General features: G+C 34.8%; 2 protein-coding genes across 7 annotated transcripts; both read right to left on the reverse strand.

Annotated features, from left to right (window-relative positions):
- Positions 1–10,011: 10,011 nt before the first annotated feature.
- Positions 10,012–17,103, reverse strand: LOC129903454 (long chain base biosynthesis protein 1-like). 2 transcript variants are annotated; one of them, XM_055979014.1, is made up of 13 exons: positions 16,866–17,103; positions 15,576–15,716; positions 15,395–15,489; positions 14,035–14,126; positions 13,119–13,212; positions 12,947–13,019; positions 12,702–12,834; positions 12,041–12,215; positions 11,298–11,438; positions 11,122–11,217; positions 10,838–10,979; positions 10,600–10,727; positions 10,012–10,498 (listed from the first exon to the last, which is right to left on the reverse strand). In XM_055979014.1, the coding sequence occupies exons 2-13, from the start codon at positions 15,688–15,690 to the stop codon at positions 10,322–10,324; spliced, it is 1,461 nt and encodes a 486-aa protein (XP_055834989.1). In that variant the 5' UTR covers positions 15,691–15,716; positions 16,866–17,103; the 3' UTR covers positions 10,012–10,321. The 2 variants fall into 2 exon arrangements, with proteins under 2 accessions (XP_055834989.1, XP_055834990.1); XM_055979015.1 differs by having other exon boundaries at positions 15,576–15,719.
- A 4,362-nt stretch (positions 17,104–21,465) lies between these two features.
- LOC129902743 (uncharacterized) lies at positions 21,466–47,566 on the reverse strand. 5 transcript variants are annotated; one of them, XR_008770152.1, is made up of 14 exons: positions 47,104–47,566; positions 44,011–44,088; positions 28,711–28,868; positions 27,827–27,902; positions 26,876–26,943; positions 25,378–25,633; positions 25,027–25,131; positions 24,802–24,908; positions 24,638–24,691; positions 24,446–24,529; positions 24,125–24,288; positions 22,864–23,013; positions 21,920–22,021; positions 21,466–21,827 (listed from the first exon to the last, which is right to left on the reverse strand). XR_008770152.1 is itself a non-coding variant. In XM_055978121.1 (13 exons), exons 1-12 carry the CDS (start codon positions 47,405–47,407, stop codon positions 22,866–22,868), a joined length of 1,599 nt encoding a protein of 532 aa, XP_055834096.1. In that variant the 5' UTR covers positions 47,408–47,566; the 3' UTR covers positions 21,466–21,827; positions 22,864–22,865. The 5 variants fall into 5 exon arrangements, 4 of the variants coding, with proteins under 4 accessions (XP_055834096.1, XP_055834097.1, XP_055834095.1 ...); XM_055978121.1 differs by lacking the exon at positions 21,920–22,021 and having other exon boundaries at positions 25,027–25,128; XM_055978122.1 differs by lacking the exon at positions 21,920–22,021 and having other exon boundaries at positions 24,802–24,905; positions 25,048–25,131.
- Between the last annotated feature and the right edge of the window lie 24,523 nt (positions 47,567–72,089).

Below are 72,089 nucleotides of genomic sequence, written 5' to 3' on the forward strand. Positions count from 1 at the left end.
GCATGGCAAGAGGCAACGACCAAATGAGATATTGCATGACATGTCCTAAGAGTGCCAAAGATGTTTGATAAGGACTTGGGGTGCATCCAAGGGTCTAGCCTATAGGCAAAGGCTGCATGCGGTGAGATATATCGATGCCGCATTCTCAAGATAGGAGTGAAATATAGGAATTCTAGGCTAGGGACTTGTTCTTAGAATAGTATTATATATGCTTACCAAATTTGGGGTAATTTAGAATTTATTTGGATATGGGCTTAACTTAGCCAAAGATCAGTTGCATTGTCATAATTAGCTAATGTGTTCGAAGGCTATAACCATTTATGAGTATGGTAATGGGATGAAACATCATGGAGGTATGGAAGAAGTCAAGGGAATTAAATACAATAAAACAACACCTCATTTGGAGTTTGGTGAAGCCGTTTGTGTCCCATTATGATTCTCTGGCAAAATCATGTCTACTCCTACCTCTTGGGCTTTTCTTTTTAAAGCTTATGTAAAGAATGTATACATGGTAACAACCTACCATCCTCTCTCGGGCGATCCGCCCAAAGTATGATGCCTTTAAGGGAACTTAAAGGGCATACTTAGCCTCTCAAGGGAGTGTCCTAGGTACCCATATGAGTTAGAGAGCTCTATGGGCAATGTGTGGCTAGGTAACCAGTGTTGGGCATCCCAAAAAGGTAAAAAGGCTTACTATATTGAATGATGGGCCCTCTGGTCCACCTCTTTGGTGGGAAAGGACCTCTTAGCTGATTGAGCAATCGAGGGTCTCACTCATGAGCCTCGTGAGCTAACTTTTGAGCTTGGCAAGGGTTCAATAAAGTATATAAGGGTCCATTATCTTAGGTATGCAGTTGTGGGGTGATGTTGCACTGTGGGACTAGAATGCATGATACATGCATTATGGTTGGCTATGCCATAGGAAAATGAAGGCACTGCATGGAAAACTCACATGAATAAGGCCAAAGATTGGCAGTTCCCCTACTAGGGAGAAGCAAATGCCAAGTGTCCATGCACGAGGTGACTGTCAAACTTGAGGAAAAGATTGTGCATGCTGCAATGATACTCAGGTCCAGGCAAGGGACAAGTGTGTTCGTAGTTGAAACCCAGGGCACATATGGATGGAATTTAAAGTACAAAGATGCACTAAAAGAGACAAATGCATGTCAAAGCATAGGTAAACATCATACAGGCGGCCAATGAAGTAAGCCTCCCAATAGGTACAAGTATCAAACTAAGGAATCTGGGAAAAGATATAGGTTGGCCCAAAGCTATGGGGAGCTTGAGCACCACATGAGTAAATTGTGTGTCGCTCACGCTGTTGAAAATAAGCTCGTGACATTTGGTATTAGAGTATAGTTTGAGAAAATTATGAACTTCAGTGCAAACACTACGTCAAAGTAAAGATTGTTGTTTGCCATGCTCACCAAAATTAGTGAACTCGGTACTATTATCTGAAGGGAATTGGTTGTATACAGTGATACTAGAGTTAGCTTTGTCAGCCAATACCTACGATAATTAGAATTAATCCCACCTATGATAATCAGAATTAATCCCTCTCGCAGTCGTTGATTATGTATTTGTCTATATGGGTTAATTTGAATTTGAAGCATCTAAATGTGATCGACGTATCTTCAATAGATTACTTCCATTCAGTGGGTTATATTTTTAGAGGGATTTCATCAAGGTATGTTTGTCAGCATGTAGTACCATTGCGGATATTTTTTGGGTGTTATCACAAGAATAAACAATTGGATAATTGTTGCTCAAATGTTTTAGATTATGACCAACCATCATCTTTCCCAAAACTCTACGAGCAGTACGTTGGCATCTTAGTTAGCAAAGAGCATGGACTTGACGATGAATGTTAAGCAGAGATTCTAAGTGCATCAGAAGCTTGTCAATCAAGTTATGTGGTCATGCAATATGACTAGTTTGAATTGTTATCTATGAAGGAGTCTAGGCTTTGTTGAATGACAGGAATATGCCAATAAGTCGGCTTGGTAGTAAATGGTTCTACGTCTTCCAGGTCTTGCAGCCGTAGTCAAAATATATGTTAGCCATGGACTATAAACTTTGGGCTTGATTATGCGGAGATCTTACCATGGATGCATTGGATGCATCGCTTGAGTGTCACTCCGAGATGGATGGGCATAAGCCTCACCTGAGGGCGGTTGAACATTTCCCTCTAGATAGTTGGACATTGTGTTAGAAATATTACCTAGCCATCTGATGGGTTGCAAAGAATGGAAGGAGAGTTCCTACATGAGAGCCATGCAGGAAGAGTAGGTTAGAGCATAAGACATGGTCAAGCTAGGGTTACAAGTGATAGTGCTACACAAGGCAAGAACCGAGATAACACAAGAGCACACCATCAATGTGAACTAGGACTAAGTGCAGGCTTCTTTGCGGAATGCCGTAGTATTAAAAAGGTGGATAAGCCACCAGGTGTATGAGTGGAACATGTACCAAACCATCTCATAGAAAGGCACAAAGCCAAAGTATTATGGTAAGGAAATAAATCAAAGTAAAATATCTAAAACGTCAGAATTAGATGGGTATCTAAGTTTACGAATTAGGTCTTTCCAAGAGTCAAAGGTCAAGCCAAAGAAGACCACAAGATGAGAAGAGCATTGTGTAGGCCTCGCCATAGGACAATCGAGAAATAGGATCACCTAGACGGTCCTCGCCATAGGACAACCAAGAATTGGGAACACCTAGAGGGTCTTCACCATAGGCTTAAGTATTGTTGTACAGTGGGTATTGAAGAGCCACCGAAGAGGAAGAGAGAGTTCTGAATGAAGAATCTCATTCAGATATGTATGTGAACACCGAAACTTTTAAATATAAGGTACTTACAAAGGTACATCCCAAGAAAGTGCAAAGTGCCTACAGGTGTAGAGCACATAGTGTGCCAAAGGTGCCATGTTGTAGCGTGGGCTGCTAGAGGCCGAATTATATGCCGATTGGGACAGAACTATGATTATGAAAGGACAATAAGGATGTGGTTATCAAGGATTCAACATTGAGGGATGCCTACCTTTCTCAGAAAATGTGGCTGAGGCATGTTTGTGCTAAATAAGTGAATGCCCTAGAAGAAATTGACTATGACTTTATCTGTGGGGGTACTCAGATTCTAGATTGGGTTAGATATGTTAGAGGCATGCTTATGGGGCCTCCAATGCTCTAGTTTTATTTACGATACTAGATATTTTGCACCATGAAGTGTCCAAAACACTAGGCCGAGCTAAAGATGCCAAGGAAGCGTTTACTAGGCCTCTAATGCTACAGTCTTGATTGTGGCACTAGTAGTATTGCAAGAGTTATTGGCAGGAGGAAATAGGTTTCTAAACAATTGAAGATCATGATGATCCTGGTGTGGTTGACTTGAGTGTCACCACAAAGTTATTCACTAGAGAGTGCAAGTGTAGAGGCACTGTCTAAGTGAACACCGAAAGGTGAAATACAAAGGCATGCTTAGACAAAACTTGGGGAGAAGTGATAGGGGAATGAATCCATTTTAAGAGGATCTCGAAAGAGTTTCTATCACACCAAAGATTTGGGAACTGCAATGTAAAGCCTAATATTGACTTTGGGCATTCGTCGATGTTGTATGTCATCGAGGACAATGATGATTTTGAGTGTGTGAGGGTGTAACACCTCAAAAATATGGGTGTGTTCACTAGAAAGGTAGTGTGTGCTAGGCAGGCTGCACCTATGTCAGCCATGCAGGTGGAATGTGCTGAAGGAGCGGCTAAAGTAGGATATTGAGCAAAGAGGCATGAAAAAAGGCAGTGACCATGTGAGATATTGCATGACATATCCTAAGAGTGCCAAAGATGTTTGACAAGGACTTGGAGTGAACCCAAGGGTCTAGCCTACCAGCAAAGGTCGCGTGCAGCGAGGTATGTCACTGCCATAAATTGTCCAGAACACTAGGCCGGTCTAAAGATGCCAAGGACATGCTTACAGGGCCTCCAATTCTTTATTCTTTATTGTGAGTGTTAGTAGCATTGCAAGAGTTATTGCAAGGAAGAAACAGGTTTTCAGATAGCTAAAGGCCGTGAGGGTCATGGTGTGGTTGACTTAAGTGGTACCACAGAGTTAGCCACCAGAGAGTACAGGTTGCGGAGGCACCGTTCAAGTGAACACTAGGAGGTGAAGTGCAAAGGCATGCTTAGACAAAACATGGGGGAGAAGCGCGAGGGGCATGACTCCATTTTAAGAAGATCTCTAAAGGTTCCTCTCACAACAAAGATTTGGGAACCGCGATGTAAAGCCCCAAGGGTACAAACTTCGGGTGTTCATTGATAACGTCCAAATATCTTCTAGAAAAGAAATATAAAAGATTGTTCATAATATATTTATACAACTATGAGTCAGGGTTGATCCCACAAAGAATATGAATGAATATTATCAATAGCAAAATTTAACTTGATAGTCATTATTTAAAAAGGGGGATTTAAATTTAGACAAAAGAAAATAAAAATAATAAAAATAGCTTGAAACTAAATATTTATCTATATTCTGATTATTAGAAGAAAGTACGAATGCGTTCCCCGTGATTTCATAACTCAGCAAGAATATTGTATTAGTGATCTATTTATTTTTTTACATGCAAGATTGGTAATTTAAGTTCACCTAAGTGGTTGGTCCCTAAAATAAGTGAATTTCACCACACAACTTGGTATGTCTACGGGTATATGTCTTACTAAATCTTACCTTTGATCCCAAATTAGTTATCCCTAGGTCTGTTCAAACTATTAGATGAGGGTTGGTAGCCTCAAGTCGCTGTTGTATAATTTTTTTTTCCATTTGTTACCTCCTTGGTCCGGCAAGTAAGAATAAGGCGAGTTCTAACGTTTTCAACTGTTAAAAAGCAATCAAAGAAAAGGGAAAAATAATACATGCATAAAAACCATTTAAGAATCACTTTTTATATTAACTTACTTCGATAATTCATCATGATTTTCACAACCCTAGTTATGAAATTTAGCTACACATTATCTCAACAACACAATCAAAATTTATAAAAATAAATGTGTTTGTGTTCATCATGGAAATTTAAGAACAATAGCTAGAATATCCTTCAAAAAATTATGAATACAAATAAATAATAAAGGAGAAGAAAGAACAGATCAAAGCTCTCCGGCCTCCACGACAACTCTTAGATAAGATCTATTTTATGTGTTAGTTGTAAGTTAGATAAAAAATTATTTTTATGAACTATTTATAGATGTAGAAAACCCCAAATAAAATAATTGAGTCCAAAATTAATTAGAAAACTGAAAACCCAATGAATTGGCTTACTGTAGGCGTTTACTGGAAACCGTCGTGGCCTTCACATTTGGAATTGGCTCAGTGAAATCCAATTTAAATTGAAATTTTACTTATGCACTTATGTATTATTATAATCACTTTAATCTACTAAGCACTTGCTTGATTTTCTTATATGATTTCTTATTTTTAGTTCGTTTGTTCTTCCAATGTCTTTATATTCACACCATTTTAATCTTACAAAATAAAATACATAATATAAAAATAATTCATAAAAATCATGCTCAAAAATGACAATGAAAAGATTAAATGTGAGGCAAATAATGATTAAATATACGTATTTTTTACCTCACATCATTCGTAGGTGATGTCATTAGGGATGATGAACTACTTTGGGTTTGTGAAGGTGTAATTCCCCATAAATATGGGCATGTGCACCGGCAATGTAGTGCGTGCTAGGCAGGTCGCACCTATGTCAGCCATATAGGCGACATGTGCTGAAGAAGGGGGCTGAAGTAGGATATTGGGCAAAGAGGAATGGAAAAAGGCAAAGACCATATGGGATGTTTTATGACATATCCTAAGAGTGCCGAAGATGTTAGACAAGGTCTTGGGGTGCACCCAAGGGTCTAGCCTAACACCAAAGGCCGCGTGAGGTGAGGTATGTCGGTGCCACATGTTCTTGAACTAGGAATGTAATATGGGTATTAAAGGCTAGGGACTTGTTCCTAGCATGGTCTTATATATGCTTACAAAATTTGGGGTCATTTGGAGTTCATTTGAATATGGGCTTGACTTAGCCAAGGACTGGTGGCATTGTCGTAATTAGCTAATGTGTCCAAATGCTATAACACATTTTGTGAGTATGGGAATGGGATGAAACTTCATGTAGTTTGAAGGAAGTCAATAGGAGTAACTACACCAAATAGAACCTTATTTGGAGTTTGATAGAGATGTTTATGGCCAATTATGATTCAAGAGCCTGCCTAGTGAGTTAGAGAGCTCTATGGGAAATGTGTGTCTTGGTAATCAGCGTTAGGCGTCCTAACAAGGCAAGAGGCTTACTATGGAATGATGGGCCCTCATTCCACCCCTTTGGTGGGACAAGACCTCTTAGACGATTGAGCAATCGAGGGACTCACTTATGAGCCTCGTGAGCTAACTTGTGAGCTTCACAAGAGTTCAACCAGGCGAGCAAGGATTCGTTGGCCTAGGAGTGTAGTTGTGGGGTGAATCTGCATTGTGGGACTGTTATGCATGATGTGTGGGATATGATTGGCTATGCCATAAGGAAAATGAAGGTATTGTACAGAAGACACACATGAATAAGTCCAAGGATTGGAAGTTTCCCTACTCGAGTGAAGCAAAGGTCAAGTGCGCATGCATGAGGTGATTGTCAAGCTTGAGGATAGGATTTTACAAGTGGCAGCAATGATCAGGTCCAAGCAAGGGACAAGTATGTATGTAGCCAAACCCTAAGGCGCATATGGATGGGATCGAACCTACAAGGATGCACCACAAGAGTTGAATACATGTCAAAGCATAGCTAGACATCAGATGGGCGACATCATGACTGAGCCTTTGAGGCGAACCTCCCCCACATGTACAAGGATCGTACTGAGGAATCTTGAAAAAGAGGTAGGTTGACCCTAAGATATGGGGAGCTTTGGTCGCCGCACGGGATAAATTGTGTGTCGTTGACATAGTTGAAATTAAGCCCATGACAATATCATGTCTAATAATAATAAACAAATTTTAAATGAATTAGAATAGTCTAGAATCTAAAGAAGATACAAATAAATCTTAATAGATTTTAGGGAAAATTAGATTAAATGTCCATTAGGATATTTTTTACACAAAAAATAGCCCACTTAAAAAATAAGTCATTCATTACGATAAGTAGTCATTCGATACATTTGCATTACAAAATTTGGCTCGTCTTGTCTTCTTCTTTTTGCCTTCTTCTCGGTTCTTCTGGTTCTTCTTGCTGTTGTTTCTTGTTGATGCTGCTTTGTTGTTGCTGCTTATCTACTTCTTCTTCTTTTTTAAAAAAATAAAAATTCGATGTACCGCAAATATAAATTATTTTAAGCGAATTAGATATCAAAAGACTCAAAATATCAGGAGAATTTCGTATCTAAAATTTTGGGACTATTTAGAGGTGATTATGAGTTGATCGAGATTGAATAGGTCAATGTATACTTCATGTATAGTTAATGTATACTTCATGTATAGTTAAGCTACATTCAATTTTTTGAGTGTATCATAATGTATAGTAAGTGTATAGCTCATGTATAGGTAAACTATAGTGTATAGTCAGTGTATATTTTTTATAACTTTCGGCTAGCTTTAGTATAAAGACAGTGTATACTTCGTATGACTTTTGGCTATTTTTATATAAATAAAACATGGTTATACTTATTATAAAGTGAATACTTTGTTGTATATATTTGAAATTAGCCTTAGATTTTAAACATAAAATGTTTTTTTTTTCTTTTTATGAATATGTACAAGTATACAAAGTTAGTTCTATTTGTCTAAAAAAAATCCACTATAATTGTATTGTAAGTATATGTACATAAGTCAGCGGAACTTTTTTATTACTATTTATTTTCAAGTTAATAATTCGCTTTAAAAATTAAATTTTATCGAGATAGTAAAAACACATATCAAAGATCGATCTCCATAAATGATTCACATTCTTTTTTAATTTATAAGGTATAGCTTTAAAATTAATATTAACGACAAGATCTTATAGAGTATTGCTTTTTGCATGTCCTAGAAAATCTAATGTGAACGTAAAGTCTCTCAAATTGTCAGGGCAATAAATAATTTGTATCAAATTTATAATTAGATGAAACTGTGTAATAAGAGGATCTATTTGAATATTGATCCATAATTATCTTGCACCTCATAGAGGGTACTGGATTAATCTAGTCAGAACTATCCTTTTTAGTTTATAAAATAATTCATTTGTTGTTTATTTTATTGTTTATGAAAAAGTAGTTGTGAAGGAGACCTAATGAGTCAACCAGCAAAAGAATGACAAGAAAATAAAGGATTTTAGGTGCAAATTGATAATTATTTAAACGTACCAACTTGAATTAAATTTGATTGGGTATTGTATTTGTTTATTTAGGCTGTCCAGCATTGTTTCCTTGTTTTTTTCTTTTCTTTTTTGTTCTTTTTGGGGGATTATCATTACAATGGAAAGAAATGTCGAGGGCAATTTTTGATGTAAGACCTTTGTCTTATGACGTTTTAAATATAAGGTCTCTATTTAATAAAAGTACACCATATTTTCCTCTTAAATATTGTACTTCTTTTTTATTTTAACCATATAATTAAAAATATTGTCAACTTGTGTTTTGAATTTTTAAAGCAATAATTATTTTGAAATAACTTTTTTAGCTAAAACAATAAGTGAAAATGGAACGGAGGGAATAATTATTGTTTGGTAAAACTAGATCGTCTTTATTCATTACATATATAGACAGACTGATTAATTATTAGGTTTTGCTTTGTATCTTCCAGTGCATTCGAGTAAAAGTTTGTTATATGGATTTGAAAGTCCAGAGTTGTTTGTCTATTATTTAAAAATGAAAGAAAATTACATACATTTAGTTTCTATATAAGCTAAATGGAAGTCTAAATGCATGGTTTAGATTCTGAAACTGACTTGAGTATATAATAACTAATTAGGAGTGAGTTTGACCCAATAATTATTTCCAACAGTATCAAATTTCTTAATCAATTTCACATAAATATGAGCGTTACGTTATACCCCAAAAAAAATTAAAAAATCTGCACCCAAATGAGTATATATAATAACTAATAGAAATATGTAGAGTCAATCAAATAAAGTAAAATTAACACGTCTTCCTTCAAAACAAACACAACACATATATGTATTAAGAAGACAAGATTAAAATCAAATCAAAGAAACATCGTTTAGTACACGATATAATTAATTTGATAAGAAGATTAGACGTAGATATCTCTTGAATATTCATCTAGCTTTTAATATACGTGTATTACGTGTGGGCACTTCTGTGTTTGGTATGGTAGAAATAAGGAAAAAGTGCACTTTTGGTATTAAGGAAAATATTTTCTTGGAAGTGGTTTTCTTGATTACTTTATGGTGTTTAGTAAGCAAGTAAAAAATGCTTTCTCAAAACATTTTTCTAATTTTTAATAAATTTGTTTTTCTAGAAAACACATTTTCAAAATAATTTGACCAATCAAATATGAAAAAATAAGAAAACATACCAAATACAACAACATACTCAATGTAATTCCTCAAGTGGGGTTTAAAAAGGATAAAATGTACGTAGACTTTATCTTTATTTTAGGAGGGAGAAATATTGTTTCCAATAAATATTCGAATTTAGACATTATTATCAAGCTTTAATACTCAAAAATCTACTAAATTTGCTAATACTATTATCAACATTTATTAAATGTGTTTCCCAATAAACTAGTTTTCTTTCTCCAACCAACAGAAAGCATTTATCATAAAAATATTTTTAGAAAATAAGCCATTTCCCAGAATAACCTATGCTTCAGAAAACAAAGGCCAGATTATATTTACTCAAATATTTCCAAGATATTAGCCCTTTTATTTCTTGTACTATAGGATAATATAACATCGTAATCCACATTACCCCATATTCAGCCCAAAGCTTAAAATATTGAGATTTGTCACTTTCACACCAACAAGAAATAACATGTCTATACAGTCAACTACAAGATCCCACCATTCTATTTTCTTTATATATAAATCAGTAAGGGGAAGAAAAAAAGAAAGAAGATTCAAACAGCTACATAAAACACAACATTAATCAAGACAACTGACTTCTCTGGCCTTGCAGGATGACAACCTCCAGAAGTAAATCTTGATCTATCTAATATAGTTGACATGCAAACACTAATGAACAACAAAAGTAAAAAAAGAATCATCAATATTTTTGCCATGAACCTATTTGAACTCCCAGAATGTTTCTGCCCTATTCACAGAGAAGTTTAAAGATGATGAACAGTCCTGCTAGCTCTGATCTGTCAATAGTGAAGCCACGACTCTCTTCAATGATTTACTAGCTTTCTCCAGATCAGATTCTGAGTGCCCTGCTGAAACAAACAATCGAAGCCCAACTGGCAAATTACATTTATCAAGTGTTGATCTCTTTGAAGTAACAACAAAAACAGAATCTTCCTTCAAGACCTGCAATGACAATATTTGTGGAGTGGAAGATTATTAATTAGGATGTGTATGAGAATACAGAATAAAAAAAAAATTATAGATACACTCAGATGATCACTTACACGATCCGCAATATCTTCTAGCAGTTTTAGGTCACTCTTTGAAGAACCTGTAGACTTCTTGAGTCTTAGAAAAACTATCGGAGAGAGTGGATCACTCACTATTTCCATCCCTTGAATATCTTGGAGACCTGAAACCATACCAGGGAATAAAGTGGATATCTTTTCACAACCATCGACATGGGCTTGAAGCCTTCAAGGAGAGGGGGTGCAGAAGGCACTTGGTGTAGAGCAAATATACCTTTAAACAGAAAATTAATGTTTTCCCTCAATTTTGTGATAAGATCAGGGTTTTCTTCCAAGATATCAAAAGCTTTGACTGCGGCACTTGCCAGATAAGGAGGCAAAGAAGCAGAAAACACATAACCAGAGCTACTGAGGCGCTGCCAAACAAAGAACACCATCAAGAAGGTTTAATTGGAAGGAAGTAAACAGGAGATAGTGACAAGATTATTAAGATTAAACATGGTTTTCTTTGAGAGAGAAGTGACTATAGTCTGGTGGCAACCTATCACACTTCAATACCTGGTGTTCAATGACTCTTGTACTCCCCGTGCAAAATCCTCCTTCTGTGGCCAATGCATGCCCCATGGCAGCAGTGATGATATCTATCTTGTCGACCTGCAACAGGATAACCTGCTTTAGAATATACAGAAACTACAATCCATAATAATAGAAGATGGCGGCTATCAATAACATACCGGAACATTGTAATACTCTGTTAGACCTTTACCAGAACTGCCAAGCACACCCAAGGAATTGCTTTCATCCAACAATACCCGGAATCTGTATTTTTCCTTCAGTTTGATGATTTCATCCAATGGAGCTATTTGACCAGAATTCTAGAAGTTGTAGAAACAAATGAAAATTAAAGAATAATCCTCTCAGAGAAACTGGGTGCTTGGCTGTTAACAAGTAAAACAACAAACAGAAACCTGCACATTTTCTTGTCTTATTTTTTTCCTTTCCATTTTCTCATTTACAAGATAAATGCAACCTTATCCCAATTTAAGAAACAGCCAAGCCAACTCTGACGCTTCCTCCACTAAAGAGGGGCTGAGATATGGGGTGGGCGGATGGGGGAGTTTGCATTAAATTGAGAAGTGAATTTTAGTCCATGTTCCTATAGACTAATCCCTTGAAAAGGCAAACAAAACCAAAACCCAGTCAAACGTTTCAGAACTTTCTGGATCATAACAAGTCTCCACGGCCCTTGCAAAAAGTTTTAGTGCCATATACAGTTAATCAACCTTGCTTGCTTCTTTAAAGTTTAATCCCAGTCAAATTTTGAGTCTCTCTGCAAGCGTAAATTGGATCCAACTTATAGCAAGCTTATGAAATCCTCACTTCCTTCATCCCAGGAAGAGGTGATCATGGTCCAGGCAATGCTACGACAGATAGCATTGACAATTAAATAAAACCCTAATAATAAAACAGAAAATACCTGATATACTGCTTCAACAACAATATATCGCCTAAGTTTTTTAGCTTGCTTGTTTTCTTGAGTGATTTTCTCCAATGTATTTCTCAAGGACTCCATATCGTTGTGCTTGAAGTATATGATTGTACTTCTAGAGAGCTGAAGTCCATTTTGTATTCCCCAATGGACACCTTCATCCCTATGCATGCAAAAGACATGGTTGAAAATGAGAACTAATTCATGAAACTCTAATATGTTTATAGAAGCTATGTACAACTAAAAAAACTTATGGACACAATACCTACTCATGGATATAATTTTGTTTATTACGGTTGACAAAAAAATTATCAGGAGACGTACTGATGAGAAGCTTATAAATATAATCCAACTTCTGATGCTAAACATAGCACAAAGAAATCTGATTACGAAGTGGAGGAAGATTCTTAATGAATTCCATATACGAACATCAGCTTAAGTTTTTTTCGTTTTAGAAGTCTTAACAATACTACAGCCATGTTGAATTTTTATTCTAAAGCCTGGTTCCTTCATAATCCCTTCCTCCGACCCCAAGAAAAGATACTTCATCCTGCGTAAGGATCCGTTTAGAAAATATTTTTTCTACAACCTGGTTCAATTTTTTAAGAAAGATATCAGCGATCAACATGCAAAGAATGAATAAACTTACGCAACAATGACATCTCCCTTCTTGCAAAATGCTGGAATTGCACTGAACATGGTAGAAAGTCCATAAGAGTAGAGTATAGAATCGGGAGTTCCAAGAAACTTAGCTATCCTGGCCTCACAATCAAGGTGAACATCTGCATGAAATAAAGAATGAAAAGGTTGGGCCTCCCAAAAGAGAAAGGGGAAGTTGGCAAGTACAGCAGAAGAAAATTAACTAACTCCCTAATGATGAATATCATATTATACCAATTGTTCCATAGAATCCACGAGGACCACAAGAACCTACACCATATTTCTCCAATGCCCTGGTGCACGTCTCCTGATTTACGACATTAGGTAATGATAAATTTGACAATTAAGCACAAAAATGCAAAATATAGGTTGACAATTCAAAATATTCAAGAGAAGGGTTTCTTACAAGTAACTTTTCATTTCCTAATAATCCGAGGTAATTAGCTGAAGTAAAATTTATTACTTCCTTGCCATTAACAGTTGTATGAGGACCTGCAGCGCTGCATTGATAAAACTTGTAAGCAATTAGACAAAAGAGAGAACTCAAGTATATAATAAACAACCACAGAAATATGAACGGTTTCTTTGAAGCATGCTATACTGTTGGTACTTGGTACAATTTATTAAAGTAGCTCATAGTAGGGAAGTAAAACGATTGGGGGGTCATGATCTTCACAAACTTAACTTACAAATTTTATAGGCTGAGTAAGCTAGAGTATAAGAGGCAACACCAAGCTAATCTTGATGACTGTCGGGTTAACAAGCCAAACTTGCATATATTTTTAGTTCTTCAACCCCAAAAAGGGAATAGATAGATGTGTTACGCAATTAACACTTATTATATTTTTCTTCTATTGTGAGCTGTATGTTCAGTGGCTCTTTTCTAGTGTCAACAGCTTTTAAAATCCCAATCAACTCATTGAGTCCCATCCCTTGTAAACCCATTGAGTCTCATCTTCTTTAACCTAAAAAGTTTGAGCCCAAATCCTTAATAGGAGGACCAAAGCCTTAAAACAATTCTAATTTCTCCTGGAAATTCTAACGTACTTGCTAGGCTCAGTTCAGGATCATCAGACCATAAGAGAAAGAGATTCGATAGGTAGCCCCTAGAGGCTCCAGAGGTGGCTCCCACAGTATACAACAGTATGGCATTTGAATTAGTTCCCACGTCTTTTGGCTGGTTTCCCCCCTTAAGTGAGAATAGAATCTTACAGTGGTAAAAGCATAATTAGAAAAAATGAGGGAAAAATTGCAGAATATTGATAATAGAATCTAACAAGGAGGTATATGCTTTTGCATTTCAAATGAAAGAGTATTTCCACCTTTCAAGTACTGGAGGCTCCGATTTCATCTCATCTGTAATGGTCGGAATAAGAGGTTCTGGGATCCATTCATCACACAGTTCATCTATTTCCTAAAAAGCAGAGTACACAGGTTCATCAGCTTGAATGTATTCAAGCAGCATGCTGCATAGAAGATAAACAACTTTGCTACTTACAAACAAATGCTGACAAGCTACAAACAACATTTCTCTTTATTTTAACAATCACCAAAGCAACTAAATATCCATATCTCCTCATTTATTAAATGCTCCCTCTGTCCCAATTTATATGCCACTATTTGACTTGGCACAAAGTTTAAGAAAGAAAGGAAGATTTTTGTGGTCTAAAAAACTCTTTGACCATTTGTGTGACGATAAATCATTTCACTAAGGGTAAGAAGGAAATTTAAAGGGAAGGTGGCATTCTTTCTGAGAGGAACTAAAAAGGAAAGTGTGCCACATAAATTGGGACAGAGGGAGTTCATAAAGTACGAAAGGACCCAACATTGATAATAATGTATGTGATGCCAAGGAAAGACTTCTATACTTGTAAAGAAGAAACCTACCTCCTAGCTATGAACATCAAAATATGGAAATATATTAGCGCCAGATGGCACCAATCACTATAAAAAGGTCAAGATAAAGATTTGCAAAACAAATAGAAAGTTGGAGCTCTTTAATTTACAAGCTCAGGGCTCATTTTCCCAAGCCTCTTGCAGTTTAGAGAATAGGATATGGAGGAATCTACAATATACTAGAAAAAGAAGAGTTTGACATCTTTAAGTAGAAGGAGCTCTACTTTGAGAGAGTGTTAAATGCAGCAGCTTTTAAAAAGATTATGCTATTCTTATAAGAATGTAAGTTCTAACAAGTTACTTCTTTTATTATCTTTTGTGGCCTAGGGCATAGGACTTTTGCAACTTTAAAGAGGAGCCGGCTAAAAGCTGTGTCTTCTGAATATTAATCAGAAAGTTTAGGTATTCAAATTTGGATCCCTGCCTTGATCACTTTCCGAAAAGATAATCATTTAACTACACAAATCAGAAACTGGAAGATGGGAGTGTATTGTAATACAATAATTTTCTCTCCCTTTCTCTTTTCCTTATAAGTATATCATCTTGGATATGAGGAAGAGCAATTCACTAGGATGAAATACAGATTAGACCTCGAACATGGAGACGACTCAGTTCATATGAATGAGAAAATCAACCAAACAACAATAATAATGCCTCAGTTCCAAACAACTACGAGAAAATTACAGAGAGTAAGGAAGAGCAAAAGATGGACTAACAGAATAAAGCAAGAAACAAACATAGAACCGGTGGATAATTTAGGTGTGACAAAGGAAGATTCTGACAAACCTTCTTTGTCAATGGTCTTTTAGGTGGTTTATAACTTTTCTGTGATAGTAGGAAAAGGATGACCACCAGGAGAAGACCCTCCACAAATAGATGCCCTGCAGGATCAAGAGGCAAAAGAGTATGTCTTCTCAGAGGTCATCTAGTTTAACAACTATCGCTGTTTTATGGGTAAGGAAAATACCTCCAATGTTAACTCCAAACACCACAGCTCTTGCAAACGGAGCCTCGGATATCCATGTTACCCAATCAGATGCATCTCTCAGCTTATTTGTAAGAACTGATATTGTTGTATCCATTACCTATATGTCAATGGCAGACAGGGCTGCTAACAGAAACCACATGGAAAAGAAGCTTGTTACACTCAGGTCTATCACATAATTATAGGTATGGAACCTGAATGCTCAGAAGCTAGAAAATGATGCTCCAAAACAACTCAAAATTCATGATTGATTCAAGACGAAAATAAATTAAACCAGAAGTATCTTTGAGGATGATCAACAAGTCTTCTCCCCGATCTCTCTCTCTCTCTCTCTCTCTCTCTCTCTCTCTCTCTCTCTCTCTCTCTCTTTCAAAAGACGCATGCTCACGGTATTAATTCCTGAGTTAGATTTCCTCCCGATGACTAAGCTATATCATTGTAACAACCAAGATCAACCCTTGGTCTTCAAGATCCTTCTCCTATCTAATTTTAGTACCCTTTTCTTTTGGATTGTAATATTGACCAATTATAGACTTGAACTGACATAGATTAACTCATTTTTTGCAAACAAAAATTTTATCTTTAGAAATTACACCAGAAAGTTGTCTCTGTGTAACCTATTTTGTCACGAGTTCAAGTTGTGGAAGCAACACTATTGTATTAATGCTTGTATTAGGTTAGGTTGTCTACATCACACACACCCTTCCTCGGACCTTGCTAATGCAAGATGATTTGTGCACCGGGTTACCCTAAATTACACCAGAAAGTAATCTAAATTCCAACATTTTCACCATCAAAATACATTTAAAATCTTAGTTAAAGATCATTGGCTGAATCTTGGAAAGAAAAAAATGGATATAACTATGGGGCATAGTGACTAGTTCTCATGTCTGCAAAAGTTTAACGAAACTCTCTAAAATCCCACCCTCCTTTTCTCTCTCTAAATCTCACATCATCATATGAATAAAACTATAAAATGGAAATCTGAATGAAAAGCATGAGCTACACCTATAAATCCAAGCACAATTAATGCAGATCGCGTCACCGAATTTCTCAAACAAATTTGATCCAAACACACCTAAGATTTGTACATAAAAATCCTCAGAATGAAGACAAAAACTAGGAATTATTTCAACACTATTGATTAAGAACTACATCAAAGCTGCACATAATTAATCTTTCAAATACAAAAGAATCACCAAAACAATTGAATAAAACTTAGATTTGAAGAATACCCACATGAAATTTTACATCTTTAGAGGAGAAACTGACCTGAAAGAGCGGTTCTTGAAGCTTCAATGGAGTCTTCAAAGACAGCTTTATTACCCAATTCAAGATTTTGAATGGAGGATTTGGTGAACAGTGATGTGATAGTTGATTTGAAATGGGGATTGAATCGAATAAATATAAATATAATGAGCGATTGATCGCAGAAAAGGAGGGGAAAAAAAACCAGATTGGCTTTACAGGGATGATGTGAGATGGGGGTCAGCAGGTCAATACAATGTTCTGACTAATTCACCTTTGGTCAAATCATGTGGATTATTCCAACAATATTTGTTCATTAATGATAATCTTATCATATTAATAAATATAATATTTTAAAAAATATAATAAGAAAATAACTATTAATTAATGATAATGATAAATTAGGAACTAAGTATAAATTATCTCTTAATTTCATAAATTGGATAAGTATTTTTGAACAACTATTTTTAATATAGTAGACAAATAAAGATAGACAGAGGGGAGTAGTTTTTTGAATTGAAATTTTTCATATTACATAATTTTTCTCGCCTTCTATTAATGTTTCTCATAAATAGTACTTTTAATTATTATTACGTTCTTCATAAATTGCAGTATTAATTATTCTACGGTATATAAAGAAGTAGCCAAAATGTTTTGAGGGTATTTTGGTCATTTTGTTTTAGTTCTATGCAATGTTTGTTTGTAATGAGGTGGATGTGTGGGTATATAAGGAGCGATAGGATTAGGAATGAGGATATTCGGGATAAGGTGAGAGTGGTCTTTGTGGTAGACAAAATGAGGGAAGCGAGATTAAAATAGTTTGGACATGTGAGAAGAAGATGCAGAGACGCCCCAATAAGAAGATGTGTGAGGCTGGTTATAGTAGGTACGGGGAGAAGTAGAGGTAGGTCGAAGAAAAACTATCAGAGAAAGATGATTAGATTGGATATAGTGCAACTTCAAGTTATGTATCGAGAACATCACCTTAGATAGGAGAATGTGAAATATGCATACTAGGGTAGAAGGTTAGTAGGATGTGGATGGTTGTTTTGCTTTTCGAGAATTTATGTTTCTTAGTGTTTGTTTGTCGTTGTACTGGTCATATTATTGTAGTTCTTGCTTTTGATATTTATTATCGTTTAGTGTTTATTGTGTTTTGCACTATTTTGTTGTTTTGGTTACTTTCTTGTATACTTTACACTACTTTCTTGTTAGTTATATTTTCTATGACTTTTTTTTTATACTTGAATTTATTATACTTAAACCCAAAATCTTTCAGAAATAATTTCTCTATTTCCACACGATAGTAATAAAGTCTGTGTACTCTGTCCTTGTGGGAGTTGAAAGGTATTGAGCCATCAACCCATGTTCCATTGCTTTTGTCATACTCAACTCTCATTTCATTTGAAACTCGTGAAGATATATTGAGTCATCAGCCCATGTTCTATAGCTTCTATCATAATCTACTTTGATTTCAAACGTGAATATCTTTCACTTAAATCTTGTGATGGGTATTGAGCCATCAATCCATCATCGAAATGTTAAAATAGATTTATCATAAATATTAACTTTACTTGGGCTTGAACTATTAAGTTAATTAAAGGTTGTTGAATATCAAATTTTGGTATTTGATATATCTAACTAAAGCTAAAACAAAATCTATATATTATAAGTTGATATTTATTTTATAGGTTAGTTTTTTTTTTGATAAAAGGATACATTTTATATATAGTTAAGTGTTTATCATTACATTATCACTATTTGTCTAACGATTACAAATAGATTGCCAAATGGGCTAACTTATTACATGTAGACCATACCATTATTTACTAGATAACAATTCTTTCTTAGTCTATCTTAAGTTTGTCTTTTAAAACGATTCAATAATTAACGAGGAAAGAAAATATAAATCTTGATTTTATTTAATAAAGGATAAAATGAAGCATATTACTATTGCTAATGACTTAAATATTATGTTCCCTTCTTTAGTGGTTAATGTTTCATAATCAGCGTGACTTGTTTTAATTTTATTTTCATACAAAAGAAAAATAAGAGATCTAATTTTATTATTCAAATTTCTCTTCTTAAATAAAACGAACAGAATAATACAATCGATCTACTTCAAAAAAAATCTTTTAAAAAGTTGCAAATGTACAATTTTATAAATTTCAACTTCTAAAATATTAAATAAATTCCATTTAATAAAGTCGTTGGAGTATAAAATTTGGGATCAAAACATGTGAGTATAGAACTTTTAATTTTATTCTCATTGCAAGAAATTTGTTTCTATTAAATATAAAATCTCTCCCCATACCTAAAGAGTAATAACTTTTTTTACAATAAATTTTAGCATATTAAAGTCATTAGTAGCAATAATATATTTCATTTTATCCTCCGCGCCATTTGATAAAATCAAGGCTTACATCTTCTTTTCTCGTGAATTTTATTTTGAATCATTGAGTTTAATGTTTTTTTCATAAAAGTAATTTGAAGAAAAAGTAGTGGGGGAGAGAAACAACTAAAAAATTGGGTTAAAGATTTAATTTCACAAATGTATGAGTTTCATTAATATAAGCCTAAGTTATTTGTATAAAAATTAGGCAGAGATCAAACCTGATAAGTTTTTGAATACTTAAAGGACTAAAACCGGTAATTGTATAGTTAAAAGACTGAAAAAGATAAGTGCATAGTTAAGGGACCAAACTTGATAACTTTTTAGATTGTTTAAGGACTAAATTCGATAAATATATAATTAAGAGACTATTTTAAACCTACTCCAATAGTTCAGAGACCATTTATGACATTTTCTCCAACATTTTACAGTTAGTACTGCTTAATGATTTGGAAAAAAGCTCAAATATGTCATCAAACTCGAAAAAAAACTCATTTATGTCATCCATTAAAAGTTTGACTCACTATGTCATTGCTGTTTGAGAAAAGGCTCATCTATGCCATTATTTTTTAACTCCGGTTTTGCAAAACCACCAAACAACTTTGAATACTTTTTTATTGTACTTTTGAATCAAATATACTCTTTTTGTTGCTTCTTCTTCTTCAAGAACATATGAAGAACACCAAGAACTCCAAATTTCTAACTTCTTCAATTTTTCATGAAATCGCCTCAAATTTCAATATTAGCATCCCTCAGAGCTAGACATCAAAATTCAATATCTTTTGAGCTCGAATTCAACCTAACCCAACGAGACACACTTAAAAATTCTTCAAAATTTTAAAACTTTAACCTCCTTTAAAGGGCAGCCCGGTGCACTAAAGCTCCAAATCACCAAACCTTCTTTAATAGTGGAATTTTTGCCACGACTCCAAATTACTTGAAATTTTGAACATAGACTCAAAAAACACTATGTTAAAGTTCACTGTGTCTATGTTCAAAATTTCAAGTGATTTGGAGCTATGGAGAAAATTCCACCATTAAAAGAGGTTAAAGTTTTGAAATTTTGAAGAAATTTCAAGTGTGTCTTGTTGGGTTAGGTTAAATTCGTGCTTAAAAGATATTGAGTTTTGGTATCTAGTTCGGAGGGATGTTACTATTGAAATTTGTGGTGATTTCGTGAAAAGTTAAAGAAGTTGAAAATTTGGAGTTCTTGGTATTATTCATGTGTTCTTGATATTCTTGAAGAAGAAGAAGCAAAAAAAGTATATTTGATTCAAAACTCTAATAGAAAAGTGTTATAAATTGTTTGAGCGGTTTTACAAAATCGGAGTTAAAAAATAATAACATAGATGAGCCTTTTCTCAAACGATTTTAACATAGATGAGCCAAACTTTTAACGGATAGTATAAATAAGCATTTTCTCAAAGTTCGATGACATATTTGAGCCTTTTCCCTAATGATTTTAATATTTCTAGCTTAATTTGTACATGAGGCTTGTAACTCGCTTGATTTGTTTACCAGCAATAACTGGTCCTTTACCTTTACTACATCAAATGCCTAATTATTATTTTTATCTTAAATAAATGCCACAAACAAATACTCAATTCATCTTAATTACATGATACTTTTGCTTTTCGAAATTCAAACTATAAGAATTTCTAGTCAAAATTTCAAGATGTATCCTTTTTTTTTTAATTACGTTGACATGAAAAATAATTACAACTTCTAGTACTTTGAATTTTGAATATTTTAATTTATCTATCCAATTTAACTTATAAGAAAAATTAAATCAACTCTCGATAAGTGAAAAGGAAAGTAATACATTCTATTTTGTATTCCCTTCACTTGCATTCACAGAAAACGCATAGTTTCACGACTTGTAGAGTTGCGACATTGATGAACATTTTCCCTTTAAAACAAGTAGCAACTACGACTAAAGATAAGTGAAAAGGAAAGTAATACATTCTATTTTGTATTCCCTTCACTTGCATTCACAGAAAAGACATAGTTTCACGACTAGTAGAGTTGCGACATTGATGAACATTTTCCCTTTAAAACAAGTAGCAACTACGACTAAAGGTTGTGATGGGATGATAAGTATACTTCCTTCTATTAAATTCAAAATCCCACTTTAATTTGTCTGGCTGGGTATGTTAACAAAATGTATTCTAACTTCACATTGCTTATTAATCCATGAATGAAAAATATAAGTGTATTAGTTTGGCATAACAATTGGTCACCGTATTTCCAATATTATCATACCTCACTAGACGTTTCTAATCATATACATAATGACAGTTGAACGTAATGATCCCCAAAACAAAATGTTCTCTATAAAAAACAAAAATAGATAAAAAAAAAGGCAAAATACATTTCTAATCATATAAAAATTATATAAGGGAAAACAAGACAACGCCAAAGATTGGAAGGGGAAATATAGACTGGTGGCTAAAATACAATAATACTGAAACACAGTTACTACTCATCCTCTCTGAATCAGAACCTGGAGGGCGGGTGGGCAAGCTCCAGAGGTTGCCGGTGTAATATCTCAACAGTAATGAGCCAAGCATTTTAACTTTTCGCAATGTGTATACCTACAAGACTCCAAGGGAGAAGCGTTTCAATATTAATTGATTGTAAAAGATATGAGCAATAAAATGGCTAAACTTAATCAAGTGAATCCCACATCTCCAGATATAATATAACGTTCCTTTCTCTAACGAGATCAGCAAAACAAATACATTCTTGTAATGAGGTGTTAGTTCCGCTGTACTCTAGCATTTGCAACCTACAACGGTCCAAAAAATGACTAGGATGAGATTCGTTAGAATTAAAGGAGAGGAGAAATAGAGAGAACTTATTTGTGTAGTTCTCACTTCTTCTTTTTTCATTGTTGTGTATTTCTCACTTGATTCAAATGCACTGGCCTAAATATATGTGTAAAATGCACAACGGAAGTGTGAACACAATAATAAAAGATGAGGGTGACTTTATTGCACCACTGGAACAGTTATTATGTTGGCACCAAAGACCTTGACTTCTAAAAAGATCAAGTTGACTTCAAGGATATAAGGTGAGAAAAACATGAGGGTCAAACAATACGTAAATACTTCGTTGAAGATTGGGTTTCAAGATTTACCAAAGTATGTATTTTACCTCACCTGTCAAAAATAAAGGGAAAGAATACAAAACGCACACGCCTTTATAAAGTAAAACTCAGATCAATGACCTGAAAAATATTCCCCAGCATATATTTGAAATGCTTACTGACATTTCCCAATCTAATTGAAACCACCATTCAGAAGTTAAAACATTACGGGTGCCATAGAAGATAGAGGAGCTAACTGCTACTTTTCTCAAGTTTCAGGACTAGTAGCACAATATTTCTTTAAATGGCATACAGCAATCAGCTTAATTGCTATATGAAACAAGTACATTATTTAATCAAGAAAACTATGACTAAATCCATATCTTAAAGTTGTAAAACAACTAGAATTATTTCTTTCCAGGTGAATATGAATCGATGCATACATCAAAGAATGGAAAAGAGAAACCCAAAACATCATCTCATGAAGTACATATCAATCAGAAGTTAAAACAGCTAGATTAGAAGATGAGAGTTCCACTTACCTTTAGGTATGGACCCATAGGGGTTCCAAAGAGAATGACTTGTCATTTCTTGTCTGAGCTGCAGCAGCTCCTCCTGGAGGTGCATGCACAGTTATTGGAAGTACCCACTCACATTTCTCTCTACCCTCTACCAAAAGAGGATGCTCATATCTGATACATCATGCATGAAGTACTATCAGAAACAAAGAGGGCTAAATTCATGAATTTAGTCAATTCGAGGAAGAAAATACCAAATTAGGAAGGAAAATCTACAAACAAAATCAGATAGACATTACATGGATAAATCAGGACATGATGAACGATTGAGGGTAGAAAAGAGCATCAAGATTACAACTATGGTGCGTTTAATTAGACCATAAAGTTCCTTTTGTTACCACATTTTCTTTACAATTGAATCGACTATATCTAAGTGAAGCAAATCAAGGGCATGCTTCAACCTTCCATGATTCACTAGAAATAATTATGTCAAGAGAGTTACACTTTAAAATAGAGATTGGAAGTTTAATCATGACTCCCAAGGTGTCTTTTGATTTTCCTCTTTGATGGAAGTGGTACCAACAGCAAAACTTAGATATTGATAGCGAGAGAGTATTTCCTGTTAAAGATTTCTAGCATAAGACTCATCATAGCAATGCTGAGTATCCTAGATTATTGTGAAAAGATGGAGAGCATCATCATTACCATCTTTCTATTAGGGCGGTGGTTCATGAGGCATTCCCCAAATTATTTTAAGAAAAGAGGTAAAAGATTGGGTGGCCAGAGCTACTTAAGTTCGAACAAAGTGATAGAATCTTCTTCTCCATGTGAGTTTCCTAGCAAATTTGACATCTTTCTATTCCAAAGGATTATAAGTCATGTAAAGTTGAACCTTTAGCCTCTTGATGATTTATCTGGACTAAAATGGAGATACATAATTAATGGGCTGCAATTCTATTCAAGAGCTTACATATGTTCATGGATTCTCAGGCATGAAAGAATTAAAGGTTGAATCAGAAAATAATTGTGCACAAAATCACTGTCAAAATTTCTTAAATCCCTCGTATTTGGTGAAAATAAAGAAGCCATTGAAGTAGATGAAGTGCTGATATACTTCTAGATCCTTTTCAGCTTTTATGTTAGTCTGCAAGCGTCTTTTGTATGATACTTTTCCCTGTAGTGTGCTTTACCCTTTTTCTACACCCTCTTAATGAGAACTTCAAAGTCTTTGATCAATGAATTGTGCAATCAACAAAATATTCCTGTTACATGTGCAAGGACATACCTTGACCAATCAGCATTCTTGGGAGTGGTAAAGAATTCAAATCGAAGAGCCCATTGTACGGACACATAGTGAGTGGAAAAAGACATAGGACCATCCATCGGAATGGAAAAAAGGAAGCTTGTTTGAACTAAATCAGCAACTACCTCGTGATGATCACTATGAACCTGAATAATTCAAAATGCCATGGTGACTAATCACCAAATGAAGGGGCTCAAGTGTTTATCTCTTCTAAATAAATCCACCAAAACACTTGCTTTGTCAAACGCAAAGAGTTGTAAAGAATCATCAATAGGTATAGTACTGGTATTACTTAAAGAATACCTTGGTAATAGAAGGAGCATGTCTCCGTGAAGGATGTACAAAGCGTCGGCTAATAGTTTCGGTCATCTCCAGTGTTATTGAAAGCTAGAAAGGCAACAAAAGGACCAGTAAACTCCAGAAAGCATTAACTAATAAATAAAACAAATGTCTAAGGCTTATTACAAGGATGAATTTTTTGATATATAGGACTACCTCAAGGCATCTTCTAGAACCCTCTTCATGAAAAAAAGTCAGGGTTCCACCTATCTGTCGCCAAAGTATAAATTGAAGGTATAAGTTTCCAACCAGTCAGGTGCAAATAGGCATTGGTAATAGCACTAATATGGAAAGGCCAATACACTGACTAATACAATTACCATATCACTGAAGTAATACGTTGACTCAGAATTTTTTGGAGAAAATCTTAGAAGCACTTGGTCATCCAGTCTAATGTTGTAAGATCTCCCTCGAATAAACCCTTCTGCTGCAGAAAATGTTGGCGACAGATTATCATGAAAGATCTTTTGTTAACAAATCATCAGTTGGAGTATATAGAGGGAACAAATACTAATAAGATATATAGAAGTGCAAGCGCGGTTTACAGGCTCCAGATTCATCCATGCCTGAGACAGAAGGTGCCATCGAATCATCATATTTGGAAAAGGCCTTGGTACTTTTCAGCTGTTGACTTGGGGATAAAACATCTGCTGGACGAATAAATTAAAACCCTCAGCTCTTGTTTGGTTAGAATTAAAAAAAAAGCCAGTTTGATTAAGAGGCATTGTAACATTTCCATTGGAAAACAGAAGAGCATAGAAACAAAGAAATCCTGTTTAGTCGAAGACATTAGTACATTGAACCATGAAAACAGATAAACGTTTTCTGAGACTAGTATTATTCTCTGAAACTATTTCAGCAATAACACTGTGTATACATGTTTTTGTTCTTCTTACCCCCATTAGAATCATACAAGACATCAGCCACAGCTATCTGTGGAAGTGCCAGTTGTGAAGATATGCTTGACCGTCCTTCAAGATGTGGAAGATCTTTGCTTGAAGTCCTTGCCAAGGAAGACCGCAAGGATAATGAGCTTCCAAATGTCCGGTGTATATTATCTTTCATGGGATTATAGGAGGAAACTGATGAAACTTCATCCCTTGAACTTTCATATCCTTCCTCCACACCATCAAAAGTTTCATTTATTTTAGCCTGCACAGCACACAAAATCACGTCAATGACTCAACATGTACTCTCCGGGTACGCTCTCTGTTCTGTCATCTTTTGATTATTCTACAATAAACTATGCATTGGCATAACCAGATCCCGCCACAGAAAAAGAAACAGATACCAAAAAGTGGCAGAAGAAAATAAAGGGAGGGAATAGACAGGAAGAAATTAAAGAGGGTTCTGCTAGTCTAGAATCTAAACATTGTTTTCTCTTGGAAAGTACAAAGTTGAAGAAGATAGATTCTCCTTTCTCTTCTTCCTTCGCAGAACCTCCATTCTTCCTAGTGTGAATATGTTATATAAGGATATTGAGGTCCTGAAGTCTCCAGGAAATTGGAAGTCCACAAACATGATGGATACAATCTTTCATTTCTCTTCTTACATTTCTTGCAATGTCAGACCTTGCTCCATTCCTAAATGATGGTGGCTAATGAAAGCTAATTGATTCTACTTCTGGAGTGCTTGCTAGGTTTGTTGAATTACGTTGGGACATTTATGCTGGAAAAAGCAAGTCTTAGTTATCCTCCTAATTTGAATTCCCATGGAGATAAACATTTTAGTTGGCTTAATCATTTCTAGGAGAGCCTGTGACATCACATGGTTCTAGTCCAGACAATTTGGTTGACGTTTAGACAGTGCAAGAAAATTCGATAAAAGCTCACAATCAAATAACAATACAGGAGAGCTCCATGCAGTAATTTATTTCTTCTAGCCTGACACAGTCCTCTGCTCTGTATTCATAAATCAATTTTCATAGAAATTCGATTTTATTATTTAAAGATAAAAAGAAAAGGAGAAGAATTGGAAAATCCTCTTCATCACTCGCAGGCCTCATTGCCTTACGAAAATAGAAGGGTACTTTGGTCTTTCAACTTTGGAGTTGGAAAGTTACCCTGGAAGTAACATTTGTCTAACGTTGTGGCCAGCAATAGTGTGGGGAAGGACATTAGGCTTTTCAAGTTTAATTGTGATATTGGAAAGGAGAACAATAATAAAAAAGGATGAAAAATATTCAGATCTACTATTCCCCGGAAACAGTTTGGGATTGAGTTGTAGTTGTTGTCGTTGTAATATTCACTAGAATATCATCTTTTATTAATTGCATCATCTTTTATGCATTTGTTCTTTCAAATTCTAGTGAATCTTAATACAGTCAATAATTCTTTCTTTTATCACGAGAAGCATACTGAATAATAAGTAAAACTGGCAACAGAATGGTTTTACCCAGTCAGTATCTGCATCCATCTCTTTCCAGTAAACATCCAAAGGCAGAGTTGAAGCAGGAACAATCCCTGCTAAATCGAAAAGCACAATGTGATCATGCCACAGATTAAAGTAAATTAAGTATTTCCGAAAAACAAAATTAGGATGGAGTTTTCAGAAATGAGAAACCAAGAAAGAAAAGAACCAAAAACCTATACATAGTTCCATTTAAAAGAGATCAGTTCAGCATATCATATTAGGTAATTCAAAGTAATCGTAATTGTACATCATTTGACTTGTCACCACTGTAGGAATAAATATGACTGGCCATGGGAAAAGATAGTTCCGCCAGATAAAAGAATTACTGAGAAGTCATATAATACAAGTAGTGAAACAATGTTTTTTCTTGAAGGAGCTTGTTGGTATTTTACAACTTCCATCTAATGTGGCAACCATATATGCAAGAATCAACAACAACATACCCAGTGCGATCCCACAAAGTGCGGTTTGAGGAGGGTAGAGTGTACGGAGACCGTACCCCTACCTTGTGAGGTAGAGAGACTGTTTTCGATAGACCCTCGGCTCAAGAAGAACATTTCAAAACAGGTTTAAGAATACACGGTGAAAGAAGCTATGATGAAATACTAAGAAAAGAGCGATTAAAAGCAAAAATAGCAAGATAACTGAAGTAGAGGAACAACAGTAGTGATAAAATATATATGCAAGAATATATGGGTACATTGTGGCTCCTCAAAAGAACCAAATTTTCCGACTTTGTTTTCTTGTCCCTATCTTTGCCGCCAACCCCCCCCCCCCCCCCCGGGTATTCCCGCGTTAATGAAGATATCTTCCAAAGAAACAACGACCTCATCATGATTTTAGACTTGAAGCTTTTCATGCAAAATTCAACAGCTAAATCACGAACCAGAGAACAGAGAATGAGTTTTAAGGTTTAAAAGGAAAAAATAGTACCACTAATGCGCCCTTCTTCACTTTGAAGGCCATTACTCTTCTGAGTTACCCATAATTGCAGTGGTATTCTTGTTTCCTGCATGGATTGAGATACAGCAACTATTAGAATCCAAATTCAGAGGAAAAATATAACCTTGCACATTTATATTACACTAAAACCTCAAGCCTTGGCATCTTTAGCAAGAAGGCTACAGATTTATCACGTCCCCCTTTTTCCTCCGATAAAGAAGAATTAGAGAAAAGGTGGGAGCTGTAGTGTTTTTCTCTTCATAGAATAGTCAAAGGATACATTGTAAGGAATCAATTTTCATATTAAATGATTATATGTATTATTTGTATCTTTTGAGCCGAGGGTCTCTCGGAAACAACCGTCCTACCTTGGTTATTGTTGTTGTTGTTGTTGTTGTTGTTGTATGTATTATTTGTATTTCAGGCGGGCAGCGGTTTTCCTTTCCCAATTTCTCAATGGAACAGGAATTTTCTAGTCATTGATTTGCATACAGATGAATAGAAACATAAAGGTAAGAGCACCTTCGCTTAATTCCATTCTTAATTACCAAAGGTAAAAGAGACTGAACACAATGCACAATGACCACCAACGAAAACAGTAACATAGTTGCATTCTTAATAAATCCAATACTGACAAGTTGCTGATTAATAGAATAATATGGCTATCGAAAATGTCAGAAATGGTAAAACAATAAAGCAAATGACCAAATAGCACTCTGGATATTGAGAACGATACAGAAAAATCAGGCATGCAATTACAAAAGCATGTCACAAAAGAAGCAGGGTAACTCTTGAAAGCAGCCAAAATATGAATTAAATCAAACAAAGATGATAAGGATATAAATAAGAGATGAACAGAACAGCAAGGAACTAACCAACTCTGCAAGATCTCGTATAGACTCTTCGCTGAAGTGACCATTTTCCATTATCAGGTATTGTCCAGATAAAATACTTCTAACATAATAAAGGTAACGAATGGTTGCACCCCTGTATGATGGTGGTATGGTGCTTGGTAGAATTGTTCGCACCATAACTGCAAAATAAAAATAGATCCTTTCTTTATCCACGTCGAAACAAATTGAATACGTTTACAGCAGTACTGTTCAGAACATTTGTAATGTTGAACACTTTGTTCAGGTTCGCGTTCCAACAAATGAACAAAATCTTCAGATCACTGAATATTCTTTACAATTAAAAATAAATATGAGCTGTGCATGCATACAAGCTGCAAGAATATTAATCATCAACTATAAAACAGCTAAGTTAGCCCCAGAAAATGAGGCATGGGCTGTCCTCTGTCAATCCACCTCTTTTTCTTCTCTTTCTGAGAAAGGTAAAGTCCATTCTTCAGAATTAAGGGTATGCTAGCTACCTCCAAAAAGTTGCAAGCTAGTTACCATAATTACAGAGACTCTAAGAAATCTACTAACTGTTCCGCTTCTTCTACACCTTCTTCTTTACACCAAAAAAAAAACAAAGTGTTAATGCAATTTTCTTTAACTTTCTCTATTTTGTTAGAAATATTCTCAAAACACATGTAGTTTCTTTGTCTCCAAATTGACCACCATACGCAGGATGGTACTATAGTCCACCATCTTTTCTGAGTCCCCCCCCCCCCTCCCCTCTTCCAGCAACTTAGGAGGTCAGCAGTGTGCTCAGGCGTTACCCAGGCTCTTCATGGGATAAACTAAGGAACATATGCCATATTTGAGCTATGATTTTGCAGTGAAGGAACAGATGATTGTTTGATTTTCTCCTCATTACAAGAAAAACATCTGGAAATTATCGGGAAACCCCTTTAGCTTTTCCTGGGTGAGGCATGCCCTTCTGGAAACCAACCGTGTGAATCATTTCACCTTGGTTGGGATATTGCACTTCCATATCCGTCTCCATGGCCCTGGAGTGTCCCCTGATTGTGCCATTAAATCCTTCTTGTACAGTCTACCTACAGAGAATTTTCCATCCTTTTCATGCTTCCACCTTATACTGTTTGTTTCTTTAGTTAAGCCTGTGAACTCTCCCAGTCAATGCAAGAGTTCAGCAACTCTGTCCACTTCCCAGTCATTCAAGTGTCTTCTGAATGTCAGATTCCAACCTTGAGGTGTCCAGGTCTCAGCAATTGTTGCTTCAGGATTGTCACAAAGGAGAAAAAATCAGAGAAGGCTACCTTCAAAACAACTGGCCAAACCACTTGTCTTTCCAAAAATAGACTTTAGTTCCCTCACCAACTTTGAAATCAATGTTCTCAACCAGTTTAGACCACAAATTCCTGATAGATCTCCATCTTGATACACCATAGGTGCTAAACACTATATTAGAAACCCATTGCGCATTCTGTCCATACTTATTAGGTATTACTCCTTTCCATAGAGCATGGCCTTCATTCACAAACCTCCCTAGCCGATTTGAAACTAAACATTTGTTTTGCATACCCAATTTTTTTATACCCAGACCACCTGACTTCTTGCTTAGTAGTGTTGTTTGCCATTTGACCAGGTGGATTCCTTTACCCTCCTTATTGCCCATCCATAAGAAGTCCCTCCTTATCTTATCTTCCACCTTAGAAGGTAGTGGGAATAGAGACATGACATATGTAGGCAGAGCATACAAAACAGAGTTGATCAGTGTAGCTCTACCTCCCTAGGATAAATATTATGCTTTCCAACTCTCTGTTTTCTCAATGATTCCATCCCAGATTTCTGAGTTTTTCTATTTTGCAATTCAGAATGTTAGCTACGCTTTGTAAGTTTGCAACTTCCTTGACTTGGAAGATGCTGCTTTTCCTCCGGTTCACAGAAAGCCCAAAAAGGGGCTCAAAATCCACCAATATGACTCTGATATAACTGATTGTTCTGCTTTTGCATCATAGAATATAACAGTATCATCCATGTATAAGAGATGACAGATTTACATCTCTTCCCCCGCTTGGTTGCCTTGTTGAATCCTTTTTATCCAGTTATTTAAAATAGCCAACCTCATCATATTGTTGAGTCCCTCCATAGCTAGAACGAATAGGAAAGGAGAGAGGGGATCACCCTATCTTAGTCCTCTCACTGAAGGAAAAAAACCAACAGGTTCTCCATTAACAAGAATTGAGAACCTGACAGTTTTGATGCAGAAACATATCCAATTCAGCCATTTCTCTCCAAAGCTCATCTGTCTCAGAATGTGGAGGAGGAATTCCCAATTTAACATGATCATAGTCTTTTTCTATGTCGAGCTTGCACATAATCCCTAGGACCTCTCCCTTATCCACACATTCACTAGTAATGAGAGTTGAATCTATAATTTGTCTCCCTTGTATGAAGGCCATTTGATGCTTGTTTACTAACTTGTTGATCACTGTCTTTAGCCTTTCTGCTAGAAGTTCCGCAAAGACTGTGTAGACTCCACTAATGAGACTTATGGGTCTGAAGACTCTAAGTTCTATGGTCCCTATATTTTTGGGATGAGAGCCACATAGTGGCATTGAAGCTTTTCTCAAACTCATGCCTCTCATGAAATTGTCTAATAGCATTTATGAAATGTGTCTTTAAAACCTCCCAGAAGTTCTGGAAAAAGCTCATAGGATCCCATCTAGGCCTGGAGCCTATCACTGGCACATAGCTTTATACAGTTCAAAACTTCAACTTCATCAAACTGTGTTTGCATCCATTCTCTTTCTTCCGTACTAATACCTTCCACCCCCTGCAGATTGGATTCAAGCCTCCATTTTCTTTGAATAAATTCTGATAGAAACTGGTGATTGCCCTTTTAATGACCTCAGGGTCAATTACAGAATTCCCTTCCACCATCAGCTTATCAATAGTATTGAATCTTTTGTGAGCTGTGGAAATCCTATGGAAATATTTAGTGTTCTTGTCCCCCTGCTTGAGTCATAGTACTCTAGACCTCTGCCTCCAAGCATTTCCTCATTTTTGGATACATCCTCAAACTCTATAGGAAGATGTAGTTTTTGAAGTAGCTCATCCTCTGTTAACAGTCTCAGCTTTTGGATCTTCTCTAAATTTGCCAACTGGTAAAGGATTTCTTCCTTCCCTTGTCTCCAGTTGTTTTTGTATTATAACCTCCATTCCTTTAGCTTCCCCTTCAGCATCCCCAGTTTCGTAGCTAAAACATAGGATCTTGTGCCAAAGATGTTAAAAAAAGATCACCATTCTTTGACTTTGTCGGTAAATCCCTCCACCCTCAACCAGCCTTTTTCCAAATTTGAAGTATGACTTTTTTCAAAATTTAAATCCCCATTTTCAAGCATAATAGGAATGTGATCTGAACCTATTCTGGGTAGCAGGTTCTGCTTTCTCTGTGAAAAGGCCTCATCCCGTTGAGAGGAAAATAAGAATCTACCAATTCTGGAAGCTGGCATATGATTGTCTCCTCTTGTCTATGTAAAAGATCCTCCAAATAAAGGAGGATCAATGTACTCCATCTCATTTATCCATTCAGTAAACTCAGTCATAGCCCTTGTTATTATGTGTCCTCCTGATCTTTCATTTGGATATCTTGTACATTGTCTCAAAAAAAATAATCCTGTACATTGAATTCCCCACGTAGCCCATGGCCCATTGCATACATCCTTGATGTTGGCAAACTCTTGCCATAATTCTCTTCTGATAACAGAATCACAAGAAGCATATACAACAGTCAGAAACCAGGTGAAGACCTGATTAATACCTTCAAGCTTTCAAGTCACCGTTTGATTAGTTGTTGTCACCAGTTCCCCTTTCCAAAATCTCTTATCCCCACATCACTACAATTCTCCACTTCTACCAATGGCATCCAGGTGAAATTCCCCATTTCTGACATATGGTTGCTTAAAAACAAACCTCTGCTCCTGCCAGCTCAGTTTCTACTATCTAAGGTCATATCACCGAGGACATGACCTTAGATAGAAAGGTGTGGAGGTCACGTATTAGGGTAGAAGGCTAGTAGGGATATAACGGTTTAAGGTTGGTCATAGGACTAGCCGTGCCATTATAGTCGTGTAGTTGTTGCTTTTCGATTTTCACACTAGTTTGCTACTACTATTGTTATTGTTTGTTTTGTAGAATTTACATTGCTTTTCGTTTTAGCAGCTATGATATATCTATTGTTTTTTCTCTTACTTGGGGCTGATATATTTGAGCCGAGGGTCTTTCGGAAACAGCCTCTCTATCTCCATGAGGTAGTGATAAGGTCTACGTACACTTTACTCTCCCCAGACCCCACTTATGAGATTTCACTGGGTATGTTGTTGTATTGTTGAATCAACCTTCTAACTACTCCCCTCCCCCACCCCCACCCCAACACACACATTCCAAGAAAGGATTTTAACTTTCGTTGGAGATTAGCATATGTTATCCTCCCCCTGTTCCTTGGTTCCCCCTCCTTAAACTTAACATGGAATTCTAGATTCCTGATCTCCTTCGGAATTGAGTTTTTTACCTTGTTTGATATTGTTTCTATATTCTTCTCCCGATTTCCCCCCTTTTCCTTTTTTTTTTGAAAATGTTAATATTGTAGTCTTCAGCATTAAGGATATGCTGGTGACCTTCAGAAAACAGAGGGGAACAAAAGAAAGGAAAAGAAAAGAAAAGAAAAAAATACTTACAAGGATCCTAATAATTCCACAATCTGCTATGTTTCCTCTAAACCTCTCTTTACACCAAAAATAAAAATATACAATACAATTCCATTTAATATTCTGAATGGAATTGGACATATCTTCGAAGTTTCTACTATTTCTTTCTTTCCAAACTGTCCACCAAATGCAATGTGGAATTATCCTCCCCCATGCCTTTTGGCACTTGTTCCCCCCTTTTCTTATCCAACAACTACAGCAAGTCTGCAGTATGCTCGGGCATGGTCTAATTTGTCTTTGTGAAACTAAGGAAGATGGCCCAAATTTGTGTTGTAAAATTGCAATGCAAGAATAGATGCTTGTTGGTCTCCTCTGCCTTCCCGCATAATGAATACCAAGATACTATAATCTTTCCTTTTCTCTTCAAGACTTCATGTGTCAGACAAGCCCTTCTAGCAACCAACCATGTAAAGCATTTTATCTAAGTTGGTGCTAAGGTTCTCCGTACCTTTCTCCACAAACTTTGATTAGAGTTGCCTTGCCGGAGGCTTTCCATTTTGTATGCCCTGCTAACAGTGAAAGCCCCATCTTTACTATGTTTCCATCTCAAAGAATCAGGAGCATTGGTGGTGCCAGAGAATTTTTCTAATAGCTCCATCAATTTGGCCACTCTCTCCACTTCCCAGTCATCAACAGGCAATCCCGCATAAAAGAAAGGCTACTGACTTGGTTGATTCAACAAACAAGGGAAAAAGGCATCCATTCAGATTCCACCCTTGTGCTGTCCAACATTCATTGATATTTGCATCTGGATTACTACATAGTAAAAACAGATCTGGAAAGAATTCTTTTAGAGGGACCTGTTTTGTTCCACGCATCTGCCCAAAACTTAGTTCTCCTGCCATCTCCTACTTCAATGTATATATTAGCTTCAAGTTTTTGCCATAAGTTTCTAATAGTTCTCCAAACCCCCACCCCATAGGCATAAACACTAACATTACTGGACCAAGGATTGTATTCACCATACTTGGATCTGATGACATCCTTCCATAAGGCTTACCCCTCTTCATTATATCTCCATAACCACTTCATCAAAAGACTTTTGTTTTGTTTCCTCAAATCTCTAATGCCCATACCCCCTTTGTCTCTGTTGTTCAAGGTTATCTCCCATTTGACTAGGTTATAACCTTTAATTTCTTTGCATCCATGCCAAAGGAAGTCCCTCCTTAATCTATCCAATTTCTTCAAAACTTTGGGGGGTAATGGAAATAATGAAATGACATAAGTAGGTAGGGAGTCTAGCACTGAATTGATGAGGGTGTGTCTGCCTCCCAGAGACAAATATTGAGCCTTCCATCTGGCTAATCTCCTTTCTGTTTTCTCCACAATGCCATCCCAAATTTCCATATCCATGTGTTTATTCCCTAAGGGCATGCCTAAGTAAACTGTTGGCATATTCTCCACTTTGCATCCCAAAATTTCTGTTAGATTCAAAATGTCGGTCACCTCCTTGATTGGAAATAAATTGTTTTTCTCCCAATTCACTTTCAGACCCGAGGAGGCTTCAAAAAACAGTAAGATTGTTTTGATGAATCTTATCTGGTCCTCCTGAGGTTCACAAAAAATGATAGTCATTTGCCTGTAGCAAATGACAAATTTCTTTAACTTGTCCATTGCTACACCCCTTATTTGAAAACCTTTGATCCATCTGTTTTGTATTGCTATTCTCATCAAGCTATCAAAACCTTCCATTGCCAAGATAGATCGAAAGGGGGATAAGGGATCACCTTGTCTAAGTCCCCTTTTTGAAGGGAAGAAGCCCACTGGTTCACTATTCACCATAATAGAAAATTGGATCGTGCTGATGCAAGAATTAATCCAACCCAACCACTTTCTCCAAAGCCCATTTTTCTGAGAGTGTTCAGCAAGAACTTCCAATTTACATGATCATATGCCTTTTCAATGTCCAGTTTGCACATTACACCAGGCTCAACACCTTTCAATCTTGAATCCACACATTCACCAACTATAAGTGCAACATCCATTATCTGTCTCCCTTTAATGAAGGTCATCTAATGCTTGTTGGCCAACTTATCCATCACCTTTTTCAGTCTCTCAGCTAGTATCTTTGCTAACATTTTGTATATGCCTGTGCTCAGACTTATAGGTCTAAAGTCCTTCAATTCAGAAGCACCTACTTTCTTGGGGATGAGAGCCACAAAAGTTGCATTGAAACTTCTCTCTGTCCTCTGATTATTACAGAACTCCTGTATCACACCTTTGATGTCTTCTTTCATTACTTCGCAGAATATAAGATAAAAGGACATGGGAAAAGCATCAAACCCAGGAGCTTTCTCCATCACGCAAAGTTTAATGCATTCTAGAATTTCCTCCTCCTCGATTTGTTTCTGTAACTCTTCCTTTTCATCCTCATTAATACAAGTAACCCCCTGCGATTGTAATTTTGGCCTCCAAACTTTTGTTCTCCTGGTACAAATTTTCATAGAAACTCTTGATGGCCTCCTTGATGTTAGTAGGATCAATGAGATTGCTTCCCTCCACCATTAAGGATTCTATGGTGTTGGATCTCTTTTGTGAGATATTACTATTTTATGAAAAAACTTGGTGCTCTTATCCCCATGTTTCAACCACTGTATTCTGGATCTTTGTCTCCACCTTATCTCTTCGTTTTTGACAACTTCTTCAAAAGACATTGCCAAATTTGTTTTTTGCATTAATTCATCATCTGTAAGTAGTCTTTGCTCCTGAAGGATCTCCCATTTGGACAATTGGTCAAGGATCTCCTCCTTTTGTTGTTTCTAGTTGCTCCTATTATTCTTGCTCCATTCCTTCAATTTCCTTTTCAGCTAAGACAAACCCTGTTGTACCAATAACTACAAATGATGACCACCAGAAACTCACTTTCTCCTTGAAGCCTTCAACCCCCATCCACCAGTTTTCAAATTTGAAGTAAGATTTCTTGAAGTTATCGTCTCCACAAGTCAGTAGAACTGGGTTATGATCAGATAGCAACTTTGGAAGAGTTGATTGTCTAATAACGGTGAAGAGTTCCTCCCATTGAGAAGAATACATTACTCTATCAATCCTTGATGCAGTTGTATGGTTCTCTCCTCTTCTCCAAGTGAAAGACCCTCCAAATAAAGGAGGGTCTATGAGCTCCACCTCCTCAATACAATCAGAGAATTCTGACATAGCTCCATTGATTGATGAATAGTTTGTTCTTTCTGATGGCTATCTAATGACATTAAAGTCACCACACACTACCCATGGCCCGTCACAAAGACTTCTCATGGCTCCCAATTCATACCAAAGATCCCTTCTTTCCATTCTTTTGCCCTTTGCATAGACAGCCGTCAGGTACCATGTTAAATTCTGGTTCTGACCTGTTAATTTGCAAGTAATGCATTGCTCACCACTCTCTACTAACTCCGCCACCCAGACCCTTTTGTCCCATAGTATTAGGATCCCTCCACTGCTCCCACTGCCTCCAAATGCAATTCCCCCACCCATCTATTGTTCCAAATAGTATGCAGCAAATTACTGACGTTGCCCTCCAACTTAGTTTCCACTAAAACAAAAATATCTGCCCTCCATTGACTAACTAGATTTCTAACTAATCCTCTTTTTTCGTCGTTTAGATCCCTTACATTCCATGACACTAATTTCACCCTTCTTGTTCCACAAAAGATAGGCTTCTCCCTCTGATTCTTGGTTCTAATTATTGGCTCACCATCCTTGAATTTAATGTTGAAAATTAAATTCCTTAATTCCTTTGGGACACTGTTGTTGTAACTGCTTGATGAGATATCCTTTGATTTCTGATTCTCCCTTGGCTTGTTTTGCTCTAATCTCATGATTAAAGAATAAAATTCTATTTCGTACCCCTTGGTAGAGACTCTAAAGAAATGACTAAGTTTGATTAGATTGAGGCGAAGCCTTAGCGTTGATTGTGATTCAAAACAGTCCTCTGCTACGCTGTCATCCATTGCTAATTGTTTAGGGTCCTCATACTCCACCAGTTGTTCTCCAAAGAGCTCTATAATGCCTTCTTCCCCCTCATTGTCGACTCCCTCGATGCTGTCCAGTTCGCTTGAAACTATATCTCATCTTTCTGTACTTCCTTTGATCTGCAAATTGTCGACGGGAAGGCTCAGAAATGGATTTTGTAAAGGGTTCTGTGAATCCATTGGACTTCTTAATTAAAAAGCCCATCTCGTCTGTTGATTTTTGAAAAAGGAACCGAGCCTCCTCTTGATAAGGCTTTTCTGACCCAATAAGCTCAATAAATGGTTCTGATGTGGGCTTTGGCCTGGGGTTAAGTGAATAGGCCCAAAAGGAATTTCCGGATGGTCCTTGTCTGGTAGCAAAGTGGAATTTAAAAGACTTGGGTGAGGCCCCAAACATTCTTTTAAATTCAAACATTCAGCACTGCTACAAGCCACCTGCTCTAACACTGACACCACTTGTTGCGTGTCAGACCCCACAAAATTTGTTGGGTAAAGACCTACAACCTCTTTACCTTTTTCATGAAAAGTCTTCTCATACTTTCCACAACCCAGATCTGCTATTGTCTCTACTTTACCAGCTATAGTCACTTGTCTAAGGTTAGTAACTATCTCTTTTTTCTTGTACATCGCCGGCGACTCTACCCATATCGGCAAAGAGAAGATCAGATTTCCATCATCAACATCAATGGACAGCGGTATTGTCTCCCTCGGACCCTTAACTCGAACCTGAGCCCATCGCAAGTGGTTCTTAAGTTCTATTTCTTCTTCATTTTCCAGCCAACCTCCACATTTATCACATATCTCTTTCATGACTCTTGTGGACCAGAGGTGTAGAGGAAGACCATGTACTCTAATCCAAAACCAATCAAACTTGGTTTGGATTAAAAAAGAACCCTTCGTTGGAGAACACCAATTAAGTGTTAAGATGACCCCTTGTCTCCTCCAGTCATAAGAATGTGTTTAGCTGCTTTCCTTGATTGGAACTCGAAGAGAAACTAAAAACCATTCATGTCATACACTTGGATATTCTAAGTCCCTTTCCAAGTCTGTTGAGCCCATCTTCTCACCTCATTGTGAGTCGGAGCTTCATCTGCACCATTGAATCGACCAAACTAGACATATGCACAGAAGATCTTTATCACCCTCTTGAGTTTTCACAGAAAGCTGGTTCTTCACAACGTCAACCTCAGCAACTTCGGCTTTCTTTAAAGTCCACTTGCTCTTATTAAGAGCATCTTTGAAGCTGCCCTTCTTATTTAATAGTTGTTCTGTTGTACCTCTATTCGTAATAATGGCACCAGGAGTGCTAATTTTCTCTGTAATAAATTCCTCAACCTTTGTAGCCACCAACCCCCATCCCTCATTATAAGAACTTTCTGGAATGATGATCACAGCTCTGTTATGTCCCTTAACTGTAATAATGGAAAGGAACCTCCCATACTTATTGAACTATTGAGAACAATAAATATAAGTAGAGAGATCTCTGCATCTCCATAATTTAAAGTTCTTCCCCCTGTTTTTTGATGCATCACTCATTCTTCTGCATAACCAGAGCAAGGCACCTTTACTCAGAATTAACCTTCTAATAGAATTCCTAGCATTCTCCACCCAATCAAACCAAAGTACTGAATTTAATGAATACATAGAAATATCATAAGATTTTCCTATAGATCTAAAATAAAGTTTGTTATCCATTGAAAGAGGGTAACTGGAGTGGTGCAAAAGGGTTAAAGGTGGAAAAAGTGGACTCCGATGATCGGATATCGCCGAAAAAGGGTAATAGAGGCCCAAAAAGGACCTCTAAGAAAGGAACCTAGGGATATGTGCCTGGAAGAGAAAAGCTCGAAAGCCACCTTGTCACACCCCTCGAAAGTTGTCGCAAACAATTGGTTGGGCTTGAGTTCATCAAATTTTACCCAAAGTGAGGCTCTATCTTTAATAACTTGTTCTGAAGTGAGTCATTAATTTGAGAGCGAGAGGGTCATCAATCATTGGAACCTGCTCAATTCAACACCCTAGTTGTAAATCACCACTCAAGGTGTCTGCAATTGTAACACCTTCATCTTCTTCCTCATATTTAATCATATGCAAGTTAATATCTTCATTCCCCGATCCCTTGTGCAATCAGAAAAACCATCAGAGACGACAAATTCTAGCTATATCACACCATTTCCCATCTTCTCTTCAGAAATAGAAAGAAAAGAACTCGAGTTTACGAAAGCCTCGGTCGAAAATATATTTTCCATTTCTAAAATAACTGGGTCTTTAATTGACATTTGGGCCTCCTTTGTCCCAAAAAGATTTAACCTGAGATGGCCCAAACTTTCCTTTAAAATTTTTGGGCCCATTTTTTTAATTAGAACCCTCATGTGTCCATCAGAGCCACATGCCCCTTCTTTCCCGTTGGGAACATATTTGACATGTGTCTCGTCTCTTTGTCCTAAAGACAAAATGCAGATTCCATTGGGATGGAGCTCTGAGAAGTCTCCATCAGCAATCTCTCCCCTCGAGGTACAAGTTGTCTTGTACCGGCTACTGGAACATTGAGCTCATCACCGCCTCTTCCGTCTGAATCTCGTTGGCGCTTCACACCATACCGGCAAGGAGAAGTTATATTCTCCATCACTTACTTTAACATAACCAGGGATGTTCTATAAGAGACCCCTGACTCGAAGACAAGCCCATCTCAGGTGGTTCCTAAGTTGGGTTTCCTCTTCAGTCTCAATCCACCCTCCACATTGATAACTGATCTCCTTCATCGTCTCATTAGACCACATCTGAACCGGGATCCTTGGGATGCGGATCCAAAACCAATAAAATTGTTTCTGTGAGGAAATAGCTCCTGTCGTCGGAGACCACCACTCCAATTCCAGTTGGTGGTTATTCCTCTTCCATTTCCCGAATAAAACGGTTTCGGCATCTCTCTTTGATTGGAATCCAAAAAGAAATTGGATCCCATTCAAATAGAAAATCTGAATGTTGTAGATGTCTCTCCAGGTTTGTTGAGCCCATTTCCTAATGTCATTGCGAGATGGAATCTCGTCACTATCTAAAAAGCTGCCAACCAGACTTCTTCTCAGAGGGTCTTTTTCCATTGTTGCTGCTCTCTGCTGCTGTATGAGGACCGTTAGGAGGCCATCTATATTTTTGGATAGCTTCATTGAAACTCCCCTTTCCTTTATCCTCTTTTGTATTGTCCTCCCCTGTGTATGCAATCCATTTTTGCATATTTGTGTTGTTATTAATGATCATTATTAATGAATGACTCGATCCTAACAGTAAGGTCAGTCCACCATTCATTGAATCTGTTCTCAAGAAGGATAATCACTGATCTCAACTACCCTTTTACTGTGATAACAAACACAAATCTACCATATTTATTGAACTTTAAGGAGCAATAAATGAGAGTAGTTAAGTCTCTGCATCTCCAAGTCTTGAACGCTTTCCCTTTGATTTCTGATGCTTCTTTAAGAGTGTGTTTGGTATGAATGTTTTCCAATTTTCCCATATTTGAGTGGTCAATATATTATGGAAAACATTTTCTCTAGGTTAACAAACTACTTAAAAATGAGGAAAATAACTTTCTTAATCAAAGTAGGAAAAACAAGCTACATAAGTGACATTGCAAGTTCATTATCTCTCCCCCACCCACCCAACATCCCCACACACTCCCTTGACCTCCCCAACCCTCGCCACCACTCCCTACCCCATCCCCCCACATAGTATTTTGCTAGATTACATATAAATGCTCTTGAGATAATATTTTTTTGCTTAACTACCAAACACTAGAAAATAAGTAAGAAACCCATTTATTTTCCAACAAAACAGTTTCTAGGAAATATTTTCCATGGAAAACATTTCCTTCATACCAAACACACCCTAAATCTCCCGCATAACCACACTAAAGCAGCTCTACTCAGTTTCATTCTTCTCATGTAAAGTCTAGCACTTTCCACCCATTCATACCAAGCTTCTGAAGTTGAATTGGATTCAGTCAGTCATAAGACTTCCCCCCTAGTGTAAAGAAGATTCTATTTTCCATCCTACACAGAGAAGATTGAAGCAATAATTCAGGTGATTATTGATTGGCTGAGACAGAAAGGTCTGAGTTCAAGGAAAGAGGGTCAAGAAGATGGTGGAGGACGGAAGTGTTTTTTTTAGAGAGAGGAAAATATATGGGTCTGATCGGAAAAGGGTTTCCGGCGACCAGCGAGCGAATCTGAGAAGTTTTCGAGGAGAGAGAGAGATGAGAAAGTTAAGATTCCTGATCTGAAAGGGTTTCGAGAAGAGAGTCTAGAAGAAGGCTGAAAAAGATCAGAGAGGGTTTATAAGAGAGAGAAAGTCGATGGTCAGGTCGAAAAAGGTATTCCGGCGACCAATGATGAAAAAGAACAGAGAGTAGCAGAGAAGGGAAATCTGAGACTTACCTCAGGACCCATGTCAAAGAGCATTTTTTTCCCACTTGTTGTGCTTACAGTACAAGTTTAACATGTGCATCGAAGTAACCTAACCACTAGTCAGCATCAAGACAACATCATTTCTTGCATGCTAAAAGTGCAAGTAAAATATGTATTTAACGCCATGTAAATCCTAAGTTAATCAACCAACTTTTGTACAAATGGCACAAAACTTCAAGTTTGGTATATCATCAATTCTCCTTCAATTTTATATATTTTTTTGGTTGGTATGACTTTCTTTTTATAAAAATGGTGTCCGGACCACTTGTGCGCACCTCGTCTAATTCATTGAGTACATGCTACCTCCTCCTAACATTGTGCAATCGCATCCCCAAAAAGCTTAAACGCGGTGAGAGAACGCACACTTAAATATGTCAACACACCAATACATATGGGCCTGCCTATTTATTTTTTTCTGTTCTCAAATAAGATTCCACCTGAAGACACCGCCTGAGTACCTACATCTTCTCCTCCAGTTCCAACGTGAGTCCCACTTGCATCTCTGTGGTGGCATCTATGGTATTTCTTCTTCATTTACTTTTCAGTAATCCGTGCTGCGTCCAAAGGATTTTCATGATGTATGTGATATTCTTAGAAGTTCCCAAGCTATTACTGAATCTTTTGGTCCTACCGAGTTCACGTTATGTCGTGATGACTTATATCTTGACATTATTATAAAGTTGTCAATGTAATAAGTTTGCTAGAATTCTAGAATTATTTATTGTTGGGTATGAGTGGTGTCGACGACATGATAATGTCATGAATGGCACATTAAAAGTGACAGCAACTAGGGAAAAAGGTTCCTTTGGCAGAGGAGATCTGTCAGATGCCGGTCACAGCTCTAGTGTGGGTTGTGACGTATAAAGAGATAACTAATACACATCCCGCGGCGCAGTAGTTCTTCCATACCAAATTAGCTGCCCGGCGCTGCTATTGGCATAACAACCGGTACACCATAGGTTAGCCTAACCCAGTCTATCAAAGGCAGTCAACGTGTCCGCCATTCTTCCCCCATCAGACTTGTCAATCCTTTGCTCTTTTTCCTTCTCTCATGGAGAATTACTAATAAGTCCCCTAATGGTGTTGGTAATATCCACTTTGTGAGATAAGCCATAAATCTGGAGAACAATGTGCTATTTTAATTGGGTAACCAAAACCCAGTGATGCAGGAACATAGTGGTCAAAGAGAAAAAGGTTAGATTATACAAATACTATTGATCCGGTTATTCAAGACAGTAACCTAGTCCTTAATGGTCTGAGTTATTAGTTAAGTACAATTTAATTAGGTAATTAACCAATGCTTAATGGATTTGTGTAAGGTACTAGCCAATATAGTGTGTGTAAAAGTCTAGGACACACACATCTAGTTTTTTCTAATTCTTAGAACATTTAAAGAATTCCTAGAAAGTACTAACACCATGTTAGACTCTTGAAATGAGTACATACGAACAAAAGAAGGATCCATGCAGCATTTCTTTTATTACAAGATTCTAGTTGCTTTAGGAATTAATTTATGCTAATTCTTTCATTTCCATTACTTTTTCATTGACAAGAATTAGGATTCTTAAAGCGTTTGTGATTAGGGTTCTAAAAGTCCTCTTTTTAAAAACATAATTAAATATTTATCAGATTTTGCCTTGTGGTTGTCATGTTCGTTTCAATAATTTATAGGTTTGCTAAAAATAAGTCTCTTCCTACACATTTCCCTTGATATCCCTACAACATAGTAGCCTAGTAGGCCTTTGACATAATTCCAAGTAAAGTCCTACTTACCATGTCCAGCTTCATCACTCAAATCAAACTACAAAACTCAATGAAATTGTCATCATCTTCAACCAAACGCTTCAAATTCTACTGAATTTTTAAATTTCTCGATCCTGCTATCAGACATTGACTATCAATACAAAAGACATATCATTCTTTTGTATTGTTACCACTTAACCAAGTACCCTAATTTTATTTCTATTGTATTACCTAGTATAGTACCACATTGACACCCTTTGCTGCCTAGGTTTAGGCAAAATCTCTTTGCATGTTTACCCGAACAACACGGAACTAAATGAATGTCATGTATATAATTAGAATGAGCAAGAAACATGAGGATAAGGAAAAGCTAAAGGTCAAACTTACACTTTCTGGAGCTACCGGTGGAGACAATCTGATTTGATATTAATACAGGAGTCAAGTTATCCATAAATACATACTCACCTGGAAGAGTAAAAACATTAAATCTCAAAGAATCACAAAAAGTATAACAAGATATAAGAAAATATATCTTTAGTAAAAACAAATGCATAGCAGAAGTAGACAGTTTTTCTTAAAAGATCGATGGTTTCAGATCCATAAGAAATTTCCTGATAATTTCGAAAATCCATTTATCCAATGTAGCATATCACTTTTAGGCCTTCAGAAATTTGGATTGTGCCCTCTCAGCTGGTGAAGATCTTTAAAATCTCACATATTCTGTGAATAGTAGTTGCAACATAATGGATGAAACATGAGCACAGCCATTTGGACTTGTTAATAGATGCACCTCGCATCCATGTTTAGTAATTTTAGTACTAAATATGCATGTCAATTGTTGAAAGGCAAGAAAATCGCCGAATCTCTGTAGAGTATTCTTAATAATTATGTTATTGCACTAAGAAAATTATCAAGAAATTAGTTTAAAATATTCTCAATAATTATGCCATCATAATTTGGGATTCCAGCAATTAGAAAACTTCCATTATTTCGTCTAAGGACTTCTCCATGAAGAGTCCTCTTATATATCGTTAACTACCAATTCCACTACAATTTTACTCATTTTTTCTGAAAGAGTAAGTAACATATATAAAGTGAGACAAATCAGCTTAGTACTAAGATGGTGCCAAGGAATTAACCCTTCTGCACAAAAACAAAAAGAAGGCTTCCTGATGCACCTATTCCTATTTTTGTAAAGACACTATGAAATCTAGCATACTATACCCATCCTCTACATCCTGTAAATTATACCAAAAAAACAAATGCCATAAGCAGTTGTATTTGAACTTCTATAGATAATCAATCACCCATTCAAACGAATCTGGCATTTCTTTCCTTCCATATAACCCAGCAAACACAAGCAGGGATTGTGCTTCATATCTTCCTTAATTCTATACTGATTCGCCTAGGGCTCCAGTTGACTAGTAGATCTTACAGTGTAAGGCACAAGAGTGGTCACCCTGAAAGATTTAAGTAAAAGAGACTAAATCTGACTAGCCACGGGGCAATGAAGAAATAAGTGGCTTCCACTTTCCACCTCACTGCTACAGAAGAAACACCTCCATCTCTGAAGGTTGATGTGCATGAGACATGCATTACTTGCTGCCAACCACATAAAGCAATGAACTTTATAAAGTGCCTTGGACTTCCATAGTTGTTTCCATGGCCAATTGATAAGAGTTGTCCCCAACACTACTGAGTATCTTGTAGCATGAATTAACAGTGTCCATCCTGCGGTCTTGTCCAAACAATGCAGTCCTCAGCATCCTCATTATGTGAAATTTGTTCTAGGTCCTTCAAGAGGAGAGTTACCCAGGGAATCTCCTAGTCAAAGCAGTTTCTTTGAAAAGCAATGCACCAACTGCTACTACTCCCGCGTTGTGAGACAAGATATCCTGTGGAATTGTTGAAACTATAACGATCATCGTACAAAATCATTAGAGGTGTATGACCCATTCAAGCATCCTACCAGAACCTTCTATTTCTGCCATTACTAATTTTAATAAGTGTGTTAACTAAATATGTGGGGCAAAGGCTGCAAATATGTTTTCACAAACCTAAACCGTGTGGATTGCACAAGGCCGGGAACTATGATCCCCATATTTTCCAAAAATTACCCTTCTCCATAAGCTTCTTTGCTATATCTCCACAGCCACTTCATAAGTAAGCAACTATATTATGAATTTTCAAATTTTCTGATCCCAAGCCCACCCTTTCTTTTATCCAACAACACCTTACCCCACCTTACAAGATGAAAGATACTCCTATCATTGCTACCATCCCCAAGAAAGTCTCTTCTAATCTTGTCCAACTTCTTCTTTACACTGTCAGGTAGTGGAAACAAAGATATTAGATGAGTTGGTAAGAATTCAAGGACACTATTAAGTAGCTAGCCTCTTTTCACACCTCATCCGCTAACCATATGAAGACACAAACTTTTCTTGGCGCCCTGGAATCCAAATTAGCAAGTGTGGGAAAACTGATTCATCTGTAGTTAGCATCTCAAAATAATATTTTTTTACTGAGAAAGGACCAGTATTCTCTAAATCCCATCTCTGGCAGTCCTGACTCTCTATCATTTAGGTTTGTTTGTCGAGCATATCAAGAAAATTCAGAAGTTCCTCTATTTCAAGTCCTGAAGGTTCCTTCTGAATTGAAGAACCGAAATGATACTTCCCCTGTGATTTCCAAATCTATTGGATTGTCATCGTTTTATGGCTGTAAGCTTTGTAATGTTTGGAAATGCGAGTCTCAATATATTATCCCGCTACCTTTGCCCTCCAAAACTAACATTACTCCTGTCTCTTATTCTAAGGGCTTGTTGGGTAGGAGGGATAAGGTATAACTAATCTCAAATTAATTTTAGGATGAGTTTGTCCCATGTTTGGTTGGGATAAAATCCTGAAATAACTTATCTCGGGAGTGTATTGTTATTTTTATCCCATTTGAGGGTGGGATAACAATCCCGGGATAAAAATTATATTTACCTCTCTCCATAGTGAGTGCACCTCTATTTGAAATCTCCACCTGAACACCTGTTACCCCGAGCCCCTCTCTCCACTTCTTTGGAGACGTAACAATTTTCCAACTAACTAGGTGATGTCTCCTTGTTCCATCAACTATATCCTATAAAAAAAATCTTAGTCTTTCTATCTTGCTTATCATGCATGCCGAAGCTTTTTTGGGAATGCTACTCTACTCGTGATTAATACTTCACTTCCCCCTTTCAACAAGTACCTCATCTACCGACCTACAAGCCTTTTCTCGGCCCTTTCAACTACGGTATTTCATATTGCACTGTGAGTAGCCAAAGGCAGAGCAAGAAAACAGGGTAGTGATTAAGTAACATTTTCAACTCTTTTCTTAATGATTATGTCAACTTTGGTCAAACTAAGACAGTAAAAAAAGAGCCAGAGCTAAATGTGCATTGAGAAAGAGAAAGAGATGTCTAAATAACAAATAGGAAATTGAAGAAAGAACCTCTGCGTAGCTTAGAATCAGGAAAAGATTTAGAAGTGGAGAACCACTGAGTATCCAATTTCTCGATCCCTTTAATTTCAAAACTAAGTTTTTCAATAAGCAAAGAAGAAGAAGTGGTTGGATTCTTGATTTCAATAGTAATGGTTACCGGATCACCCGGTCTATACACTTGTCTATCCGATTCCAGCTTCAGCTGAGGTTGTGGTAGATCCGTCGCATTGGATCTTCCACCACTGCCGCCGCCGATGCCGGCAGTGATGTTAAAGAAGGAGAAAACACGGGAAGGTTTATTAGGGGCTGACATTTGGAAAACCAAAAATTGGGAATTTGTTGAAAAGATCAAAACATTTGGGGAATTCAAGAAAATGTAAGCTCAGTGGTGATGGAGAGTGAGATCTTTCGCCACTTTCATGTTTCTGATGACGGACAAATTTGTTTTACTCTACTCTGTGTTTTCAGTAACCTCTTTTTTCCTCTAAAATTTGTAAATATTTATTATTATAATATAAACTGACTTAATAAATTAATAAGAATGAGAAATAATGAAATAAAGAGTAATAGAAAGAGAGAGAGTTTAGAGAAAATTCAGTATATTATTTCAGCTACATTCTTAATTCTCTAATGGAAATCAGAAGATAAGACAAGTTGTCATTTCAGTGGATCTCATAATTAAAAGTGGAACATCCACTAGCCCACTTGCCTCTGTTGTTTTCCTAACACTCCTCCTTGGATGTCCACGTGTAATGTACTTCGTTAAAAACTTTACAAGAGATAATATACATATATATTCTGAACACCCATAAATGTTGTGCCTCGTTAAAATCTTATTAGAGAAAACCAATGGGAAAAAGCCTAATGAAAGAAAAAGAGTACACACATCTGGTAATACGCTTTAAGTGCTGACTCATTAAAAACTTTGCCAGGAAAATCCAGTGGGACAAAATCTAGACTAAGAAAAAAAAGAGTGCAGCGCGTATTATACTCCCCTGATGAAGACATCATCTAATATTTCGAAGATGACGCATTCCAATCGTGTATCTCAATTTCTCAAAGATTGAAGTTGACAATGCCTTGGTGAACATGTCTGCTAAATTATCACTTGAACGAACGTATTGAACATCTATTTCACCTTTCTGTTGAAGATCATGAGTAAAAAAGAATTTTTGTGAAATATGTTTTGTTCTGTCTCCTTTGATGTATTCGCCCTTTAATTGAGCTATACATGCAACATTGTCTTCATACAATATTGTTGGAGCATCTCTTATCAAAGAAAGGCCACATGTTTTTTGAATGTGTTGAATTATTAATCTTAACCAAACGCATTCTCGACTTGCTTCATGAATGTCTATTATTTCTGTATGATTTGAAGAAGTGGCAACCATAGTTTGCTTTGTTGAACGCCATGATATAGTTGTATCACCACATGTAAAGAAGTAGCTCGTCTGCGATTGACTTTTATGGGAATCAGACAAATATCATGCATCTGCATAACCAATCAATTCTGACGTGAATTTATTTGTGTAAAACAATCACATATCTGTGGTCCCTCGGAGGTATCTGAATATATGCTTAATTCCATTCAAGTGTCTTCGCGTTGGGAAAGAACTAAATCTCACTAACAAGTTTATTTAAAAAGTTATATCTAGTTTAGAATTATTGGTAAGATACATTAATGCACCAATTGCACTAAGATATGGTATTTCAGCACCACCAAGCTTTTCATCATTTTTATGAGGTCGAAATGGATCTTTATTAATATCAAGAGATTTCACAACCATTGGGGGTACTCAATGGGTGTGCTTTATGTAAAATCTCCTTAAAATATTTTCCGTATATGTTGATTGATGGACAAATATCTCATTTGCAAAATGTTCAATTTGTAGACCAAGACAAAATTTTGTTTTTTCGAGGTCTTTTATTTCGAATTTCTTTTTTAGATATTTTTCTGCTTTTAAAAGTTCTTCAGAAGTTCCGATGATATTTAAATCATCAAATATACGACTATTATGAAAAATTCAAATCCAGACTTTTTCATAAAGACACAAGGGCAAATTGGATTATTTTTATATCTGCTAACATTCGCTAAGACGATGTACCACATTCGCCCTGATTGTTTTAGCCCATATAAAGATTTTTGAAGTTTTATTGAACAAGTTTCTCTGGAATCTTTGTATATTTCAAGCATTTTAAATCATTCAGGAATTTTCATAAAAATATCGTTATCTAGAGTACCATATAAATAGGCTGTAAGGACATCCATCAGATGCATGCTAAGTTTTTCATGAACTGTTAGATTTATAAGATACCTGAAAGTGATTGCATCCACAATAGGAGAATATGTTTCCATATAATCAATGTCGGATCTTTGCGAAAACCTTGTGCCACAAGTCATGCTTTATATCTTACGATTTCATTTTTCTTATTTCTTTTTTGCACAAAGACCCATTTGTACCCCAGTGATTTTATACCTTCAGGTGTTCAGACTATCAGTCCAAAAACTTTGCGTTTTCCAAGCAAAACTAATTCAACTTGAATTGCATCTTAACATTTTGGCCAATCATTTATTTGTCTACATTCATCGACAGATTGTGGTTCAAGATCCTCATTTTGTTGCATTATTTCAATTTTGTTGCATTATTTCAATATCAACATTATAAGCAAAACTATTATCAACAATTACATTATTTTGGTTCCATATTTTTCCTGATGACACATAATTTATTGAAATTTCTTTATCATTTTTAGGCGCCTTAACTTCTTCCAAGGTCTTATCAATTGTTATGTCTCCTCGCTCTTCTTGAGCAGGTTCTTTCATATCCTGACTATTTTGATTATTTGCTCCTTTTCTTTTTTGAGGATTTTTATCTTTGGAACCTATCGGTCTACCATATTTTAAATGTGGTTTAGACTTATTTGCATCAATTAATTATCCTACTGAGACATTAACTCGAATTGGAGCATTAGCAGTTGGAATATGAGATTTAGTAACTCTTGATAGATCAGTGAATGCATTTAGCAGTTGATTTGCAATATTTTGCAAATGAATTATCTTTTGAACTTCCAGTTCACATTTATTTGTACGAGGATCTAAATGAGATAGTGATAATGTATTCCAATCTATTTCCTTTTTCAGCTGCTTATTTTCTCCCCCTAATGCTGAGTATATTAAATAATCAAAATGACAATCAACAAATCTTGCGGTAAATAAATCTCCAGTCATAGGTTCCAAATATTTTATGATAGAAGGAGATTCATACCTAACATATATCACAATCTTCTTTGGAATCCCATTTTTGTGCATTGTGATGGAGCAATTGAAACATATACTGCACATTCAAATATTCTAAGATGGGAAATGTTCGGCTCCTGACCAAAAGCCAATTGTAATGGGGAGACTTTATGATAATTTGTAGGTATGATCCGCACAAGACTTGCTGCATGCAAAATAACATGACCCCATAATGAAATGAGAAGTTTTGTTCTCATAAACATTGGTCTAGAAATTAATTGGAGACGTTTAATCAATGATTCCGGTAGACCATTTTGAGTATGAACATGAGCAATCGGATGCTCAACTGTTATCCCAGTGGACAAACAATAATCATTAAATGTTTGAGATGTGAACTCACCAGCATTATCAAGACGAATTGTCTTTATTGCATAATCTGAAAATTGTGCTCTTAACTTGATTATTTGAGCAATAATCTCACAAATGCCAATTACGAGTTGATAATAAGCACGCATGTGACCATCTTGTAGATGCATTTATTAAAACCATATAATATTTAAATGGTCCATATGATGAGTGAATGTGCCTACATATATCACCCTATATACGTTTTATAAATGTTAGGGATTCATTTTCCACTTTGATTACTGATGATCTAGTAATTAATTTGCCTTAAGAATATGCAGCACAAGATAATTCTTTAAATTGAAAAATCTTTTGGTTCTTCAAAGAGTGTCTATGTGAACTCTCAATTATTTTGCGCATCATATTAGAACCGGGATGGCCCAACCGGTCATGCCAAATAATAAAATCATTTGAGTTAGTAAACCAAGGTTTATTATGGTATATGTTTCAACCATGCTAATACTTATGAAGTCTAAGTCGGATGAAAGAGCGGGTAACTTTTCAAGTATAAACTTTTTACCCGACATCATTGTAGTAATGTAAAGATATTCATTCTTTTCATCATTTGTAGTCTCACTATGATAACCATTTTGACGAATGTTTTTGAATCTTAATAAAATTTTTTGAGACTTACTACAATATAATGCTTCATTAATTGTTAAATTTGTTCCTTCGACAAGTAAAACTTTAGCTTTTCTGGATCCTTCAATTAATCTTGTACTATCAGATATTGTATTAACATTAACTTCTTTCATAATCAAATAAGAGAAATATTTCTTATTTTTTAAAATAGTGTGTGTTGTGACACTATCAATAAGACATAAATCATCATAATTGTGTATGGATCCAACTGATGAGTGGGAATTTTTATATTCTTCATAAATAAAAAGATACATTATAAGAGCGTGAAAAACTAATAACATCAGAAATTTTAAGAAACTGTACTTCGTTAAGAAACATTTTACGAAGGACAACATAATATCAAACATAATAAAAAAATAATAACTATTTTTATCCCCAGTTAGATGATCAATTCTTCAGTCAACATTCATAAAATCTTCAGCTTCCAAATGAGTAATATTTGGTAGATCTTAGAAAGCATCATCTTTATAAGCAAGATTCATCTCAATATCTTCATATTTATTTGAGAGAGTTGCTTCATTATCATCATTCTAAAAATTCAAGTGTGCCTCTACATTATTATCTTTTCTTTTGAGAAAGGCTTGATAAAGTTTCACAAAATAATCGGGCGTACGACATTCACGTTCCCAATTACCCTTCATACCACACAGGTAACAAATATTAAATTTACCTCTGAAAGAATTATTTTGAGGAACTTTATTGTTCTCGTGTTTATTTTCATCATGATGATGATAATTGTTTCGTCCTTTTCCACGTCCTCGTCCACGTCCACGGTCGTGACCACGATAATTATTTTATCTTGATTTAGACTGATTATTTGCTGCTACAACATTCGCTTCAGGGAATGGAGCAGACCCAGTGAGAGGGGCTTCATGATTTTTTATCAACAAAGAATTATTTTGCTCAGCCACAAGTAGGCATATAATTAATTCAGAATACTTTTTAAACTTCTTTTCACGATATTATTGTTGTAGCAATACATTTGAAGCGTGAAAAGTGGAAAGAGTTTTCTCAAGTAAGTCATCATCAGTGATAGTATCTCCACATAATTTTAACATGAAACTTACCTTGTGGATAGCAGAATTATACTCTGTCACAGTTTTAAAATCTTGAAATCGAAGGTGTATCCAGTCATATCGAGCTTTTGGTAATACCGTAAGTTTTAGGTGGTGATATCGATCTTTCAAATTAGTCCATAATTCAATGGGGTCTTTCACAATTAAATATTTAATTTTTAATCATGAATATGATGACGGAGAAAAATTATGGCATTTGCTTTATCTTGACTTGATGCTTTATTATCTTGTTTAATAGTATCACCAAGACCTTTAGCGTCGAGGTGAATTTCAGTATCAAGGATCCATGATAAATATTTTTTTTCAAAAATGTTAAGTGTCACAAACTCAAGTTTTGATAAATTTGACATGATGAAAATTGAGATAGAAATTAATTTAATAATAACAAAGACAACTAAAATAAAAAAATTTCAGTAGATATACGTGATACAAAAGTTAATTTATCTGAAGAAAATTAGAGTTTCATGCTGATAATGTATTATAAAATAAACTGACTTAACAAATTAATAAGAAGGAGAAATAGTAAAATAAAGAGTTAATAGAAAGAGAGAGAGTTTAGAGGAAATTCGGTGTATTATTTCATCTGCATTCTTAATTCTTTGATTTCCAAGGTTATTTATAGCCAAGGAAATCAAAGGAAAATTGTAACAACCCCTAAAATGTTGTATGTCGGTATTTCAATTCTCGACGAAAATAATACAGCCTCTGTATTTTGGGCATAACTTTTCATAAGTTGGTTCAAATTAGGTGATTCAAATTTCTGGGTAATCACAACATCCTTACCTACAACTTTCATGAAGAATATAACTACAAATTCGGAGTATAAGTAGGTCAAATAAATTAATCTTTGCAAGATATAGTGCTGTGATGGAATTGAGTATTGATAGAAGAAAATTCATATCTCACTGTAGGTTGCTCCAAATTGGTTGATTCTTGAATGATATGAAACTAGACTTCCATATCTACAATTCTTATGAAGATACCAAATCCTACTAAGGAATTTATCTTATTCAAATGCAGCTACGAAAATGAGTATTCTGTTAAAACGAACTCATCTTACCTACCATGGAAACATCTAGATGCATTTGACATCATGCATGACATAAATTGTCCTCTATTTAACATCATCCATGACATCAATATATTCCATTAAATTTTCAGATTTGTTTTTATAATTATTTTATTTATTGTTAGGTCTCTCTTTCCCACCTATAAATACCCACCTTATTTCCTCATTTTATTCATCAAGCTTTCTTAAGCATTTCTTCTCTCTATATACTTCTTCTCAAATATAGTTTTAGTTTTAGTAGTATAAAAATACTACTCCGGTGATTCTTATACTTCGGGTAGTACACAAAACGCTCCGGCGAGAAGAAAAGGCTAGGGATCCAAGAGTGTTCCAATTCGGAGTAAACCTTCGGATTTAAGGTATGTAAGGCTTTCATAGCATTGGATTGAGTTCGTCCAAGCGCCTAATATTTAAATTCATTTTAATTGAGTTATAGTTGAGTTTTATCCAAATCTTGAATTCTAAATGAAATAATTCTTCTTCTATTGCGTTGGATATATTTATGCATTAATATTATTATTATTCTTATCTCTCATATTATTGGAATTATTGTTCATGGCTACTTTCCCATGAATCCAAATTGATTTGATGTTCATGAATATTTTTACACATGTTTTGAGTAAAGATGTGGCTTTTTATTATTTTCATTGATAAAAAGAAAGTTATATGAATTAATACTATATATGTATTTTATTGAGTTTTGAAAGAGCAAAAGAGTTGAATTTGAATGAATTTGAGAAAATGATATTTTGAGAAAGGTGTTTTGATGAGATGTAAATGATGTTTTTGGAAGTATAATGATTGATGAACATGAAATGAGATGAGTTTGATGATTTAAATTAAAGTCCAATGAGACTAGATGATGAGTTTAATATGAGCACATATTTTGGGAGTAGTATTGAGCACCGAGTTGGGTAAGAGTTTAATTGACTCAAACCCCAGAACTACGTAGCCAGCGTAGGATGGAGGGTATGCCTCTTAAGTCCCAAAAAGAGGACTTTGGTGAGTGGATCCAAGATGGTGATGTCCTTTACCCTGGCAAGGTATTGGATGGATGTGGCAACGACATCGCTTCGTTGTATCATCGCTAGCTCATAAGTGATGGTTGTCGGTTAGAGAAACTCCCAACTGAGTAAGCATTGCTTATTACTATTATTTTTATTATTATATTTTAAACTTGCATTACATATTCATGTTGAGATGATGTTGAGTTCTGAGCTGAGTTTTCTTGAGAGGAGTTTCTTGATATCTGTCCTTACCTTCCTGCCATTTTACATACTCGTACATTCCACTTACTGACGTCATTCGACCTGCATCGTTTTATGATGCAGATACAGGTATTAGAGATCCTCAACAGGCGCATCGTTGAAGATCATTTCTTTTTAGCTATTTGGTGAGTCTTTCTTGTATTCGAAGGAACTCCTTATCCTTTTATTATTGTTGAGTGTGATGTTTCTTTTGAGGTAGCCATGGACATGTCATTGGCACCATCTAAGAGTATTAGAGGCTTTATAGACAGAGTCTGATGATGTAATCGGAGTAGTTCTCCTTAGAAACTACTTCTTATAAAAATTATCTATTTTTCCTTTGATTATGACTAGCCCACATTAGTATTCTTAAGTCTTCCGCTGATGAATAAATAACAAATGAGACCAAGTGGTTCTCTCGGAAGCCAGAAATGGTTTCTGAGTGCCGGCCACGCCTAGGGTACCCTCTCGGGGCGTGACAAAAATCAGAAGATAAGGCAAGTTTCCATTTTAGTCGATCCCGTAATTAAAAGTGGAACATCTACTGGCTCACTTACCTCGGTTGTTTTCCAAACATTTCTCATATTTTTTGCTCTCTCTTTCTTCTTTCCATTTTTTTACCAACTTTCACAAAAATAATACTCTACTCAATGGAAAAAAATTTAGACATCATCAGATTTTCAAAAGCAATAATTCCGGATATTATGTGGTATTCAAATTTAAAAGATAATCTCATATAATTTTAAAACTCATACATTTACCATCTTGTTATACCCTTGTGTTTATCATTATACATACTGCTAGGTAATTTAACTATGCTCCGTACGGTGATAAACGATCCAGCAAACTTATGTTTGATCATGTCCTAATATTCATAATGTAAGTGTCAGTTGTTAAGGAAACATATTATGATTGAAATTGTTATTTATTGTTGAATTACATATTATAATTTTTTTTTCCTTCGTTGCACTTTTTGTACTGCAAGTCTATATAATAAATAATAATTTTTTGAAATAAGTAAGTTAAAAGATAGAAATACTATTTGTAAAGTCATGTGTAAAGAGATTCCCTGATAGCTAAAAAAAATATCATTTTAATTTTTGCCAACAAAGTAAAGAATGCATCGTACACATTTATCATTTCCAACACATAAGTTTCTAAGAAGAACAATCCCCCTCCTCAATAATTTCTTAATATCAACCAAACAGTCAATGGATAATTTATCTCAACCCCTTCTTCTGAATTTGTTGGCGAATAGTCTCTATAGCAAGTCTGACGATGAAAATAGTTGAAGAATATATATATATATATATATATTTCTAAATGGATTGGTAATGTTCATAGCCACTTCACAATATTCTTAGAGAATCTTGATATAGAATCCTTCATTGTGGAAGACGTAATCATCTCAAAGAAGAGAAACTCCCCTCGAGGCCTCAACAATCTCATGTTTATACTGACGGTGGTCTCAAGATTTCATGTTTACACTACAACATCATAGTTTGAATATTATGCACATCATATATCCCCCGTGGCAATTGACAATGTCCAAGTCTTCTATATAATGTTAGACTCTATACTTTAAGTTTCGAGCAAAAAACATACACCTTCAATTCAATTATGAATTGTTTTATTTGTGTTTTGACGATTTAACAAATTATGGAATCCGGTCCCATGAGTAATACTTGCATTAGTAATGCTTGTATTAGTTATGCTTGCATTAATTATAGATAGAATATTTCTTATGCATTGTTTGGTTTAATGTATTAAAAATAGCATGCATTGCATAAAAATATTTACTTACAAAAGTATCCTCAATAATTATGGTGGAAAAGATGTAAAAATGATTTTGAGGAATAATTGGGTCTTTAATCATGTTAATGCATGCATTAAATCCCCTTGCATTACTAATACCTAGAAATCTATAGTATTAGTAATACACACCTTAAATGTTATGTGCATTAGTTATCCATAGTATTAGTAATACACACCTTAATACACAAAAGAGTGTATAACTAATGCACATAACATGAAAAAGTGTATCAAATAAGGTACTACTAATACACCTAATTAATGATTGCATTAGTTTTCCTAATACATTCTACCAAACGACCCCTAATTATTTTGCATTAGTTCCAACTTCTAAGGTGCATTAAAGGGACACAAAATCAAAATTTGACTATAATTTCTGATTATCTTCACCTGAAAAACTTTTACTCTGTTTAATAATTTCTCTAATTGATTGGTTGACATGTCATCTTTAATTTCAGGAGGTCAATTAAGAATCAATTTGGCAAAAAAAATGCATTAATTATGTTTGTAGAATTATATGCTTCATAAGCATGAAGATATTAAAAATAATATATATATATATATATATATATATATATATATAAGGAAATAAAAAATCATGATCAAAAGATAAAGCTCTAGATTAAGTGTTTGATATCCATTTAGTGTGTGCTTGTATTTGAAAGTTTGATATGGTACTTCTATTATTATTGTTGGTGCTTCTTGCAATGTGGCTATGCCTTTAAATTTTCAGGTTTAATATTGTTCAGCGCTTCAACTTTCTAATATATCTCAGCTTATTTGGCATTTAGAATCGTACTGGAGTTACAATTTCACAAAAAACACCTCTAGTTTGTTTCATCTCAGAAGTGCAAAGGTTGGTAAAATAGGAAAAATAATAAATCTATTTCAAGTGCAGCTTTTTGGCATTCCAAAAGTCCATTCATGGATCATATAGGCTTCCATTGTCCGTGACAGTCGTACTTAGATGGATCCTGAGGTGTTAGAAATTCGAGCTGGGACAACGGATGGTTATATAAGACCTTGTAAGTTGGAACAAAAAGGGAAACCCAAGAAAAGTCGTCTGACCCCAAGTCTACGAGTTGGTCTACGACTCGTAAGAACTTTTACGGGTCATAGAGACAAGTCGTGGATATGAGTTCAGGGCTGGAAAAACTTGACCAAGCAATATCATGGTTGACAAGTCACTTGTAGACTCATAGGAACAATGACGACTCGTAAAAATGAGTTGTGGTAAAACTTTAGAGACCTTCAACTTACAGGTTTCTCAAACATGCAAGACGAGTGGTTTTTATGACTCATAAGGAAGACTACGAGTCATAACCACGAGTCGTAACTAAAGATCAGAGGCCCTTATTTCAGAGTTCCATCAGACCTGCAGGATGAGTCTAATCGACGACTCGTAGAAGTGAAAACGAATCATAGACACGACTCGTATAAAAAGTTCAGACTTAATTCTCAAGCTTTTTTTTCAGGGCCTGCAGGATGAGTCATTCCTACGACACGTCACTGCTTCTACGATTTTAGAACTTGGTCGTAGGGTTGTCCAACTCAAAATTTAATGAGGGGTAGTTTGGTATTTTTCCTACATTCTAATAATGTATGTAGACGTTTTTAAGAACTAAATTTAGTAAGTATTATGTCCTAAATACTCCTAAACTCTTTTTATTCTCTCATTATTTCCCAAACAAATTCTAGACTTCTCTTCCAAGGTTCTTCAAGAGTTCATCAATCTTTGGTGAGGGTTTCTTTAAGATCAAGCCTTCATTCTCAAATTCAAGTCCAATTTCAATCAAGGTATGTGTGGACTCATCCATGGGCCCTTCCACTCATGGAATCCAAGGTATTCTTCAAAAATCTCATGAAATCTCATTACTTTTAAACTCCAAATTTGATGAATTGTGTTTGAGCTATTTCAATTATGTTTTTAATCATTACCAATGATCATTATAAGTATGTTCCTATGAAAATTACGTGATTTTAAGTCAAAGTATGAATGCCCATGCATAATGCTATTTTCTATGATGAATTATATGAAGTATGATTATAAAATTTATTGGTTTCAAAGTATTCTTATGGTTTTCAATCAAATTGATTACGTATGTGTTTTACTCTAGCTACAAGTATGAATCATGACAACATCAAATTATGATATTCATGCAAGTTATGAAGAAAGGTGACTTAGGGCCCTGTGTGGTGACCTAGAAACCTCATGATAAGAATTATGCAAGTATGATTTGTAATGATGAAAAACCAAAATTTACATTGCAATTATATTATGAAATGAGCTATTTTATGAATTATGAAGTTTATGATCAAGTTATGATATATGCTAAGTATGTTTACTATGTTATGTATTCCGTGGGATTTGACTTAGCACCGAGTGGACTTAAGGTGGGGGCCTACCAAAAGCCTTAGTAGCTGTCTTTTGTCCCTTAAACTGCGAGCCACCGTAGGTTGCCTTCATGGATTAGCTAGTGAATCCACATATAGCGTATGTACATGACCTACCTAGCGGGGTAGAGTCTACTTTGGCAAGTAGATTCCATTTTCTTCCATTGTATGGGGAGACATCGGGATTCCATATTATAGCTCGCATGGGCTTATTGTCAGTTATGGTTCCTATCCCACATATGTATACGTTCATTATGTTACTTTATGATTTTCAACTATGTCTCTTAAATGCTTTGATCATTATGATTTTTCTCATGACCTTATTTATTCCCTTTATTATGTACATTCTTGATCATTGCATCTTATGATTTACCTTGCATGTCATGCCCACATACTTAGTACATTCAAACGTACTAATGCATATATGTTGCCTACATTGTCTCATAATAAAGGAGTTGAGGTTAAGGATCATATTTATACACGTGGCTAGTTGAGATTTCTCTTCGACAGAGTTATGTTAAGGCCTCATCTATCGAGGGCTAGTATGACTTGTTGTTTCTTACTTCAAAAGACTTGTTATGTTTCGAATTGAGGGTGAGCTAGGAACATATATTAGCCCCCGCCCGTTTTCATTAGTAGAGGAATTTGTTGGATAAAACATGTAGAGCCTGTTTGGAAAGCCACAATTAAGTCTAGCGACGGAACCGACACTTACTGGTACCGGTACCGGTCCATCCCGGTCCGGTTCGATATGTGTCGATAGGGGTAGGTGTAGAGGGTACGAGATAGGGAACTGGACGAAGGGGTTAGGGGTTACCGGTCGTTTCCAATCCGATTTGTGCCAGTGTCGATCCGATTCAGTCCAGATAAACCCGTCAGAATTTTATTTTTTTTTAATTTTTGATCAGTTAAACTAGCCATTGGGTAGGCCCACCCCAATGGCTAGATCAGCCCCCAGCCCTCCAAATCACCCCCTTCGCCCCCCTCCCTTTATTTTTTATACCCTAAAATTTATAAAAATAACATTTAGGTCCTATTTTTTAACTATAAACCCCCCACCCCTTCTCAATTTTTCCACACTCATTTCTACTCTCTCAACTCCCAACTCTCAACTCTTTCAAAGTTCTAAAATACCCTCTTTAGTGTTATTAAATTCTATTAGTTGGAAAATTTTGGTGGATTGTTTTGGAGAATCTTCAAGCTTCAAGATTCATTCCAACTTTTAATTTTTGGCTTTTATGTCTGCTTTTATGCAGATGTTCAGTACATTCATTCTAACTTACAATTTTCATCTATTTAGTCTTTATTAGTTTACTTATTTATTTGTATTTAATTTACATAATATATTTAATTTGCATATTTGTAAAATTTTAATAGTTCACTTATTTAGTCTTTACTAGTTTACTTATTTATTTTTTTGTATTTCATTTTCGTATTATATTTATTTGCATATTTGTAAAATTTTAATATGGATTCCGGTGACAAAAATATTTCAAAAAAAGGTAAAATATCAATTTTGGGTAGTGTTGTTAATGTTTTAACCGAAAAAACTAAATTTCGTGGTAGTTCTTCTAAATCTAAAACTAGACAACCACCATTACGTATTAATATGGATGATTATACGCATGTAAATGAAACTTGTTTAGCTATTTATTGTAATACTCAATTAGACCATGAGTTTTTAAATAGAAGATATGGTAATTTTGATGAATCACTAGATGATGATGATGATGACGATAATGTAGTTAATGATGATATTGATATTTTTGATGAAGATGAAACTGAGCCACCTACGACTACTAGTCCTTTTCATGCTCCCGCTCCCACTCCCCCTGTACATCCTAATAGAGCTAAGCCTAAGCCTAAATGTAAAAAAAATCTGTTGTTTGGCAATTTATGACTCAAAGTGAAGATAAAACTCAAGCAATTTGTAATAAATATAAATATGTCATGAACCATAAAATTGCGGAAAAGGCTAGTGGTACAGGACATTTACAAAATCATTTGATGGGTTATTGTAAAAGAGAATTTTTGGAAGTTAACGCGATAGCGGAGGTAATAAAAAATGGTACGCCCCTTCATGATACATCTATGGGAGTAGGGGTCTCTAACATGGTACAATCGACATTAAATCCTTCTAATGTTTCTGGTGCTAGTACAGATCGATCATAGAGTAGGTAAAGAGATCTAGAAGAATTGGCTAAAATGATTGTTGTTATTGGGTTGCCTTTTAGTTTTGGTGAAAATCCTGGTTTTATTCATTATATTAGATTGGTGTATAATCCATCATTTAATGGTTTTTTAAGAAACACTATTAAAAAGACCATTTTTGATTATCAAGGCCAACATTTTCATTATCTTCATTGTTTATTTAATTATAATATTTGTAGAATAGCTATAACTTCTGATATGGGCCGTAGTGTAAATGGTAATGATTATCTTACAATTACCGGTCATTGGATTGATGAAAATTTTAATTTACAAAAACGTATTTTGGGTTATAAAAGTTGTGAAGTTTCAAAAATCGGTGCTTATATTGTTCAAACTATTTTAGAGTTACAGAATTTTTTGGAATAACTAATAAAATAATGAGTGTCACTTTAAACAATGCTTCTAATAATACATTTGCTAGTGATATTTTAAGTGTACTTAGCCCTATTTATGATGATGGTTTTTATATTAGATGTGTTGCACATACATATAATTTAATTGTTAGAAATGGTATATCAATTTATAATAATGTTGCATTAAATGTGAAGCTGTATGTCATTTTATTTTTAAATGTCAAATAAAATCTAGATGTAAAGAATTTGAAAATAAGTGTCATGAATTTAGTCTTCCATATAGAAAAAATTCAAAAACTGTTGCTACTAGGTGAAATTCTTTCTATGAAATGCTTAAGGTAGCTTATGAATATAGAAAATCTTTGCAAATGGTTTTGAATGCCCATAACATAGATATGGATTATAAATTTTCAGAAACAGACTGGGATGACGTAAAAGAACTTGTAGAGTTTTTTAAAGTTTTTTACTTAGCTAGCAAACAAATTTCTAGGCTTTATTACCCTACTATTTGTTCTGTTTTATCAAATATTTGTGCAATTTCGTCTAAATTTTATGATATCAAAATAAACAGAGATTTAAAGATTTTATTGCTAAGATGATTGAAAAATTTAAAAAATATTTTTTTCCTGTTCCTCAAATTTATTTAACTGCATGTTTATTAAATCCAATATACAAAGAAGTTCGTGCATCACTAATTGTTGAAAAAATTTCTTTAAATTTAGGTATTAAAGATGACGAAGAACCTAGTTTATCCACGATTAAATATAGTATTAAAAATGAAGCTAGAAAATTATATGACTTGTACAATTCTACTATTTTAAGTGAAGTAGTACGTCAAAAAGAACCTCAAACATCTAAGTGTAAATATTCTGAAGATAATATTGATGATATGTTAGAAAGTTATCTAGAACTTACTTCTAATAAAAAAAATGATTTTGATGAATATCTTAATTAGGTAACGGAAAATATTAAGGATGGAGAAGGTAAACCCGACCTTTTGAATTGGTGGAGGAACCACAACAAGGCATTTTCAAAGTTTCAACGGGTTGTTCGAGATTTGTTTGCTATTCAAGCATCTTCAGTAGCTTCGGAGGGAGCTTTTAGTGCAGCCAGATTTCAAATAGGAGAGCATAGACATTCGTTAACATCTGACAACCTAGAGATATCGATATTATTTAGGGATTGGATTAATGCGAATCGTAGAAATTTTGGGCGTCCGGTACTACCTGCCCAACTTGAATATGATGTTGATAATATTTTTGGTAAATTCAAGTGAAGACGGAATGGATGCATTGGAGGAACAAGCTATACAAACACTTTCGGAATAAGTAACTAGAAAAATGTTAGAAGAATTAAGATGAGATTATTTTGGAGAGTACACAAATTAGATAATTCGTGGCCTCTTAGAAGGTGGCTACGTAGATTAGGTACTCTTCTAATATTTGTAAATTGTAATATAAATTGTACTAATTACTTTTTTTATAAATAAAATGATAGACTATTCGCCTTAATTTTTTTTAATTATTGCATTCAATTTAATTCAAGTATTTTTCATGTATTTTAATTTTTAAATATTTGAAACTTTAAAAGTTTAAAAGTTTAAACTTCAATTTTCAAAATCAATTTTTTCAAATTTGAAATTTAAACTTTAAAAATTCAAACTTTAAAAGTTCGAAATTTGAATTTTAAACTTTTAAAATTTGAAATTTAAACTTTAAAAGTTTAAATTTTGAAATTTAGACTTTGAAAATTTAAAATTTTTAAAGTTTAAAATTTAAAATTTAATCTTTGAAATTTAAACTTTAAAAATTTATATTTCAAAATTTTAAATTTTCAAATTTTAAATTTCAACTTTTAAACTTTGAATTAAATTTTCAATTTTTAAGTTATACTTTTGGAAGAAGTATTAAATTAATAATGTATTTTAGATTTTTTAATCATTAATTAAGTTAATTTAACTAATTAAAAAAATGTTAATCCAAAATATCGGTCTGGTCCGTCCCGGTATGTACTGGACCGGGACGACCATTATAGAAATTACCATTTAGTTCTGGTACCGGTCCAGTCCGGTTCCGAACGGAACCACCATTTATTGGTCGATTCCGCTAGATACCTGTTCGGTTGTCCCGGTTTCGGTATCACTGCCAGCCATAACCACAATGTAATTGAGATTTGGTGCAATTGAGTGTAATTACACTCTTTGACATATTTGGTAGACTAAGTAAGTACTTGATAAGAGAGGAATTAAGTGTAATTGAAGAGGAGTGTAATGTTTGAAGGGAGGGTAAGGAATTACATGAAACTTTTTAAAATTCTTCTTTTATTTATATTTATATTTTTTTCATTTTAATTTATTTTTTATTTCTATTATTTTTTTTAAAATATTTTTATTATTCTAATATTTTCTAAAAATGTATTATTTTATTTGTATTTCATTCTTTCTCATTATCAACCTTTACCTTTTCATGTGATTCCATGCAATTTTTTATATTATTTATTTATTTATTATTCTATTTTTTTATTTGTGTTGACATATTCATATTTATGTACGTTGTGTTGAAATTTAATATAAGAGTATTATGTTAAATTTTTTGTTTTGAATTTAGAATTTATTCATATTTTCAATTTCATTTGTTTTAGTAGTATTGACTTGATATTTCACATTGCAAATCATTTATATTTTAGTTAAACTTGATAGATTATTTTTTTGTCAAATATTTTAATAATTTTATGACATTATATTTATAATATTAACATTTTTTTTCAAACATACATTTCATGATTTTTATAAAAATTTTATACTTTTACTTTTTATGATTAAATTAATTAAAATATACTAATTAAAAATATATAAATAAATTATTTTTTTAGTTAAGAACATATTTTTATTAATTAATATATATCTTAAATATTTAATTTAATATCATTTATAAAGGTCCTTATTTGTCTAATATAATTTTTAAATTTTAAATGATTAATTTTTATTTTTAAAATTTAATATAACCTTATGATTGCACTTGTACAACCAAATAATACACTTATAATTACACTGTAATTACATTCTGACAAACAAACAAGTCATTATAATTCTTAGACTGTGTAATTACTAGCTGGTAATTACTCTCCTAGTAATTACACCAATTCCAATTACTAGGTGGCTTTCCAAATAGACCTGTAGAGTCTATGCAGTCGGATTTTATTCTCTTTATGTTTCATGTTAAACTTTTTCCTATGCTATGTTCTGCTTTATTTTACACTATGTATGCTTTATGATATGTCAAGAGGCTTGGTTGGAGCCCTTCGGGGTTTTCACTTGCCATGTTACAACTAGGGCCTAGGTCGGATCGTGACAGGTTATATGGACCTTGAAGAATTCAACGAACCGCAGACCTTCTCATAAAAAGACTTTTGAGAATTTAGGAGGGAATCGACTTGACGGGCAAGTTCTACGGACCATGGTGGGTTCTTCCAACCGTAGGAGGTCCGTAGACCACATTACCAGACTTGGAGAAAATTTTGGACTTAAGGAACCTATACAGAAGGTTGTACGACCCGTGTAAAGTTCCACGAGACGTAGACCTACCCATAGAAGAAGGGCTTCAGGATTTTTTTGGGGGGATTGCCTTTCACGAGACCTTATACGGCTCGTATAGAGTTCCATAAGCCGTAGAAGGCGTCCGTGGAACCTGATCGGCAATTATTCTACAAGGGTATTTTGGACATTTCTCATTCTTCTAATATTACACTATATCATTTTGGGCTATTAGCTAATTCCTATTACTACCCAAACTCCTCAAGTTCCCCTTATTCCCTCTCAATCTCTCTCATTCAAAAATCTTCTCTCTAGAATTTTCTCACAAGTTTTTTTTCTACAAGTCAAGGATAGGGTTTCAAGTCAAGTTCAATATCCATTACTTTTATGCTTTGATTATCCAAGTACATAGGAATTCACCAATGGATTTCTTTTATCCATTAGGTCCCAAAAGATCCCTATATTTCAAGTTCAATTTCACCCAATTCAATGAGGGTTTCATGTCAAATCTTCATGCGTCCTTTTTAATTTGATTCAAGTAATGTTATTCTACTTTATTATGCATGAATTTACTAAGTTACATGATTTTCAATTGGTTTTTTATGAACCCATGCGTTATGTCTATGATTTTCACTTATGAACTATGAATTATGATCATGAAATTTATGAAAGATTTATGCATGTTTATGAAAGTGGTGAATTATATTTTAAGGATGTTTTCAAATATGCATCAATGAATTGTGAAACATTTCTCACAATATGAATGAAATCATGATTTAGATACTTAGAATGGTAAGAATCTATATGAATTATGTTATGAATTATAATTTGAAAGGAGCTACTCTTATATGATTTTATGATGTGGATTAGTATATGTTTATTGCCTTTCCTAATGTAATGTTGACAATTGATTTTATCTATTATGTTAGGATTTGACTTAGCATCGAGAGGGCTTGAGGTGGAGGCTTGGTCAGGGAGTCTCTAGTAGCAACCTCTAGTCCCAAACTATATCTCATAAGTTAGACATAATGAAATAATGTAAACTATTGCCCATGAGGCATATGTTTTTTAAAACCCTTGAGTTATGTTCTGCCTCTAAGGAAAAAGTTATTGTCTTCCCCATAAGTTAGACTTAATAAAAATAGTGTAAAATGTTGTCCATGAACTTGTTCTTTGAATTCCTTAGGCTAAGTCTTGCCTTTAAAGGCAAGAGTTATAGAGCATCTAATAAATCAATACATAAAGTCCTCGAACTAACACAATGTGATATTGTCAAGTCTTGTCCATGGGGCTTAATTAGCTTGTTGTTTGAAAGTCCTTGGGATAAGAGACAAGAGTTATAGATCATATGATAAATCAAGACACAATGTAGTAGTGTTAAGCCTTGCCCATGGGGCGTAACTTGTGAAGTTCTTTGTCTAAGTCTTGCCTCTAAGGCAAGAGTTATAGAGCATCTAATAAATCAATACATAATGTGGTAGAGTCAAGTCTTTCTCATAAGGCTTAACTTGTTGTTTGGAAGTCCTCGAACTAACAAGTCTTACCTCTAAGAGAAACTTATAGAGTATCTCATAAATCAAAATAAGATGTGTTATTGTCAAGTCTTGCCCATGGGGCTTAACTTGTTGTTTGAAGGTTCTTCGGCTAAGAGGAAAGAGTTATAGATCATATGATAAATCAAGATGAAATGTAGTAGTGTCAAGTCTTGCCCATGAGATGTAACTTGTGAAGTTATTGGCCTAAGTCTTGCCTCTAAGGCAAGAATTATAGAGCATCTTATAAATTAATACACAATAAAACAATGTCAACTTTTACCCATGGGATGTAACTTGTTCTTTGAAATTTATATATTAAATTTAAAATAGTAAATAAGAAAAAATTATCTTGAACGTTGGCATTTGAATCTAGGAATCATTTTATTTAAAAGAAGTATAAAATGTATAAAATGGATAATTTTTTTAGTTCCATAATTAAAAAAAAAGAAAGAGAAAACGAAAATAAATAAATAAATAAAGGAAAAAGGGCCAAGAATACCCCTAACCTATGGCTCAAAAATACCCATCTTCCACCTTTTGGTCCAAGAATATCCCTAATTTATTGGAAGTGACTCAAAAATTATCACACCCCAAGCTAGACACGGCGACCAGAAATACGAAGGATCCCGACCAAGCCATCTTAGCATGCATTGCATTCAAAAGGTCAATAAAGCATAATGAAATCAAGCGAAAGAATAGTCTCAATCATAGAAGTCTAGATATGAACGAAGAAAACTCAAGTCATATGTCCAAATGGACTACATCCACTCTATGTCTAAACATGCCTCTACATACTAGACTGGGTCTTAGGACAAGATCCTAGCTCACCCTAATATAAAAAGAGTCAAAAATAATAACATGAAAGAATGTCTCATCCTCGATGAATGAGGACTCACTAAACAACTTGGAAATACTAGCAAGCTCTAGGCGCGAATATGATGCATCATATGATCATCCATCCCTATATTATGATACAATGTAGGCAAATATGTCTTAGTACAAAGAAAGTACTAAGCATGTGAGATATGCATGAACAATAAGAATACGGACATAATCAATATGAACATAAGATGCATGCCCAATGTAACGAAAAGCATGAGTAAGGCTTGAAAAGCATTTGAAATCATGTTAAAAACTTGTGATTAGTGCATCATAAACATCATAGTAAAACTTACTTAATTTCATATAACTTGTGTGGGATAGGACCTTTAACCAACATCTAAGACCATGCGAGCTATAACATGGAATTCGATGTAACTTCCACATTGAGAAGAGAAATGCTACTTGCCAAGGTAGACTCTGTGAGAATATCATAAGCTATACGTGAATCCACTAGCTAGGCCATAAAGACAACCTACAGGGGCAACGTAGTTTGGGAATTTTGGTTATTACTAGGATTCTCTTGGGTAATTATTTTACATTACTAGACCGAATCCCACCGAAAAGTCTTCTCGGTGCTTAGTCAATATCCCAACGGAATTCATTAAAACATAATCACTAGAATCATCATGAAAATAGTCATAAAAGTAACTCATTAACATAGTTGATTCATAAAAATCCATAAATTTGGTGAGAATTGTCCTATCGCCTCTTTAATCATGATTGTGTGAGAATTGTCCTTATCACACCATAAGAAATTTCTTGAACATCATTTATAATCTTCATCAATCATTCATAAGTCTCAAACATCATTTATAAAAGTCTTCATTGAAACCAGTGAAATTGATCATAGTTCATGAAAATCACCATTGAGAATAATATTATGAATGGGCACTTGTAAAACACATTAAAATCATGCAATTAAAATTGATTCATCCATAATATAATCATTGAAGCCAAGTAAAAATATAATTAAAATAGCCCAATGCAATCTCATCAATCTAGGGTTAGAAAGTAATTTGAGTTGAGGAAATTTTGAGGAAAATCTTGGGACTCCATGGATGAAATCCCACATACCTTAGCTATCAAGGCCCTAACAATGGTGTTTGAGTGATGAAACCCTAACTTGGAGAAGATGAAGTTCTTTGGAGAGTCTTTTCTTCCTTGCCTTAGAGAATTTGAGAGAACGAATAAGAGTAAGGGGTAATTTGAAGGGTTGGGGTAGTTATAGGTTACAAATTTTTGCCCAAAAAGAGTCTAGATACATTGAACCAAAAACGGAAAAGGAAAATAACACCCTTCATTAAACTCTCTCAGAAGACCCTACGAATGGCCCTCTACGGGTGTCAAAACCTTTACGTGTCATAGACCTAATTCGTAATCCTTGGTGCATATAACCAAAGCTACTAGAATTGGCACTGGCTTCTACGACTCATCTCTATGAGTCGTACAAATGACTCGTCAACCACCACTGATACTTGGTCAAAATATTAGGCCTCAGGACTTATCCTACGAGTCCACTTTATGATTTGTAAACTTTTCTACGACTCATCGTGTTGAGTCATTTAAAAAGTACTAAGACTTGTTATTTTTCAGAAATCAGACATTGCCACTACGACTCATTTCTACGAGTCGTACATTGACTCATAGACTCACTTCCTCACTTAGTTGAATTTTTCAACCTCCGTATTAGTCCTATGAGTCACTCCTATGACTCGTAGGAGTGCCTATGACTCGTAGGTCAACTCGTAAACTCTGGGATAGTCCACTTTCTTGAAATTTTCTTTTGTTTTAACTTTTCAACTTCAGGGTCTTTTTGTCTAAAAATATCTCCACCTTTATTTTTGGTTCAAAGATACCATTCTTCCATCCTTTAGTCTAAAATTACTCTCAAACCAAATTTAATTGAATTGAATTCTTTTACTAATTAGTTATTTTTTTAATTTGTTCTAAAAGATAATTTTTTATTTATTCAAATTCTTAGTATTAGCTCATTCTAATATATTTAAGTTTAACATAGAATAAAATAAAAAATTTATTATGTAAAAATGAATAATAAAATTCTTACTCATATTATTAAAATAACACAATAAAATTTTATAAATAAACAAAAGCAGAAAAAAAGAAAGATAAGACACTATTTTCTCATCTCCAAAAAGCAAAATTTCATGAAAATCAGGTTGTACACCCAAAAGACGAACCTTTGGAACCTCGTGACCAACGTAAAATGACATCTTATTTTTTGTTTAACCCAACTTTGAATGTAAACATTCTTCATCCTAAAAATCCAAAATTAAACCTTTACATCTCTTTCCCTCTCTCAAATCAATTCAAATGTTAAATTTAAAGCGATTTCAAAAATAACCCAGTTTGCCAAATTGGGTTTGGAGAAGGGGGAATCAAATTATAGGAGAAAAATAAATTTTCAACAAGTAATAAGTACTGAAAGATGTGGAAAAGTTGAAGGAAAATGAATATTGAAGAAAAACTTACAATTTTGAAAGTTAAATTTTTAATAATTTTATTGCGTTATTTTAATAATAAAAATAAGAATTTTATCCTTCATATTTACACAATAAATTCTTTTTTTATTTTTAGACTTAAATATTTTGACGAGAGCTAATATTAAAAATTTTAATAAATAAATAAATTTCTTATAGAACAAATTAAAAATTTAACTAATTTATAAAAGAAATCAATTTAATTAAATTTGGTTTGAGAGTATGTTTAGACCAAAGATGGAAGGGGGGACATTTTTGAGCCAAAAACAAAGATGGTGGGTATTTTTAGACCAAAATATGGAAGGGGGGTATTTTTTGAGCCATTTCCAATAGGTTAAGGGGTATTCTTAGACTAAAAGATAAAAGAGGGGTATTTTTGAGTCATTTCTAATAGGTGAGGAGTATTCTTAGCCCTTTTCCCATAAATAAATAAAGATAAGCAAAAAAAAGAAAAAAAGAGAAAAAAAACTAAAAAGGAAAAGAAACAAACATAAGAAAGAAAGAAAAAGAAGGAAAAGAATCTAAGAATAAAAATAAAGGAAAAAAGGAACCAAAAATAAAAGAAGAAGAGAAAAACGAGGACAAAAAGAAACGGAGAAAAAGAAAAAAAATCACTTTTTAAATTCCATTTAGTTATCAACATGCAAGCTTCCTTTATTTTTGTTAGGTTTGGAGAGCAATTTTGTTCAAGAAACTTTTTATTAAATGAATGAAGGACATTTTTGTAAGACTTTTCTTATGGTGGACAAAATATCAAGACCAACCTTTATGAGAGTCATTTGTAAAATTAACTCAAAGTTCATAAATCAGTTACGGCCCCTTGCTGTAACTTTTAGATAAGTGTATACCGTACTTCAACTCTAATTTGCAAAATTTACCTCAAATAGAACTTAAAAGCAGTAATGTGGTAGTGAGCAAATTGTGTAGTGAAATGTGTTCCATTTTATGCCCAAAAACATTATCAAAAGTTAAGATTCCATTGACTAAGATAGCGTTTGGGAGTAGATTTTAAAAATTTATCAGCAAATATTTATTTGACCATGAAATGTGATCAGATTTTGATCTTCAAATATTTTCAAATTCCCAGTGGCTCAAATTAGTTCAGCTTTTTGGGACTTCCACTCACAAAACTTCAATTCTTTTTCAAGTAAAATGCATTTCAGACACAACTTCAAATTCCTAAAATCATAACTGCAAAAACTCAAATTTTCAAGTTTCAACTTGAAAATCTATGAAAAAATCTCAATGATTGGGAAATCAATGACTTTTGTTTTTGATGAATCTACTAAGCCCTCTCCCCTTCTCTAATCTCTCAACCTGGTTCCGTTAACTGGAATTAAGATGAAGGGGGTTCGACAAATAAAAATGTAATGTTTAAGATTTGAATTTGGAACCTCAAGGTGACTTTTGAAGTCACCCGACCACTAAGTTAACATATAATCTTATGTTCAAGAGGTTCAATATCTATATATACACTTAAAAAATACTCTTATATATACCTTGTGATTTTTTGCCGAACCCCCTCGCTACACTCTAGATCTGCCCCTGATTGGTATGCATCAATTGTTCCTCATCAGTCAGAGTGATGGCGTGGATCCAAGAGGGGTGCCAATTGCGACCAACGAGGTTGTTACTTTTCAAGCGGAGGCGATTGTTATGTGTCAATTGTCCCTCATCGACTAAAAAAGAAATGTTATCTAAATGAACCCACATTATGTTAGTCTTGGGGTGAGCATTCCTGATTTGTCTATAACATCTTTGAATATATACTAAACTCAGAAAAAACACGTGAAAGTTTAATATTTATGTGTGAAAAGTAACAATGTTTCTTATATTAAGCTCGTGTTGTTACTCCAAATTTGACAGTAATATATCTGTAAAAATAATTGAAGTATGACATAATTAATACATAAAGAAATTAAAAACACACATTTCAATTAATCTAAAATTAAATATGCTTTCTCCAATATTACAATGACTAAAATCAAATGTTCCTCTTGGATCGTAGCTCATGGAAAATGCCTCACCACTGACAACCTTCAAAAGAGAGGCATAATTTTTTGTTACAAATGCTATCTTTATGCAGATGAGGAGGCAAAAG

This window comes from Solanum dulcamara, chromosome 9, assembly GCF_947179165.1.
Source record: "Solanum dulcamara chromosome 9, daSolDulc1.2, whole genome shotgun sequence".
NCBI classification, from domain to species: domain Eukaryota; kingdom Viridiplantae; phylum Streptophyta; class Magnoliopsida; order Solanales; family Solanaceae; genus Solanum; species Solanum dulcamara.

Excerpts from the sequence above, each read along its gene's own strand:
- LOC129903454 (XM_055979014.1), bottom strand. The coding sequence starts at position 15,690 with ATGGATACAACAATATCAGTTCTTACAAATAAGCTGAGAGATGCATCT. Across the intron at positions 11,439-12,040 it reads TTGTTGAAGCAGTATATCAG|AATTCTGGTCAAATAGCTCC; the intron begins GTATTTTCTGTT and ends TACAACTTCTAG. Across the intron at positions 10,728-10,837 it reads CATTAATTTTCTGTTTAAAG|GTCTCCAAGATATTCAAGGG; the intron begins GTATATTTGCTC and ends GTATGGTTTCAG.
- LOC129902743 (XM_055978120.1), bottom strand. The coding sequence starts at position 47,407 with ATGTCAGCCCCTAATAAACCTTCCCGTGTTTTCTCCTTCTTTAACATC. Across the intron at positions 25,634-26,875 it reads TGGATGCAGATACTGACTGG|GCTAAAATAAATGAAACTTT; the intron begins GTAAAACCATTC and ends TGTGCTGTGCAG. Across the intron at positions 24,909-25,026 it reads CATGGATGAATCTGGAGCCT|CAGAAGGGTTTATTCGAGGG; the intron begins GTAAACCGCGCT and ends CATTTTCTGCAG.